Below are 72089 nucleotides of genomic sequence, written 5' to 3' on the forward strand. Positions count from 1 at the left end.
AGAAAGATGTGTTTGGGTGAGTGCTGCGGTGAGTCAGAGTCGCTTACCACCGTAGTTTTCGGTGGTCACCTTATCACCTAAAACTACGCAGCATTATTACCCTATAATACTTTATCTGTCGAGACAGATAAAGAGAGACATGGAGAATTATGAAGTTGAAATAGAGGAATTGGTACAGTGGTGTGTTTAGCTGACGCATCTCTGAGAGGCTCCAGGATGTGGTAATGTCAGTCACAACTATCTTCTCCCAGGAAATGACACGTTTGGCTACGCACATGCACACACACACACGCACGCACGCACGCACACACACACACACACACACACACACACACACACACACACACACACACACACACACACACACACACACACACACACACACACACACACACACACACACACACACACACACACACACACACACACACACACACAGCGTGCACATATTCTCTTAATTAAAGGAAGCTTCTGTACCTCTCTCTCTCTCTCTCTCTCTCTCTTCATAAATTGTACTAAACAATAACACTTAAACACAAAAATAAACTCATAATAATGAGAATTATAATTCTGATCTTGTTGGTTTTTACCATTTCAAACATTACTGTTAAATCATACAGTACCGATGCAACTCAACACTTGACGTGTCACAAAACACAGCTAATTATTAGCCAATAGTGGCAGAGTTTGAATGTCAATGTAAAAAGGCAAATATTCTTGAACTTCTCTTGAAATATATCAGTAGCCTACTTTAGTCATGTAAACAGAGAACAGGTTGATTAAAACAAACCATGTATACTTTAGGGACCAAAGCTGTAAGAATTCAGTCTGTCCACCTGGGAACCTGCCTGGTGCATTCATTATGTGGGGGAGACCATTTTGGTCCTGACATATCTCCAACACGCATGACGAGCCATCGAACCTCAGAATGGTGAAGTATAGCTGTGTGTTCCAATGTTTTATGAAACCAGGGTCTCCAGTCCAAACAGTTATCCAACAAAATGAGATAGCTTTTTATTTTGAGTCTGCTGAAGTACGCTCTCATCCCATAAAAAGAGGCTCTTTCAATTACTTTGTTTTATGGCATTTTAAAAGCACTAGAAGTTTGGGCTGCTACGCGACCCTCACACCTACGCCACACCGCCAATCCGACCAATATGTCTGAGTCATAGTGTCAGAGTATACTCTGACAGACCATACAGTATATGTAGATCTCTGTATCTGTCAGTCCTTGTCCCTTTTATGCCCCCATAATGTCCTCATTTGGCCCATTATATGGAGATCCCTGATGGCATTAGTATTTTATTTGGCATGCCCTTCTATGGTCATATTGGTCAGATCTCTAGACAAACGCATAAGTGACTCGGTGGCAAGCACCCAACTCCCCCAAGTCCTTGCTATCCAAGTGACTCGTGGCAAGCACCCAACTCCCTCAAGTCCTTGCTATCCAAGTGACTCGGTGGCAAGCACCCAACTCCCTCAAGTCCTTGCTATCCAAGTGACTCGGTGGCAAGCACCCAACTCCCTCAAGTCCTTGCTATCCAAGTGACTCGTGGCAAGCACCCAACTCCCTCAAGTCCTTGCTATCCAAGTGACTCGGTGGCAAGCACCCAACTCCCTCAAGTCCTTGCTAATGCACGTGCCAAGTCGCTCAGTCCCATATACGCACATGACCATAAATGGGCATATAGCGGTGGGATCTGTGGCTCTGGACAACTGGATCTATATATGGACATATCAGGTTTGTTTATGGTCATGACAGAGACGTGGCTGTGGTCCGTCCCCCAGCCCGCCCACCTGCCCTCTCCCATTAGCCACTTTTAATAGGATTATGTCCGTCTCTGGTTTTCCTGGTGACTTAGAAAAGTTCAAATAGATATTTTTAAGCGATTTTCAAAACCTGTTTTGAAGTGCTCCTTCTACCCCATCTCTCTCAGCTTTCCTACAGCTCAACAAAAGCAAAGTGACCTGACCAGACTGCAACACAGTATGTGTTCTCCCGTCATCGTGCCTATAGTGTGCCTGAATGTCCAGAAACACCACAATAGACGTGCATAACTCCAACACGAATGACAACGCTGTTCCATCTGAAAGCCATGGAACCTCAGAATGGTGAAGTAGAGCATGGATGCAGTGTGTTCCAATGTTTTATGAAACCAGCGTCTCTAGACATAGTTATCCAACAAAATGAGATAGCTGTTTTTTCTTTTTTTTTAAAGGGGAGTCTGCTGCCTGAAGCATGCTCCCATCACCATAAAAAGTGTTTTCTTTAATTATGGACTGCTTGGTTTTCCATTCCTAACCCTGTTTCATGGTGGGGAACTTTAGTCCTATTGTCTGAGTAAGAGTTTATGGGTGAATGAGAAAGTCAAAATGTCACACCCAGAATAAAGCATGCACACACGCACACACACACGCACACACACACATGCACACACACCCTTAGCGAGAGACAAAGCAGAGATTTACATTATGTTGTCTATTGCATGTCTATTGTGGTCTTGCATAGAACTGTGTTGAGCTCAGAAATCTTCTTGTAGATATCCTACACATCAGATATCTGAAATCTAATAGACAGATTACAATGGACTCATGGCGGATGAACCTACAGTACTGGTGACTCCATGACCTTGGCCTGTACTCTACTGCCATCCTTGAAGTCTGTTTAAGAGACACATACTATTTTGATCCTTCAGTAAATATACATTACAACTCACACCCACCCCCACGCACACGCACGCTCGCATGCTTGCACGCACACATTCTGGCACTAATAACAATTTAAAAGTGTTACTTATGCGGGGTGCGTCATTTGTATTTCAGCAGGCCAGGGACCTGTAATTGTGCCGTGCACTGTCTGTCTGCTTGGGCCAGGTTAACTGACATGGGGAGAGAAAACACACACACACACACACACACACACACACACACACACACACACACACACACACACACACACACACACACACACACACACACACACACACACACACACACACACACACACACACGCAAAATGTAATTCAAGATCGAATTGGGAAGGTTGCTTGTCAAGACACTTCTTTGCAGGTGGGTTTGGAAGATAATCCTCATGCTCGTTGGCACTGAAGTTGTGATCTATGTGAACGCTAGTCACTAGTAGTCAGTAATGTGACTGTGAGTCAGAGTGTATGCTGTCTGTTGGCTAGTAATTACCTAGGTATTCTGTGGGCGTAGGGCTAGGCTATCATTGACAAACATTAGAGAGCTAAATGTAATATTACATCAGACATTACCAGTCAGTGTACTGTAAAACATTATAAATTAGATTGCCTGCAATTTTCTCTTGATTTTTCCCACGTAAATAAAAAACATTATTCAAGTATGCTATTCTGTTATGGTTGCAAGTTGCAACTCATGAAACATGACCTTTTAGTTACCATTACAGTTCAACAGTGTTGACTTGATTTTGACAGCATTTTTTTATTTTAGTCTTTTAAATACATTTCTATTTAGTTTTAGTCACATTTTAGTCATATGAAATAGTGTTAGTCTAGGTTCAGAATTAGTCGACTAGCTTAAATGGTCAAACCTTTTATTTGGCATCTGTAAATAAAACTAATGAAGTGGTGAAGAGGCTCTTTTGCATGGATATTTATACAGGTGTGCCTTGAGGTTTTTAAATGCCCTTTGGTGTGCCTTGGGCACAAACCATTTGAAAACCACCGCTCTAGTTTCTAGAATAGATAATTGTGTTGCAGCTTACAGTAATTGTAGCTGATATTGTGCAACACTCAAAGAGAGTTCACTGATGAGTTCACATGTGAACAACTTCAAAGGAACACCACAGGTGGTAAGTTTTGTCTCTGAGCATAGTTGGGGGATAGGTCATACGTTTCTTCATAATTAAAATAGAATCATTATTCATTAAGCATCTTCGCAATGAAACAAGTATTCTGGGTTGTTGTAACAAGTATCCTTGGCTACTGTTTCCGAGAAAATAAGGCAGTCCCTTCAAAAAGAAGCGACTCTCTCTCTGCTAGAGTACATGGTTGTACTTTGTTACATCTTGTAGATGTACATAAGAGTAAAAGAAATGTGATTGTGTAGAATGCTGTTCCATTACTACATGTATAAATCTGAATGCGGTCTCTATTGTCTGGATTTACATTTGCTTTTGACTGGCCTTATATGAAGCTATTTTTTTTAATTTGTGGCGAAATTGATGCCACTAAAACAGGAATTACAGGTTGGTGGAATGATTAAGCATCTTTATTGCATAAATATCTCCAGAGTAATTAATACACGTTATAAATCTTGAGATATCAATCTTTTGGAGTTTTGACTCAGCCATCATGTAAGTGCATGCACGAGAGAGAGGGGGGGGGGGGGGGATTCAGCAGTGTCTCATGTGAATGTGATATGACGCACATCACACTAAGAACCAAATCATTGTGTATCTGTTGTTCTTGATTGGATATCCGGGCCTGAAAATGTAATTGTCTAAGCAGTATAGAGAATGTGAGACTCATGTTACTGGCACAAACGATCGACTTTTATGTAGGCTGCTTTACGTGTATTTTGATGCAAATACTTTTGTACTTTTACTAAAGTAAAATTTAGTTTTTTAACTCATAATTGAGTATTTCTCCAGTGTACACATAAGTAAACAAATGTGAGTACATCACTTACATCACTGGGTAAGTGCAATGAACATACATTTGCAAAACAACAGGGTAAAGTGATCAAGGAACTAGAGTGCCAGGTCAGTAAGTAAAATAAAATGGGTTGTAAAATGAACTGGAATGCTTCGGTGCCCCACATACCTGCAAAGTAGAATTTGCAGCATCATTTCATCATTCGGGTCTACTCTTTTTGGTTACATTTGTACACTCGTTACAAATGGATACATTTAAATTGAAGATTTTCTCTGTGCATGTAACTGCGAAAGAGATTCGACATCAGTAACAAGAACAAAATAACAATATTCTAAATTGAGTTAATGTTAAGATATCTTTTTATTTTAGACCAGCAAAAAACAAAAAAAGGTTGTTCAGATTAATAATTTAAAGCATGGTTTAACAGACATGGATTAAGAGGTTCATCGTGTCAATCTGAGCTGGGATTCTTTGCCAGTACACATCCCAGATTTAGATTCTCTTGCTGTGTCCAAGGCCTGTTAAAACAGGCCATCACTCTTGTCCTATTGTAGAGACCCAGCAGAGACAGACCCTGGAAAAAGGCTGCCAACACTCCTGGATCATGCAGGAGTCTCCTGTATTGGTCATTATTAAAGATGGTACTAGTACTTACATCTACTCCGTCAAAGTTTCTAGGGGAGGAACCCCGCTTGGGGAGTCCCCCCCACCGCCCCCAAACAGTGGACTGGATTCTCACAGTCCAATGTTGGCAGCTCTGCCCTGGACACTTTTTGGTTCACCAGCCCAGAACAAAAACCTCGTCTCAGGCGAAACTTTGTCATGTCTGTGAAGCCAACTCTTCATAACATACAGTAATCAACAATTTACAGTCAGTATTATTATTTATTACACAATATTAATTTGTTATTATTTATCTATATACACACAATAAAATATGGGTGACTTCTCAACTCCTCAGAAAGCCACTTAAGTTCAAGGCAAGTCATAATGGATGAAGCTGGAATCATGCAGGACGGATATGGATGTCTGAAAAGCTATTGGCGTCTTCGGATGGATGACTGGATGGATCAGGGCTGCGGTCAATTTATACACGTTTGATATTATGATAGTGCCGCACTTAATCAGTTGATCAGACATCCAGTTCCTGTAGCTGTTGGGTAACAGTCATCATGGCTTTAAAGTAACTGGTCGTATATGACAGCATAAAAAAAGAACTATCTACTCCACAAAGTATATTCACTGTACCGACACATCAGCCTAGAAAAAGCCTGTCAGTCAATATTAATAATCCATTCAGTTCCTTTAGCATTGGTAGCAACCATTTCGTTTTTTTTACCAGTTTATTTAGTGGTTCCTTGAGGGGGTTCTAAAGGATAACTCTGAGAGTGCACAAAAAAAAAGATACACTCTACACTCTCAGGCCTCTTTTCCACCAACATAACTTTGGTTAACTGATAGATTCTTGGAACCTTGGTGCCGTCACAGAACCGGTGGCCATTTTCTGGTTCCGGTTCAGAAGCAACTTTTTAGGGTTGTGGTTAATTTTCAGTGGAAACACTCTGAACTGATTCAATATTAGGCAGAGGGAAAAGAATAACTGAACCGGTTCAACCCCGGTGGAAAAGAACTCAACCGGTTCAACCCCCGGTAGAAAAGAACTGAACCGGTTCAACTCTGGCGGAAAAGAACTGAACCGGTGGAAAAGGGGGCCTCAGCGTTATGGGGATCTTTAAAATAAAAAGGTTTGAGAACGACTGATTCAGACTAACTGGCTGACTGGCCGATGACAAATCTGTTAACGAAACGAGGCAGACAGCCAGTAAGCAGTCAAGTCTGTCAACGAACCCATGTTGCCTTTCAGTTATCGTCTGTATTAAAGCTTAGCTTTGAGACAGTTGATCTTGATGTTGTCTTAGTTTCAGTTGTTGTCTGAAACTTGACAGTTGTCGTCTGCGTTCAGCTTGGTTTTGAGACGGTTGATCTTGATGGGCAGCAGGCTGACCATTTCCTGGCTCAGCTCCAGCTCCGTTTCCACGGCAGCGGCGGCCTCTGGGTGGAGCTCACAGTACTGGACCACGTTCCTGCAGACAAAGAGGTCAAAGGAATACAAATGAGGCGACCTGTTTAAAAGTAGTGCAGCTGTACATATACATACAGTAGTTTAAACTTAAAGAACACAAGGGATGACTTATTTTCTTTGAGCTCATATTCTACAGTTCTCAACGTGGGTATATGGATATTTGAAAATAGACAATCTACACTATTTCGTTGGAATATATATGTATACTGTATATATATGGGTGTCCGTGGCTAAATACATATTAATTTGGGGGATCTACAGAACCAGTGAGACCGCTGGGGGATTCCCGTCCCAGGGTTGATGTCGCAGTGAGCGGAATTTGGCAGCTTGCTTTGTCGTCATTTCCTAAACATGGCTATGTAGAGCATTCATTCACAGACTCAGGGGGCCGTAGTGGCTGAATGGGTAGAGAGAGGCCGCCTGGGAATGGGAAGGTCACTGGATTGTTTGCACCCCTGCCTGCCCAGAGTGACAAAGTGTCAAAGTATCTCTGAGAGGGTTAAGACACTTAACCCATTTAGGCCCAACGTCGAAATAAAAAAAAGTCTTCAAAATCCAGACAGTTTTCTGAAAAACCTCATGTTTCTGTATCGGTATCAATATTTCATGTCAAGGACCTCAAAAAATTTGTAATTGGCCTCCGACCCCCATCTGAAAATATGTTGTTCCAGGGACCTCCCCAGAAGCAAAGATTTGAGTTAAAAACGTTCGGTCTGATATTCAAAGATTTGAGCTTGCAGATCTGCTATTTTTCAATAGCTAAAGTATAACGTAACGCTTAAAACATCAAAAGGGGCTCCCGCCCAAAAAGGGTTAAACTCTGTCAGCTGGGTGTCTGGGTGCTGAATTAATGCCGCCCTCTGCTCCTAATAAATTAGGATGGGTAAATTAATTCAGCGGAAAAAGATTTTACAGTGACAAATAACTCTTCATTGACATAATTTAGCTGTAGTCTGCATATTTGTCACTGTACGTCTGCACATATAGGGCTGTATTTTGCGTGTCTTAAGTACCAGGTCTTATTCGGGAATATTATTAGGGAATAAGACCTGGTACTTAAGACACGCAAAATACAGCCCATAGTGTATGCGAGTTTTATCCTATGCACTTAAATGAGTGGTTTTCAGCCCTTTTCATATCAAGGTCCATTATTTATTCAGCATTTGAGCCACGGACCACCATTTGATGAAATTTAGCCTCACAGACTCAAAACTTATAATATTTAATTTGTTGTCCATGATGTACATTGATGTGTGGTGCCATAGGAGAGATAACAGGCAAATGTTGATGACAATTATTTCACTACATTCTCTAATTGTGTGTAGACTTATTGTAAATTAAGTAATGCAGATGTTTAACAATAATTTAACTCTTGGGAGCGTACAATGAAACCAAAGGGGTCCATTTGGATTCATTTTACGCTCTCAAGAGTTAAAAATCTGGGATCAAAGGGTTCCATTTGGTTACCAACTCTCCATCATTTAGCTGGGGACCACCTGGAACTCCCTCGAGGACCACTGGTTGAGAACCACTGACTTAAATTATACATGTTTAATCCAGCATGATATGATATACAGTCATACTTGTAGTTCTCCAGGGACAGATGGAGGTTGTCCAGCTGAGTGGAGAGAACAGGACTGATCAGCCTGCTGTAGAGTCTGGCCACCCTGAACCGAGCCACCAGGGCCGGCCTCAGAACCTCCTCCTCCAGTCGCTCTGGGAACTTCCCATCTGGGGAACGCAGAGAGTCCAGGAACATCTGGAAATACCTGCGTGGAGGGGGAGAGGCATTTAGTCCAGGAACATCTGGAAATACCTGGGTGGAGGGGGAGAGGCATTTAGTCCAGGAACATCTGGAAATACCTGCGTGGAGGGGGAGAGGCATTTAGTCCAGGAACATCTGGAAATACCTGGGTGGAGGGGGAGAGGCATTTAGTCCAGGAACATCTGGAAATACCTGGGTGGAGGGGGAGAGGCATTTAGTCCAGGAACATCTGGAAATACCTGGGTGGAGGGGGAGAGGCATTTAGTCCAGGAACATCTGGAAATACCTGGGTGGAGGGGGAGAGGCATTTAGTCCAGGAACATCTGGAAATACCTGGGTGGAGGGGGAGAGGCATTTAGTCCAGGAACATCTGGAAATACCTGGGTGGAGGGGGAGAGGCATTTAGTCCAGGAACATCTGGAAATACCTGGGTGGAGGGGGAGAGGCATTTAGTCCAGGAACATCTGGAAATACCTGGGTGGAGGGGGAGAGGCATTTAGTCCAGGAACATCTGGAAATACCTGGATGGAGGGGGAGAGGCATTTAGTCCAGGAACATCTGGAAATACCTGGATGGAGGAGGAGAGGCATTTAGTCCAGGAACATCTGGAAATACCTGGATGGAGGGGGAGAGGCATTTAGTCCAGGAACATCTGGAAATACCTGGGTGGAGGGGGAGAGGCATTTAGTCCAGGAACATCTGGAAATACCTGGGTGGAGGGGGAGAGGCATTTAGTCCAGGAACATCTGGAAATACCTGGGTGGAGGGGGAGAGGCATTTAGTCCAGGAACATCTGGAAATACCTGGGTGGAGGGGGAGAGGCATTTAGTCCAGGAACATCTGGAAATACCTGGGTGGAGGGGGAGAGGCATTTAGTCCAGGAACATCTGGAAATACCTGGATGGAGGGGGAGAGGCATTTAGTCCAGGAACATCTGGAAATACCTGGATGGAGGAGGAGAGGCATTTAGTCCAGGAACATCTGGAAATACCTGGATGGAGGGGGAGAGGCATTTGATTAATTTGCCGGTTTCATTCATAGAGCCTTTCGTGGGGATGGTCGTGGGTTAAAACTAGGGATGTCAATTATCGATTCATGAATTAATTGTTAATTGATAACTTTATCGATCGATTAACCGGTTCGTTGATAAGTGGCGTTTTTCTTTCTTTCTTATCTGAGGATATTAATTTCCCTCAATGTCTAACACCAGTGAGACGCCTAAGGGCGAGGTCATATAAGGAGCGTGTCTTGAGTGTACAGGGTTTGATGAGGTCATATCAACATTATGGAATGTCAGAACAGGTCAGCTCCATATATGAGATCTAAGGGTGGTAGCGGGGACATTCTCTTGTGTACACAGGGTTTGATGAGGGCCGGGACTTAATTTTCGGCGGCTGCCGGGCGCAGCTGCACTAATAACTTTGGGGCCGTCTAGAGTTTGACTGGACAGGTATCAGTCAAATGGGAGACATCGAAGAGGAAGGATGGATGGGGAAGGATCAACATATGGAATGTCAGAACAGGTTCCGACATATATCCATAGGGTTTGAGGTCAGATGTAGAGTTGCTGGCCAATATTGATGACATCAGTGATCTCAATATATGGTCGCAATAAAAATCTACATTTTGCTGATATACAGAAAGAATACAAAAGGCATGTAATATTTCTTAATCAAATATTTGACCATTTGAGATACAGGGCCAGGCAATGGCATCTTTATATGAGGAATAAAATTAAATGAAAAGTGCACTGTCTTGTCAGTCACATCACATGCAAAAGCAGAGACGTTTCTGTGGCTACCAAGGTGGTGATAAGACATTTTTTTTAACCGGCCCACATGTGCGTTCCTCTGCCACGCGCACACAGACAGCATTATATTCACAGAAAACCGCCCAATGATAGAACCGCAGATAAACTATTAACATCCCTAGTTAAAACCCCGCCTGGGGTCGACGTCAGCAAGGGCGTGCGCTCGCCAACGGGTTCTTATCGGCACCAAATCAAATGGGTTAAAATCTGAGCCAAACCTCCTGTGAGGAGGCGTATCTGAAGCCTGTTCAGGACCAGTCTCCAGACGTAACGGATGATGATGATAACATTTTTATTAAAATGTATAACAAAATTATTATAATAAATACAGTATATCCACACACAGAGCTTTTAAAGGGTGTGCAATAAAAGTACTGCTTTCCCCACAAAACATTATTGATTCTGTCATGTTGTTGGACTGACATAATTTAGTTTACCTCTATAAGCTGATGGCCTCCATTATCCATGTGTGCTTCAGTAATTTTTGGGTAAGGTGTTGCTTTTTTCCCTAAAGAAATTATTTGCGGCAGCCATTTACCTTAAAATGAAGCACACCACAATTGTGCCTCACATGTGGTGAAATATCAACTCTGGTGCAACAAGGTGTTGGAAAAGAGTGACATCTAGTGGCTGAATGTCGTCAACCCGAGGACTATTCTACAAATGTCTTCTAAATCCTGACAGTTTTCTGAAAAACCTATGTTTCTATGTCAGTGGTTCCACAAATATATGTAATTGGCGGCCGACCTCCAGCTGAAAATATGTTGTTCCAGGGACCCCCCAGAAGCAAAGATTTGAGTTAAAAACGTTCGCTCTGAAAGAATATATATTCAAGATTTGCACCACATTTTCATGATTGAAAAATAGCAGATCTACAAGCTCTTAGCGCGGCACTCGGTGCGCTAGATCTGCTGTTTTTCAATAGCTAAAGTATAGCATAATGCTTAAAACACCAAAGGGGTTCCCGCCCAGAATGGGTTAAGTACTGTGAAAATAATGGTGATTATTTGTAGTGCGATGCGATACAGATATGGCGTTTTTATGCCCGCTTATATATTATATTTTCGCTAGAGATTATATTGTGCATCTTTAGATACAAGTATAACCACACACACACACACACACACACACACACACACACACACACACACAGAGTACTAACTTGGTGGATGAAGAACACAGGTGGTTGAACTTCTTAACGGTGTGGTGTTCCAGGGCCTCCGTGTCATCCTGTCTGTTGGCCAGGGTCAGCTTCAGGTCCATCATCTCGTTGTAAGTCTCAGCCAACTCAAACATCAACTGTCTGCGTATCAACAGATAGTACTGGGAGTTCAGGTCTACAGGTCCATGGATGGGATGGAATGGACAAAAGAGTGACACGTAGTCAAAAAGTAGCATTGCCAATAGGCACAAAAACCATGCTTGATTTGATTATGCTCTTGAATCTTCTTTTTCTATCTATCCTTTTTTGCACTCTCTCCCTTTCTTTAATTAAGTTTTTGAGTGGTGCAACCACTCCTACATCCAGCAACGTCCGTGTACCTGTGTGTGTATCTGTTTGTTTGTTTGTATGTACAGCACGAGTATGTTACATATTTATACCAGTAGGGGGCACCAGAGATAGAGAAGAAATTGGAACGATACAGAGAAGAAATTGGACGATACAAATTGGAATGATACAGAGAACCAATAGACGGGAGTTGCACCACTCGGTTCACACTGGTGTGATTTTTTATTTTTGTATTACTATTCTACAGTTATTGTATTAGCCCCGATACGTTCCCTCAGTCCCCACACTCATTCTGTAGCTCCGAGATGAGGTCACGAATCCAAGCCCACCCATAGCGTTTCAGAAACGCCGTATGGTTTCCACAACTAACTACCGCTGCTTACCCTTTTCTGCAGATTGTATCCAAAATCCAAGTTGCGGCATGAAACGAGCGTTTAAATCGGTTGTTTAGTCAGCCGCTTCCATTTCCATGTTTCTAGGAAGTTGTGCATGTGCATGTCGACTGAACTGAAATCAGTTGGACAATCTAATTCCACATTTGACCAGGGGCGGCACCGGAGAGGCGCTAAAGCTTTTCAACTTCCTTGAAAAACATGGAAGCGGCCGACTATACAACCAATTTAAACGCTCGTTTTAATGCCGCAACTTGGATTTTCTTGGCCGTTCCTAAATTAAATTTAGTTTAGCTCGTTAACAGATCTGCACTTTTTGGATACAATCTGCAGAAAAGGGTAAGCAGCGGTAATTGTGGAACCCATGCGCCGTTTCTGAAACGCAATGGGAGGGCTTGGATTCGTGACCTCATCTCGGAGCTACAGAATGAGCGTGGGGACTGAGGGAACGTTTCGGGGCTATTATTGTATATGCTGCTGCATTGTCTGAAGGAAGCCAAACCAAAATAATGACTCTTACACTCTTATGTACCTGTACACACGATGTAACAATAAAGTACAACCTTGAACGGAAAGGAAAGGAAATTGTGCATACAACCTACGCTAAATAATTGAATTAATACATTATATTTTGTTCTAACATGCTTCTTCTCATCTCTCCTACTTTAATCCAATCTATTCTTCAGTCTCCTCTAGTAGGTAGGTAGGGATAGATAGATAGATATACTTTATTGATCCTCGATGGGATATACTACTCTAGTCTGTTGTATTCAGTTATATATATTTTTTTATCCCACGATTGGGCATTACACACACTGGGCGTTACACTCACTCTGCCAACCTAGGGAGAGCAGCGGACTGACCTCATGTTTTCATCTATGCATGAGGAGTCTTGTCACCTGACAGAGGGGAGTTTCCCCAGTTGGACGTACTGTAGTGGAAGGAACACATTATTCCAACCAGTTCCTTTCCCCAGCATCAGGCAGTATAGAGACCAGGATTACTGCATGTTTTTTGTGAGAGTACCTACCCTAAGGGACACAGGGAGAACATGCAAACTCCACACAGAAAGGCCCTTTTGCCAACCCCACCTGGGGTATGGGCACTGATGACGCGGAGGAGAGAACACTCCCCCAGCGGGAATCGAACCCAGGACCTTCTAGCTGCGAGGCGACAGCGCTACTGACTGCGGCATCGTGCCCCCCCCCCATTCATATTATTAAATATTATGTTAAGATGAATAGAGTCCAGTTCCCTTCGAGTGTAATGGTGGCCCAGTTGAACCCGATGTCCCGTGACGTGTCACGTGTCAGTACCTACCCATGCAGATTGGTTCCATCATGTCGACTCGTCGTTTGTGCATCTTGCAGCGTCGCTCCAGGTCATCCTCGAAGAAAGCCAGGGACCTGAACAGAGCACTGTGGTCCCGTAAGATCTCCACGTGGTCCGTCACATAGCCGTCCATCTCAAAGTACTCCTTAGCCTGGACGGGTCCAAAGACAACCATTACATTTATGCACACATTTTATTCATTTAAAAAGTCTTCTTACAATTTAAGACAGAGGTCAATTCCCTCCTGCATACTGTGGTCCCCGTTATTGCCAACTCCACTCAATGTGTAGACCATAGACATATAATAAAGGCTAGATGGCGCAAGGCAGTCTCTGGCGTCGTTCGCCAGCGTCCATCTTGCTTCAGTGAAGTTCTATGGTAGCTGTTGATCAGCTCAAACAATCGCTGAAAGCTTACAGATTTACAAATGGTTTATATTACAAACGTTATCATGTGGCTATGATTCAGGATGCTTATCCGCTTAACCCATTCAGGAACCCCTTTTGGTGTTTTAAGCATTACCTTAGCTGTTGAAAAATAGCAGATCTACAAGCTCATAGCGCGGTACTCGGTGCCGCGCTACGAGCTTGTAGATCTTCCATTTTTGAAAAATCGTGAAAATGTGGCACAGATCTTTCAATATATTCTGTGTGTGAGTGTTTTTAACTAAAATCTTTGCTTCTGGGGAGGTCCCTGGAAAAACATATTTTGAGATGGGGGTCGGCGGGCCAATTACATATACATTCTGGGGGTCCTTGACGTGAAAAAGGTTGAGCACCACTGACATAGAAACATAGGTTTTCCAAAAAACTATAGGATTTGGAAGAATTTTCTTTGTAGAATCGTCCTGAGGTCTAAATGGATTAAAGTTATTTTTATATGAAGGTCCATTATACATATGCAGTATCATCTGACGTTTATAACAAACCAAACCGCTTGAAAGTCAGTTGAAAACTGAGCAAATTATGGTTATTTTAAAAGCACATGCCCCATAGTTATAGTGGGCAAGCTACCTGTAGCAAGATGGCTGCCATGTGGCGATGTCGCTCTCCATTGGCCAGCAGCGCGGGTGAGCCACATTCGCCTGGCTAATAAGCCAGACTAATATCACACTGTCAATTTTCTTTTTCAACGGCTGATTCACGTCTGGCTTATTACCCGCTCTTATATATATCTACGGTGTAGACAACCTGACAGTGACATGTTTCACTGTGAGAACCACACATGGGTTCAACCAGGTTTTGAGCTAAGATTTGTTAATTTGCCTATTAACAAAAAGGTTGTAAAAAGTGTTTTTACATAATAACAATAACAATAACAATAATAATAATAATAGCTCTTTTCTATGCACTACATGGCCGTGCCTACTGAAAGTGCTACATAATGGTTTCTGGTATTAGTAGAGCCATAGAGTAAAGCTATAACAGTAATGGGACCATAGAACAACGGCACAATAACACTACACAGTATTGTAGCAATTCTACTGTCTTGCATAGCCAGGACAGAGATTGTCTACGGCCTGTTGTGTCTGGCCTGTTCTGTACCATTCTGATCTTATCTTCTGCTAGGCATGTCATATATCCGCTGTTCATACTGTAAATATTTCTCTGTGTCTGTCTAATAAACCAGAATGTACTGTATGTGCGTCGAACAGACTAGAATGTATGTGTCTATGTGCAATACAGCCTGGTGTTGCCGTATGTTCTCCGTGCCTGCGACTCAGCTGATCCTCACCCACCACCTCTTTGGTTTAGATGGAGACTCATGGAGACAAAATCACTTAGTGCATACCACTAGAACTGAGAAACTTAGAAGAGAATGGGCATCCTACTAAACTTCAGTGAATAAATGTGTGTGTGTGTGTGTGTGTGTGTGTGTGTCACTGTGACTGTGTGTGTGTACTGTATACCTGTGTGCAATAGTTTTGTCCTACTAGAAACACAGCTCTGGCCTCAGTGAAGTCCAACGGGAACATATATTGCACCTGGAACATAGAAACTACTTTGAGGGTTATGTAAACCGGAACTGTAATTTGCCCTCTGAAGGCACTCAGAGACAGAAAGGTGACAGAACATATTTTACAATGCTTTTTAAACAAGAAAAATAAAAAATAAAAAAACGCATTTGTTTTGTACATGCAAAACAAAAAAAGCTAAGAACGAATACTGGAATGAAGCAATATTATATAGATTTGAGATTCCAGTCATACGACTTTAAATATTATCAATGCTGAAGATCATATTTTTTTTTTTTTTCATTTATATTTTTTGTCCCACGATTTTGTAACCCATTTTTCACCCCTGTGTCAAAACATCCTGTGATGTGATCCTGGGCTCTACACACCCTCCGCCAACCTAGGGAGAGCAACGGACTAAACTCATGCTTCCTTCATGCTTGAGTGTCCAAGTTGCTCCTTTACACCTGAAGATCATATGAATTGTAGTACTTATTGTAAAAACAGAAATTGCTACTACGTCTACTACTACTGTACTAGGAATAGTGATAATCATGTATAGACCTTCTCCTCTAGGCTGGCGATGGAGTCAAAGGTGTCTTCAGAGCCAAACACTAGAGTGCTCTTCTTCCCTTTCTCCTCCTCCTCCTCCAGTCTCCTCGCTCTCTTCAACTCCTCCTGGCGATCCACATCCAGATCCCCGATGTTGTCCTGACAGTGCATGACAACACACACACACACACACACACACACACACAGACACACACACACACACACACACACACACACACACACACACACACACACACACACACACACACACACACACACACACACACACACACACACACACACACACACACACACACACACACACAACATATTTTAAGCGTATGTTTGTTTTTAGAGTTCTAGTACAAACATGCACTCCCCCTAACCGCTTTTAACCTGGCGATGGTATTCTGGCTATGTCGGACTCGGGACTCATTATATTAAGTATCTAAAATAGTAGTCTCACGTAGCCAGACATTGTGGTTCAATGAAATATAAAGTAAGTAGTTAACCCATTCTGGGCGGGAACCCCTTTTTGGTGTTTCAACTAAGCATTATGTTATACTTTAGCTATTGAAAAATAGCAGATCTACGGTGGCGCGCTACGAGCGGCGCACTACGAACTTGTAGGTCTGCTATTTTTTTAAATCTAATATTTTTTTATTTAAACGTCAGGTCTAAATGGGTGTTATCCAAAAACACTCATGTACAGACCCACACACATGATTCCATTAATTACCTCTAGTAGCTTCTTGGCATCTTGCAACAGATTGAGACAATATTTGATCCAACACCGAGCTATCTCTGCCCTCTTCTGTCTAAGCTGGTCTCTGCGTTCACTCTTTGCCTCACCTGAGAGGGAGAGAGTGTAAAGAAAAGGACAGAGCAGAAAGAGTGACACAGAGGGTGTGAAAACAAAGAGAGAGAGAAGGTACTCAGTGCAGCGCTATGGGCTTGTAGATCTGCTATTTTTCTTTTCAATCATGAAAATGTGGCTCGAACGAGCGAACGTTTTTAACTCAAATATTTGCTTCTGGAGGGGGGGGTTCCCTGGAACAACATATTTTCAGGTGTGGTTTGGCGGCCAATTACATATTCATTCTGGGGGTCCTTGACATGAAAAACATTTAGCACCACTGACATAGGAACATAGGTTTTACAGAATACCGTTTTTCTAGAATCTGTTCTCAGGTCTAGACTACGGTCTAGAGTAGACTACTGGGCTAGACTACGTTCCGTTCAGGTAAAGAACCGACCACTCCGTCTGCCTCTATTTGGCCCCCTTACTACTAGTAACTAGTGTTAGGGGGCCCCGTGGGGCGTTCTCACATTCTAATACAGCTAGAAAACCACATTCTAGTGGCTACCAGCTTAGTAGAATGACTTGCTAGTCATTAGACTCCTAATCCACACCTCCCAGGTTCGAATCCCACTGCCGTCACTATTTTTCACTATTTTTCCAACAACCGCGGACTCGTTTCTTTTGCCGATAACGTAGTTTTAGGCCACGACGGAGGGGCGTAGTCTCTAGCGAACTTGAATCACGAGATCCACCACCACCAAGCACACTAAAGCGTGCAAGTTGCCGCGTCGAACGTTGCGAAGTTCGCTAGAGCCAACTCAGCCCTGTTCGTGTTGCAACTTGTTATGGACAGAATAGTAAATTATTACCCAACCCATGGCAATGCCAACACCGAGCAATATTTATTTCCCACCACGGCACAGAGTAACCTCACGTCAGTGTCACCAGACTACCCACCTCGGAGGAAGGTCTGGTAAGACGGGCAGTGTCGGAAGGACAATCAGAGGCAGGCGGGGGGGCAGGTCTTTACCAGACTGGGCCATGATTTTGAATCACGCCTCTTGGACACCTTTTCTGACATTAAAATTGCTGGAATTGCCGTCAAAGTGGTAATTTTGATCAAAACCTCAAGATCAAAATAGACAAACAGAGCTTCTCTTCCTGATCTTTCCAATACCATTTAAAAACAGCCTGCCCTGGTGAGTCGTGACTTCTGCTTAAAGAACCTGGGATTGGTCCTGGACAGTCAGCTGTCCTTCAATCAAAGCACACATTGCAGAGATTACTCGTTCCTGGAGGTTCTAGCACTAGAAGATCAGACTCTTCACTCACCCAGCTCCCAAACTTCGATCATTCCCAGGCTTGACGACTATTGCAACTTCCCCCTTTCTGTAATTCGTCTCATTACTCACTCAATGTCTTGCACACGGGAGAGCCCCACCCCCCCCCCCCCATGATCTGATCACACACCAAGAAGGGCCTGCAATGAATGTTCTATGAACAAACCTCTACAACTGATTCAGAATGTTCATGTCTCTCCACTTCTGCACTCACTCTACTGGCTGCCAGTTGTCAGTTCTTGTATGCAATTCAGAACACTGGTGATGGCCTACATTCCCTACAATGTTACAAAGGACATGGCAACCCCCAACTTGAATAATTACACGCCGACTTTCGGACACTTCCATCAGCAAACACAGGATGTCTGTGCCTCCCTTCCTTCCAACACCCTGGCCAGTGCTCTCAAGTGACCTAGGCTGCATTCAAATTCATAGGGTTGTTCCCTACTCCCCATACAGGGATCCAGACTCAGTGGACTCGAATAGTGATGATTTGACGTCAATATCAGTAGAGGGCGCTATAGGTCTGCGGGTTCATGTACTTTTTATTTGCATTGTAATCCCCATAGGGCTTTTTCATATCGCCTCATATAAGAACTGTTTGAAAAATAAACAAATCATCCTAGCCGTTTCACTCATTTGGATATGAAGAATCAACTGACTACAAGAAACCAATCAAAACAAATGTTACTGCTGCTCAATTAGTTACAATTTCGCTAGAAACAGACTATCAAATAAGTGACTGCAGGCTGTCGTAAACAATACGACAAGGACGGTTTTTGTTAAATTATTTTTAAATTCATGGATGAAGGAAGAAAGGAATGAATGAATGAAAATGTTTGCAGGCATGTAGGCCTATGTCTATGATAAAAAGATTATTGTCTTAAAATAACATTAAATCCAGCATTATGAATCCATTATCCACCACCTTGACAATATGAAAACATCATCAGCATGATTAACCACATGAAGCCCCGCTAAGCCTGGGGGGGAATACGGCAAAAATAGCCGATTCTATAAGCAAGTCCGTGTTGTGAGCTTGTAGATCGGCTACTTTTGGTAAAGAATTAACCAGAATCTGCTGTTAACAGAAACAGCAGTCCAATAAATTGCCTTCTAGGCCTACATAATGAGGTTCTTAGGCCTACATAATGAGGAATTATTAATAAAACATATGTTCGTGACACAATTAATGTGTCTCACATGCATTATATTTAGCCTATGTTTGTGATAAAATAGGTTATTCTCGCAAATATATTCTACAGCAACTGATTCCTCTCCTAACGTCATGCGCTGGGTGATACAATGAATTAGAATAGTTGCAAATTAATATACCGGTACTTGTTTTATTTATAAATCAAATCAAATCAAAACAATTGCAACAAAACAATTGCAAATAAATGCACTAGATCTGAGATCACGTCTCGAGATCTGTAGCTTCGAGGTCCGCCAGGGAAGAAAAGAGAGGGGGAAACAAATGTTTAAAAAGTACATTTGTACGTGTTGAAACTTGATTTCTTTCGCTGGTTCAAATTCTGCCTCATCTGAGTTGGAGTGCATGCATGCAGAAGCAGCGCACGCGCGCAAACATGTGTATCTGTGCTCAAGGGCGAGCTTGTGCAATGCATTATGGGGTAATTTGCTTCGCTGCGGCAATGTAGTGACCATCGGATGGTCCCTACAATTCCCGGTGCATTGTGGGATACTTCAGTCCACTACATTAGGGTGCAAAAATTCTCACTACACATTCGGACACTAAAACAAAATGGCGGAACCCCAAAGTAGTGCACTATATGGGGCATAGGGAATGAATTTGAACGCAGCCCTAGTCTTTCCCATCCTGGCTACAAAGCTGTGAAATGACCTCCTCCCTACTTCAGTAAGGAAGTGCAGACTCAAGACCCTATCTTGGGCACGCATGAACATTTATCCTTAAAACTTCTTTGCCATATTTTACCATTTTAGGATTGGTTTGGCTCATGTTGTGAGCTTGTAGATTGGCCATTGGAACTATTTTAAAATGTTTTTCAAAATCGTAAAAAATGTGAATAGTTTAGGCATAAGGGGTGGTGCAGCATATAGCACTCAGTCACCATATTCCGCAAGTGTTCTCAAACTAATGCAACTCTGTGAAGCATTGCAAGTTAAAGTTAACATATTAGCAATATACTTACTTTCCTGTGCTGCAGCCTCAGAGGGAAGTTCCCCTTCCAAGCCTGCTATGACAGTGGCTGCGGAGAGGCAATGTCTACCTTCCATGTAGCGGCCCTGAGAAACGCACACAGTACACACAGAAACACAAAGTGAAAACTACACTGCAAAGTAGAATTGCGAGAATTGGTGGAAATTGATGTGTTAAGTTGTAATGTAGACCAAGCAAGAATGGACAAATTGTAGTGAAAAGTCATGGAGATAATCCACTCCAAGGACATCAGTGCATACAGTATAATATACACATTAATTGTGTCAACAAAATTGATACAATGAACAAAATTTAATTAGGCTATTGTAAGCCATGCCATACCTTGGTAATGTAGTACTGTGATAATGTAGCAGCATTGAGAGCCCATTCCATCGGGTTGTACTGGTTTAGTTTTAACTGCCTCTGTAGTGTACTGTGACAGTAAGATGCAGCACGCTCAATCTCACCTGAGAAGCAAAATAAGCAGTATTTCATATATTATCAATTATTATTGAAATTATTAGTGGAAAAATTGCATAATTTTGCAAGCAGCTATTTCAGAGGACTGTTTTTGTGCACAACGGCTTAACTGATGACAAGAATCAAAATATTAGAAGAAAAGAAAAAATGAATTTCTGATCATTTCCATGGAAGCATTTGTTCTTCCAAGCTTGTAGTTGTACTTGGTGTGGAAAGTAGCAATGTGTGGGTCATAAATAATCCCAAGCTTCCCACTGGTAAACCTACACATTTGGGTATGGAACAAGTCTGCTACAAGTACCATACTGTTGGTTAAATGAGCAGCATAGTTCAACAAATATTTTACTCCAGTTGTAAAGGCCAGCTCATGTGAATGATCTATATGACGTGATCATTTTCACCACTTTGGGATGTTCAGGAGTTGACAGTAAAAGGGTTGCCCACCTGCCCCTGGTAGGCAAATCAAACTTTGGAGCAGGTGGAGTTTGCTTTCAGGTTGCTCAACAACTGGGCAAGTGCTCGTTTGAGAGCGGACGCAACCGTTAATAAACACAACACAAGATATCCGTCTAAACACCCGAACGTGGCCAGAGCGCTCCGTCTTCTGGTCTGTGGAATGTAAAATAAGATCCACGTTTCCAACAATGTGCAGTTTTCACTGTTGCTACACTTAAAAATATAAAATATCAAATGTGAACCCAAAGTCCTATTCTTAGCTATGTAGGGATTTGGCATAAACATATACTTTTTGGGTGTGCAACACCTTTGGGCTGGGCAACTCCGAGAGCTTAGTGTGAGACCCTAATGGTCACGGGTGAAGAGAAGATGTTGGCAGCTGCAGGTGCCATCAAGAGCTGAACTGTACATCGCAGCAAAAAGACCCAGAATACATAATTTGCCAACAACAGCAGCTCTACTCACCAAGATTCTTATAAACCTGAGCCACGTAGTAAAGGGTATGGGTGTAAGCCAACTCAAACCTAGAAGGAGACACAGAGAGATGGGGAGGCATGCAGATTAGAGAGAAAGGGGAGAATGGAGTTAACACTTGATTGCTGGAGCAATACTGCAGTGATCGAACCTGACTCCGCCAGATGGGGGCGGCATTGAGTTCACTAGTTCAGTGGTTCTCAACTAGTGGTCCGGCCAACCAGTGGGCCTTGAGGGGGTTCCAGGTGCAGGTGGTCCCCAGCTAAATGATGGAAGAGTTGGTCACCTAATTACCATTATAGATCTTTGAGTGTAAAATTAAACCAAATGATTGTTAAACTTACTTATTACTTAAATCATGACTTAATACTTAAAATGTGTTACTTAACTCATAAGAAGACAAAAATCGTATCCAACGACAACAAAATATTCTCTTGGGTCTGAGAGGCTAAATGTCATCAAATGGTGGTCCGTGGCTCTGGGTGAGACGCCATCGATAAGTGCCTGTTGCAATTGTATTTCCTGATTTCCCTAGCGCTTTAAATTTGGAAATTTGTCTTCTATTCTTGAAAGCAAGCGAAGACATGACCTATATACATCTGAAACGATAGTTAGCGACAGCTACGTCATGTAATAGGATTGACAGGCGGTAAGCTTTTTTTTAATATATATATATTTGTTGTGGCTTTCGCCTTGATTCTTATTTTATAGAGGGATAGGTATACAGTAGGCTGACAGGAAATGGGGAGAGAGATGGGGGGGTGACATGCAGTAAAGGCTCTAGGGATCGGGAGTCGAACCCGCTGCACACTGCCAAACTGGATTACCAGCCAAGGTGCCCAGACGGCTACGCCAGCCGCCCGGGCCGACAGGCGGTAAGCTTCAATCTGGCGGAGTCAGGTTAGCGGTAGCCTGGGGTACACCTATGCTTTCTTTTTTCTTAATATTTGTTTTATTTGGAAAAAGCATTACATTATATATAGCATTTTTACATAGGACACAAATGCAATTCCCAAGATTTCCTTCTCTTTTTTTTTCACCCCTCTTCCCTCCCTCCCCCCTATCCCCCCTCCAAGTGGCTCCATCTCCAATGTCTCTGTATAGTCCTTTTTCTTTAGATGAGCTACATATGACGTCAAGTCCACTCTTAAACAGGGGCAACAGGGCAATATCACATTTCAGAAGGATAAAAAGAAGAAAAGAGTGGGCAGAAAAAGACAGACAAAAAACAACAACCAAATAAACGAAAGGATTTACATTATTGCTGAGGGGGACAAAAACAATACTGCTTTGGTCTTCGACCATGAGAGGAGGAAGGGTGTCTTAAACATTTTCTACAATCATAAAGCAGGCAATGGACCAGTGAGATCACACAAAGTCCGCTCTCAGAGGGGCAATGTGCACTATCCAGTTGTTCCAAATTTGGTAAAAATTGTATAATCTAGTTCTTAACATGTATGTTAATTTTTCCATTTTGAAAATATCTAGGACTATTCCATGCCAATCGTCCATTGTGTGTGATTGGGGTTAGCCATCTTCTTGTTATTGACTTTTTGCTGGCTGCCAAGAGCACCTGCAGTAGCTTTGTGTATCTCAACTGGTTAAGACATTCAAAGTGGCCCAGGTACAAGGTTGTGAAGTTAAAAGGTATTGGAGTATTAAATACTGAGCACAGTGATTTGTGAATATTGTTCCAAAACACCCTCAACTTGGGGCACCCCTAGAAAATGTTTTCTTTGCCCCACACTGCCTCCAGCACGGCCAATCATCACCTTTGTATTTTCCCTGATACGGGGTCTTAATATATCTAATAATATTTTTCCAACAATGCTCTCTCTAGTCCATAGAACAGGTTGAGGTAGACTGGAACTCCCAGATCCCTTCCCACACTTCCTCCGAGAGTTCAATTCCTGCATCCCTCTCCCATCTCTCTTTGATGTACAACATGCTTTCATTTTTAGCATCTCAAATGGCACCATATAACTCAGAGATGGATTTACTTGGCTCCACTGTGAGGGCTGACTTCAATATGAAAAAGAACTCTGATTCAAATGCAGAAAACTCTTTGAATTTACATTCTTGATTGATATAGTGACGCACCTGGTGATATCTGTAAAAGTCAACCTGTTCCAAACCATGTTTGACTTGTATTGATCTGAAACTATCGATTTCACTTCTTTGTATAAATGACATGTAAGTTGTGACACCTTTCTCTATCCATGACTTAAATCTTATGTCGCCTCTATTTGGGGCAAAATCTGTATCGAAGGCACACCATCTGAAAAGTTTAAACTTTTTCTTTTTAAACCACATGATCTCACCACCTATGCTTTCTATGGCATAGGCAGCGAAGGCAGAGAATCTGGACGCAGCTGCGCGACATGAGTGTGTGTGTACGTCAATTTAACAAAGGTGCAGATGATCAGAAATCAGCAAAGAGTGTTCGACGTTCGCGCTACTCTATGCCGAATTGTAGTGGACTCTGCCCCAGACTTTTTTTTCTTCCTGGAAATAAAAACGTCTGGGTTTCCCAGGCTAGGTTAGCAGTGATCTGGATTGTATTTTTTAATGTATTTTTTTGTGGCTTTCACCTTTATTTTTGGTGATCTGGATTGTTGATTTTTTTTCTGGGCATTCACCCTTCTGCTCTGGGTGTAGAGGTCCTGGTGTGCAACTCTGTACTTACGCAGCTTCTGTATTCTGTACCTTTCTCAATATGTAATGGTGTGTGTGTGTGTGTGTGTGTTACCTCTTTCTCCTCTCCTGATGAGTTAGCAGATTCTCTTCTGTTGAGAAGTACTCCGTCATGTCAGTAGGGGGAGTCCCTTCCTGAATAAATAGTAAACACAGGGCTCCTGATGTCTACTTGTTCATCAGCTGCTGCTAGTAAAACTAAAGTAGTTTTTTACTAAAACTAGTAAGTAAATCATTCAGTGAACCAATAGGTGTCCACAGACTCTAGATAGAGTACGAACCAGAAAGCAACCCTGTCAGTAATTAAGTTAGCCATGATCATACCACGGTGTATATTACTGCTGGCATGAGTATAGGCTACAACTCATTCATATTTCATTTCATAATTCATTCATAATTGCGTAGTATGCAACAATTGTGAACCAGTCACATACAATAAGACATCATTAAGAAAGCAGACAGTAAGCCAGCCTCACATCCTTCATGTATCGCAGATAGATGGACTCTGCTGTTTCCAGGAAGCCTTGAGCCGTCTCTGTCTCATCACGCCCAGCCCAGAGGATGCCTAGTTGGTTCTGATGGAGGACACAAGCATTAGAGCAGTGGTTCTCAACCAGTGGTCCTTGAGTGGGTTCCAGGTGGTCCCCTGGAGCTAAATGATGGAGAGTTGGCAACCAAAATGAACCCTTGTAGATCTTTAACTCTTGAGAGTGTAAAATGGACCCCTAAGGAGCATCAGCATTACTACGTCATTTTACAAGAAGTCTGCACAATTAGAGAATATAAATGTATTATTTTGATCATTGTTTGCCTGTTATCTCTCCTGGTACCACATCAACACAGCACAGAATTGTGGACAAAATCTTACGAGAACAAAATATTGTGGTCTGAGGCAAATGCCAAATAATGAATGGGCCTTTATAAGAAAAGGGATGAAAACCACTGCATTAGCGTGGTCTGACTTGAAAAGCTAGATGGCGTCAGTCAACAATAACACTATAGGCCTACACATGATAGTTATGTTTGCAGAATTACCCTGACGTTAATGAACAAGGACACGTTCTCGGGCGACACGGAGCATTTATCCAGCCGTTTCATGCAGTTCATCAGATGCTCCTGGCCCGCAGACAGCTCCTCCGTCTCGACGTGGTTGACACCCAGATAATACTCCACGGCTCCCAGCCTGGCGTCCCCCAGCCCAGCCCCAGAGTCACCACCACTGCCGCCGCCGAAGCCATCCAGCTCCTTCTCCCCGCCGTCCACTGTCTGCGGCCGGGCAACCCCATCTTCACCGCGGCTGTCATTCTCGCCCTCCTCTCCTCCAGCCTGGAAGTCCTTCAGTGAACAGTATATCTCCCTGAGCAGCTCTCTGGCCTTGTACTTGGAGCGGAACGGGTCGTTGGCAGGATCTTTGAGACATTCCACCTCGGACAGGTTTTGGGCGGTGGTGAATTTATCGCAGATAGCTCTCCACTCTGAGCTGTTGATGGAAGCCATGTTTGGCCAGAAGTGTGTGTGGATAGAGCAGGCCACTTAGGGCAGCGTCTAGAGAGCAGATCTAATGAACAGATTTAAGACTTCCGGTGGACGATCTCTTCAAAATAAGAGTACCCTCTAGAGTATTGAAAAAAGTTTCATTTGCATATTAAAACGACAAATTAAGCATTTAAATGATGCTATATGATGCTATAAGACACACATTATGTTTCTGTGTAAAAATAAGTAATTAAATCATTATAATAATAATAATAATAATAAAGTTATCTAAATGGTTAAATGCTATTCACTGGAGTGCATGGACTTTATAAAGTGGACACTGGACAAAAGACGGCTCCGCGAGGCAACTATCTGGACATACCCACACGTTCAGGGAGATGGCCTCTACCACACCCCACTCTCCGCTAAGCGGGAGAGGTGTAAAGTTCACAGCAGCAGACCTTCTACTGGGGTCAACGCTCAACAAAGTACCGTTTCCAGACCCAGAATGGACACTGGACAAAAGACGGCTCCGCGAGGCAACTATCTGGACATACCCACGCGTTCAGGGAGATGGCCTCTACCACACCCCACTCTCCGCTAAGCGGCAGAGGTGTACAATTCACGGCAGCAGACCTTCTACTAGGGTCAACCATAGAGTTATATACTCTAAGGGGTCAACGCTCAAAAAAGTGCCGTTTCACTGGCCTATAACAACAGACATTGTATGTGTGAAGTGGGTAAAGTAATACTATTACAGTTCTAATTACTGGTGTTGGAACACTAATGGCTCTGCATGCAATTGCAGTAAGTTATTACCAAAGTAATACTAATTACTTTGATAATTACTGGTGTTTGAACACTAATGTCTGCATGCATGACAATGGTAATGTCATTCACTATGTAGATCGGCCATTAACAGTAATAGTTAAATATACTACCTTTTTTAAGGTGTGTCTTTGTGATCAAACCAGTTTATTTTTACAGTGCTGTGTTTATACATTCCTGTTGTCCTGTCCTGTACTCCTCCAAACCATCTTTCTGGCTGGGCGGTGCCCAGGTATAGATGAGGTGACAACGATCGATCGTTATATATATAGTGGCCCTCTCCATAGCATTACATTTATAAAAGAATAAAAGAATACAGACAAGGCTTTGAAAGTTAGAAAAAAAATACCTTTTAATTAATCATTCAATCAATCAATTCAATGGAAAGAAAAAGGCATACAGTTTGCTTACGGTGTTTCTCATTCACTGTTACACAGAAGAAGAAAAAATCACTCTGCAAAATAATGATCATCACAATAAATCACAAATAAAACGCTAATTTAAAAGTTTCCAAATCCCTACAATATTTGTTTTTAAACATCACAATTTGTCTTAATGTGGACTGAGAAGCTACTTTAATAGTTTAGTAGTCACAGATTTGATCAATTTACTGCATGTGTGTGCGCATCTGTGTTAATACAGCAAACATTATTCAAACACATGCAAAACATGCAAAAACTACAAAGTCAATCAGTTACTCAAAAGCTTAGGTATACAACATGCAATGTACCTCAATGCAAACGTCACTCAAATGTATAATATGGTACAACATGCAATGTACCTAAGTGCACACATCACTCAAATGTATAAAAAGGTACAACATGCCGTAAGTACCTATAGTGCAAAGCATCACTGCAAACTGCAAACATAAAGTGCAAACATTGTACACACACACACACACACACACACACACACACACACACACACACACACACACACACACACACACACACACACACATAAATTGATCAAAAGTTAGATGTACTTTTAAAGCAAAACCAGCTCAGTCCAAACATTTCAAACGTTTGTTTTTAGATGATCACAGTAAGCACTATTGGATTAAATCACGTGGGGACGTGTCATTTGGCGTCCCTCGCATCCTCCATTGGCGGCGAAGTTCTCCTACATAAAACAGAGCCTTTTAGTGCAGTGCAGTACTTAAACTATGTACTCAGAGCAATACATTTTTTCCTGTCAGCTCATACAATACACAGTCTCGCTTTTCAGTCTCTGTTTGGTAAGTGTTGAGACTCACATCAAACAGAACAGCTTTGGAAAACAAACAAGTGTAGAGACCACAGCTACTGGTATCAGTTTGTGTTATGAAATGAGGGCAACTGTCATAACACTATCTAAATGTGATAGCCATACCTTTACCATGAATTGCATGCAGAGCCATTAGTGTTCCATTAGACTCCATCATGGCAAATAGCACTTACCCCACCCTCTTAGATAGCATTTCTGTAGACCTTTGTATTGCATTGTATGTAGTCATAGCACGTCATAGTACATATGTATAGCATAGTAGTATATAATATGTATAGTTCATATGTATAGTTTCATTATATAGATATTCCACTGTTACTTTCTTAGCTTACGCATGTTTCATGATAAATGTTTTTATGTGATGTATTCCCATGCTTTTTTTGTTCTTGCTTAATGTAAGTCGCTCTGGATTAAGAGCGTCTGCTAAATGCCTAAATTGTAAATTGTAACACCAGTAATTAGCACTGTAATAGTATTATTTTACCCACTTTACACATACAATGTCTGTTGTTATAGGCCAGTGATTTCATGTCAATGCCCTAAGGCACAGCACTTTTTTGAGCGTTGACCCCAGTAGAAGGTCTGCTGCTGTGAATTTTACACCTCTCCCGCTTAGCGGAGAGTAGGGTGTGGTAGAGGACATCTCCCTGAACGCGTGGGTATGTCCAGATAGTTGCCTCGCGGAGGCCTCTTTTGTCCAGTGTCCATTCTGGGTCTGGAAACGGTACTTTTTTGAGCGTTGACCCCAGTAGAAGGTCTGCTGCTGTGAATTTTACACCTCTCCCGCTTAGCGGAGAGTAGGGTGTGGTAGAGGACATCTCCCTGAACGCGACTGGGTATGTCCAGATAGTTGCCTCGCGGAGGCCTCTTTTGTCCAGTGTCCACTTACTGTATAAAGTCCATGCACTCCAGTGAATAGCATTTATCCATTTAGATCACTTTTTTATTTAATTGTTATTTAATTATTTATTTTTACACAGAAACATAATGTGTGTCTTTACAATAACTGTAATGTAATAATAATACTAATAATGTAATGTATTAATTATTTAATTAACGAATTAAATAACCATATTTTATTCTGAAGGCAACCGGATGTCTTAAATCTGCTAGCTCTCAGACAGGAATTTCTAAATTTGCTCATAGACGGAGCCCCCACTTATAGCAAATATAAGACTTCCTGTGGACGATCTCTTCAAAATAAGAGAATGCTCTAGAGCTGAGCCGTCGAAGGAGAGTTACAACGGTTACAACTCCGTTCACTTCAGTTACGACATTGAGGGGGCAGAAAACAGCCTGGTCACGTGGTTCATGATGTACTCGCGCGAGCAGCAGTAAACTTCTGGTTGTCCCTTTTGGGGACAAACCAAGAGCCTGGCCCTGGCCCCATGAAGTGAACGGAGTTTTCGTAACTCTGTCTTACTCTATGGCTCTGATGGGGTCAGTCCGGTGGCTTTAGTGAAAGGATAGTGCGGATAAAAGCGTAATGTTTTGCATGATGGTTCGTTTAATAGTTAGTTATTGTCAAATATCTATTTTAAATATCAAATTGCAAGACTATCATTATCAATTAAATAGGTCTATGTGGAAAATACGCCTAGTATTTTTCTGATTTAGCCTATATACATCATAAAATGATCAGATTATTCCCAAATGTCATAAAGTTTATTTTGACATTATTAAAGTCACAGAACATGAAATATCATCAATAACACCTTTATTGCAATGAAGAATACAAATTAACTAGAACTCGACCGGCCTTCAGAGGGTCTCGACTCTCGCGCCACGCCATCCAGGTGGCCAGTTGTCCGGGGGTCCACTCATCCAGGGGCCCACTCATCCAGGTGGCCAGTTGGTGGCCAGTTGTCCAGGTTGCCACTTAATTGTGTAGGGTTCCCACTTGCTCAGTCAGACTATTTGGGTGCGGTACTGTTCGGTTCTAAATTTGAACTTGTCCAAAACTCTCTCAACCTCAGATCAAATGCTTGGTTACGCTACGTTGTGCCCCCAACAAAATCTGAGGCTGGGAAAAAAAGCATTGCTTATTTCGGACCCTGGTCTTGGAATGACCTAGCCTGGCTAATAAGCCAGACCGAATCAGCCATTGGCAAAAAAGAATTGACTGCCGGCGGATTACGACAGTTTGATTTGAGTCTGGGTTATTAGCCAGGCTAGGAACAAGGTTATAATAGTTTTGTTTTTTTCATTATAGTTTAGTTTTAGTTAGTTTTGACTTGTTTTTTTCTAATTCAGTTAGTTTTAGTTAGTTTTTAGAGCGGGTTTGCTAGTTTTTATTTTGTTTTTATTTTGTTGAAATGCTTAGTTTTAGTTTAGTTATAGTTTAGTTTTAGTTTTTTTTCGTACTTTGGTTTATTTGTCAGGTATAGGATTAAAAATCACACACGTGTGAACTGAGTGGTGCAATTCCCCCCCCCCCCCCCTCTCTCTCTCTCTCTCTCTCTCTCTCACTCTCTCTCATTAGTCACTACCCCTCTCACTGTTTCTGGCGCCCCCTACTGCTATTATTAAGTCACATACTCGTGCTAGCACGAGTATGTGACTTACCAAGTTCGGGTTCTTCATTTGAGAACAAATGTAGTACACCCTATCACTCCGTGTGTGGGGTTTCCCAAAAAAGCCAGTTCTACCCGTTTTTCACAGACATGCTAATAATTAATCAAGTAATTAATTTGAACATCTTTCTACATACTGAGAGTAATAGATTTGTACTGATGACTCTTAAGTGTACCGGTAGTATATACTGCCGCCCCCCCCAAAGTGGATTTAGTACAGATAAACGCTCAAAAGGTTTGCGTCGGGCAAATTGTTTGAATATCTATCTGAGAAGATTCAGAAAAGGTCAGCTGATCTGGAGATGGAGTCAGGTGAAGGGCTTTCAAAGAAAAAGGTATTATTTGTGTTGGAAAGCCTTGTACACTACTATAAGTTCAACATGATGTTATATTTATTTAACTGCACCAAGTAAGGGTATAGATTTTAGATTACAAATGAAACAATTTAAATCAACCCAGGTATTACTTGCCATGTTATTGCCTCATGAATGTAATTTAAAAAAATGTAATACTCCCAAAGGCACTTGAACAAAGAAAAGAGGCTGATGTGCATATGTGGCAGAATAGGAAGCTTGCCCAGTTTCAGACGACCATCCAGGAACTGAGGGATGAGAACGCTAAACTGAATGCTGAAGTTTCTCGCCTCGCTTCTCGATTACAAATGAAACAATTTAAATCAACCCAGGTATCAAATCTGATTTGATAAAAGAGTCATTAGTTCAGAATCAAGCTACAAAATGCACATCACAATTTGAGTCAGTCATGTCATCATGACGTACAATACACTATGATGTATCATTCTCCATTCATTGTCAATCTGAATTTAATGTTTGTGTAGTGGACAGACATTAAAGCTGGATATAGGAGGGGCTGTATCCACAGCTTTATTTCATTTTAATAATATCATTACTTGTTTGACTACTTGTGGGACCGCCTCAGCTCCGTCAGCGTCCCATTCAAATTTCTTTAATGTTGCTTCTACATAGAATCAAGGAAAAGGCGTTAATGAGAAGACAGTGGACCCGATTTATAATTTAGGCATTTAGCAATGTAAATCGCTTTTAATCCAGAGCGTTTTACATTTAACGTTTCACATGACGCTCATATTTCACGCCAACGCTTGGTAAAGTAAAGGCACAAACGTTAACATGCTATGCCTGCTGACTGTTTGACCCTGGCTTATGAATACTAATATCTAGCTGAAGGAGAGCTGGCCGCGTCAGTCACAACACAAGTAAAGAAAACTTACTAGAAGAGAAGGTCGAGCGGGCAACCAAAAAAAGTCTCGCGTTACCATTAGCTGTTCTCCTGTTTCTCCAATCTCCAGACCACGCGATACTTTGTGGGCGCCGGCGCTCGAGCTACTGACAGGAGAGAGAGAGAAAATCCGAGTCAGTCACATAAAGAGAACTTACTAGAATAGAAGGTAAAAGAAACTAAACAAAATGTTTGCGTTGCTGGTATTCCTAGAGGGCATGGACAAGGGAAGGAGAAGCATTGTTCCATTTCAATGGATAAAAAATGGCCAAGAATATGAAGACGAATATATAGCTGAAGGTGAGCTATCTGAACCCGTTTTAGTGGAGTGGAGAGGTTTCATCCCTGGACGCAAGAAGAATACAGGAAAGCCATGGCCTGTCTACCAAGCAACCGTGCCTTTACTTTACCAAGCATTGGCGTGAAATATGAGCGTCATGTGAACCATGGCATAATGACAGCATGAATGACATGTCATGGTTTAACTTAATTTACAGCTACATTTGCAAAGCCTAAGCATGCATAAACGTTCAGAGCGTCGTGTGAACCAGTCATTAAATTACAGGAAATAATATAGTTCACTCCAGTTGACTGCAGTCAACTAACTGTCTAGCTTATTTCCTTTAATTCATTGTTGTGCAATATCATGTACACAACTATATGTCATGTTGTATGTTCGTGATTTTATAGTGCACTATAGTTTAATTCGGGATGTTAACAACACTCAGTCTGACTGACATCCTCCCCCCCTAAAAATAAAAACATTTAAATAAATATTGATTATGAACTTGGTGATTGGCGTGATTAAAAATCACAATATATCCCTGAATCAATTTTTGTTTCTGACCCCTAAATCGGAGGGCTAACTTAACAAAGATCAGAACAAATTTATAGTTTCATAACACTTATTCATGTTCCAGCTAATAAGAAGTCTCTTCAGAAGACTATGAACGAGATGGAGAGCCGAGAGCAACAGGGCATTGGACAGTATATACTACACTTAAGAGTCATCAGTACAAATCTATTACTGAGCCAGTGTTTGAATGGCGCGAGGCCGCGAGCACATACCAAGACGCAAAAAGAATAAAGAAATGTTTGCCACGTAGATGTACTGGGGGTTCATTTATGGTACACAGAATTGGCCACAAACCAAGTTCGTACTTGATTTGTGGACTGGCACTCCTATCACAGCTGAAAGCCAGTGATGGGTTGTGAAGCGAGGGGTGATAGTTTTTGATAGATGCGTCCATCATAAACATCTGTTTCCCCAGATCTGTGTTTCTTATACCTGCCACTAGAAAGTCAAATTAAAACATTGCTGCAAGACTATGTAAAGTGTCCAGAGTTGAAATTTCAACTCTGGACACTTTCAACTCTGTGCACTTTTACATGTGCCCAATGTATATGGTCTTTCTGTGCGTTGACCTGGTCACAAACATGGCACTTCAGTTGTGAGGAAGTTCCTACAGGTTGACATTGCACATTTTGCACACAACCTTTCCGGAAGGTATATTTTCCTAGGGTTTTTTATATTCACATGCATATCTACAGGTACCAGAATCACTTGAGAAATCATTTGTATAATTATCTTTCTTTTGAGATATACTGTATAGCCATTTTAAGCTTGGCCGGCTGCCATTTTAAATGCCATCTTGGAAATTACGCCTTTCCGGCAGGTGTATCTTGTAGTAGGCCTATGTTAGGTTCTAAGCTCCCCACAGCCATCTGGGACGCCATCTTGAAAATGGCACTTTTTGGCGGATTATATTTTGGATGCCCAATACCATCAAAATCCATGGAAAAACCTTTTGTATCAATCTTTTGGGGGTTAAGTGATAGTTTTTCATATATTTATTAATAGTTTCATATATATATTCACCTAATATTTCCAATCAAAAAGACAAACATTTCCTCTGCAGTGGCGAACAAATGGTAAAGAGTATGGAGTTACATTTGTCTTTATTAACCAAACAAAAGAAAAACATTTGAGAGAGAAAAAAGATGTGTTGTCTTTGATTTCGATTTTTTTTCTCTCTTTCGGATTATTTGTGTGAGGGGTGAAAGTTCAGAAGGCGGGTCCTACGCTGAAAAGATGTAAGACACCTCTCCATTGGCCACTGTCTTAAACCCTCCCCATTCGCCACCTTCTTATGGAGGAGAGTAGGCGGGGGGGGGGGGGGGTCAGGCAGGAGGAGAGTAGGCGAGGGGGGGTCAGGCGGGAGGAGAGTAGGTGAGGGGGGGTCAGGCAGGAGGAGAGTAGGTGAGGGGAGGTCAGGCAGGAGGAGAGTAGGCGAGGGGGGGGTCAGGCAGGAGGAGAGTAGGCGAGGGGGGGGGTCAGGCAGGAGGAGAGTAGGCGAGGGGGTGGGGTAAGGCAGGAGGAGTAGGCGAGGGGGGGGTCAGGCAGGAGGAGAGTAGGCGAGGGGGGGGTCAGGCAGGAGGAGAGGCGAGGGGGGGTCAGGCAGGAGAGTAGGCGAGGGGGGGGGGGGTCAGGCAGGAGGAGAGTAGGCGAGGGGGGGTCAGGCAGGAGGAGTAGGCGAGGGGGGGGTCAGGCAGGAGGAGAGTAGGCGAGGGGGGGGTCAGGCAGGAGGAGAGGCGAGGGGGGGTCAGGCAGGAGAGTAGGCGAGGGGGGGGGGGTCAGGCAGGAGGAGAGTAGGCGAGGGGGGGTCAGGCAGGAGGAGTAGGCGAGGGGGGGGGTAAGGCAGGAGGAGAGTAGGCGAGGGGGTCAGGCAGGAGGAGAGTAGGTGAGGGGGGGGTCAGGCAGGAGGAGAGTAGGCGAGGGGGGGTCAGGCAGGAGGAGAGTAGGTGAGGGGGGGGGTCAGGCAGGAGGAGAGTAGGCGAGGGGGGGTCAGGCAGGAGGAGAGTAGGCGAGGGGGGGTCAGGCAGGAGGAGAGTAGGTGAGGGGGGGGTCAGGCAGGAGGAGAGTAGGCGAGGGGGGGGGTCAGGCAGGAGGAGAGTAGGTGAGGGAGGGGTCAGGCAGGAGGAGAGTAGGCGAGGGGGGGGGTCAGGCAGGAGGAGAGTAGGCGAGGGGGTCAGGCAGGAGGAGAGTAGGTGAGGGGGGGGTCAGGCAGGAGGAGAGTAGGCGAGGGGGGGTCAGGCAGGAGGAGAGTAGGTGAGGGGGGGGTCAGGCAGGAGGAGAGTAGGCGAGGGGGGGTCAGGCAGGAGGAGAGTAGGCGAGGGGGGGTCAGGCAGGAGGAGAGTAGGTGAGGGGGGGGTCAGGCAGGAGGAGAGTAGGCGAGGGGGGGGTCAGGCAGGAGGAGAGTAGGTGAGGGAGGGGTCAGGCAGGAGGAGAGTAGGCGAGGGGGGGGGTCAGGCAGGAGGAGAGTAGGTGAGGGGGGGGTCAGGCAGGAGGAGAGTAGGCGAGGGGGGGTCAGGCAGGAGGAGAGTAGGTGAGGGGGGGGTCAGGCAGGAGGAGAGTAGGCGAGGGGGGGGTCAGGCAGGAGGAGAGTAGGTGAGGGAGGGGTCAGGCAGGAGGAGAGTAGGCGAGGGGGGGGGTCAGGCAGGAGGAGAGTAGGTGAGGGGGGGGTCAGGCAGGAGGAGAGTAGGCGAGGGGGGGTCAGGCAGGAGGAGAGTAGGTGAGGGGGGGGTCAGGCAGGAGGAGAGTAGGCGTGGGGGGGTCAGGCAGGAGGAGAGTAGGCGGGGGGGGGGTACTCTCGCCTACTCTCCTCCATAAGAAGGTGGTTATGGGGAGGGTTTAAGACAGTGGCCAATGGAGAGGTGTCTTACATCTTTTCAGCGTAGGACCCGCCTTCTGAACTTTCACCCCTCACAAATGATCCGAAAGAGAGAAAAAAAATCGAGACCAAAGACAACACATATTATTATTACCCAAACATTTTACTAAGTATTTTGTTGTTTGGTTAATAAAGACACAAATGTAACTCCATAAAAGAGCACAGTGCTGAGTACTCCCATACAGTGGTTGAGCTCGGGAAATGAGGCATAAAGCAGACTGTCCTGCCCCGGATGTCGCACCATCCAGGGAGGAAGTCTCACTGTCTGGTGGGAGGGGGTTCTGACGAGTGACGACACAATTCTCTGCACCCTTCTCCTTACTTGGGTCCATGACTGCTGCGGGAGGTTGATGTGTCTGCTACACCTTTTCAAAGCTGGCCCGACGCCAGTAAAATTTCAGTGCTCCGTTCCATGCTCTTGTATAGCTGGCTTTGATGCCAGTGAGACAAAACACTGCACCTGTGCAGGGGTGACCATGCCCACCCTGTGCAGACTTCCTGCCAGCAGCAATTGCAGGACAAAAGCCGCCACAACCTCAGATTTTCTGGCTGGATATAGTGTACTGGAATCTCCTGTGACAGAAAATAAATTTGTATGCTTTAGACTGGGGGGGGGGGGATTTTCCAACTAACATTTATTTTCCTCCCATACTGTTTCTTTTGGGGGTTTTTTTTCCTCCATGTTGTTTTCAGAATGTGTTCCGACAAGGGAAAGAAGTTTTTTGGCTCATGACTGTGCGGCAAAATACGATGAGATAAATGTCTTCTTTTTATCCTTTCATTTTTCCCCCTTTCATAATGTAATGCTTTTAGATTATACATATAGATACCGGTAGATAGATATGCCTTCCAAACAGATTAATGTCATGCAACAGCTCATTTATGGTACACATAATTGGCCACAAGGAGTTGATGGGGTTCCAGGTTGTCCTCAACCATGTGGTAATATTAAAAAAAAAAAAAAAATGATGCGAGTTTGACCTGGCTATATCCACGCTTGTCATCGCAGCTTCTTTCTTTTTTTTCTGCCTTTAAGTTGAAACTATATCAGACAAGGTGTACATGTGGTTCCTCATGTGGAGTGCATAGTGCTTGGTCCATCTGAATTGCAAACAGGCATGTAGGCTACATAATGCCCTGCAGTATTGCCCTGATGAAGACTGCTTAGTACAGTCAAAATTATATGTTTACACAGCTTAAAAAAAGAAAAGGAAAGTTTGTCCCAAGATTGTCATATGTATTATACACGCGCCTGCATGTGTGAGTGAATTAACTTGCAAATAAATGTTTTAAACACAATATATTCATGTTGTCATTTTTACATAATGTATGCATTATTAACCCGTTTGTGACATGTCTATGAGCTTTACATGGTGTATTTTGGCTATGCAATATTATGAACCTGAATTTCAATAGAGCTATATATTATGCATAATTATGTTATTTATTTACATTTATGGACCTGAATGTGGCATGTATGCACTATATAAGTGCCATATTTGTTGCATATATGTACCTGAATATGACGTATATGTTGCATATATGTCCTACTTATAGACATATATGCACATATATGGACCTGAATGTGGCATATATGCACTATATAAGTGCCATATATGTTGCATATATGTCATGCTTATATACATATATGCACATATATGTACCTGAATATGACATATATGTTGCATATATGCACATATATGAACATATAAGTTTCATATAAGTCCTTTCCGTATGGGCTTACACAGACACACACACACACAAACAGGTACGAGGACATTGCAAGCTGGTTGTAGGAGTGGTTGCACCACTCAAAAAAGATCAATAAGTATTGTGTAATAAAACCTAAAAGATATAGCCTACCATTTAAAAATATAAACTCTAAAAGTTCAGAAACGTAACTTTGGTCCTTTATTTCTCCACTTTGATGATACCATTTGGTATTGTGTTTTATATCATTTTAATCGTTGATCGTTGTCACCTGTACAACGAGGTATAGTCTGTATAGATTGTAAGAATCGGGCATTCGTGGAATGAGCAACACAGCTAAACGTGTGGGTAGCGCCCCCACTAAATGTGCCAAAATTGCAAATGGTTGGTATACCAACCCTTGCTTTGAGTTGCTTAGTGGATTGGATGATTGCACTCTCCCACAGTAATAAGGAAAAAACAACACTTAGTTCTGTTGGTTGCATGTACAGCACATGCACTCGTACAGCACGCCCAAGCTGATCCCACAAGTGTTCAATTGGGTTGAGGTCTAGACTGACTCACAGCATTTCCACTCCTACATTTTGGAGGTACTCTGTGATCCTGGCTCTACGGGGCGAGAGTTGGCATCCTGGAGGATGGCGTTAGGTCCAAGATTCTGAAGATATGGGATTGCCACTGGCTTCAGAATCTCACTGCATTGAGATTGCCTTTAAAGGTATATTCAGTGATTTCACTTAATTCAAATATCACTTTGTTTTTGTTTTGTTGTGATAATCCTCTCTACTATAGAGTGTGCTGACCATATAAGGAGGTCCTCCCTGTCCCCAGTTAACCCCTGGGGGTCAAAAAACCTTAGGTTTCGTTTTTGACTCTCTATCCTGATTGGACGAAAGGCTTGGGTCCCAGCCAAAAACGAAACCTGAGATACTGTTCCATACCAAACCAAGCTGTTGTGGCAAGGGTGAATAAATACCAACCACTTGCCATTTTGGCAAATGTGTGCTACCCACACATTTAGCTGTGTTGCTCATTCCACAAATGCCTGATCCTTATATAATAGGCCTATACCCTTCCGAAGTGCTCCGCATATTTTACTATCATCCTTTTCCACAAGGCACTTCCTTGCGTCTCTCTCCCATATTGGACTGTCTCTTTCTTCCAACTTTTCCTGGCAGTGTCTGAGCACGAAAATAGCGTTTGTTCACCACCAACTCACCAAGTGTCACTGTTGTCCTTATTGGTCGCGTTCCTGTTCTCCCTTTGAGCTTCGGTAGTGGGTACTGTATTTATGAGCATTGTATGTCTGTCCTGTTTTTTGTTGTGTATTTGTTGTTACTGGCAGAGCTGTGTCACTTATTTTGCCTCGTCTTGGCCAGTTCACACTTGTAAAAGAGACTTCAGTCTCAATGTGGTTTTTACTGGTTAAAAAGGAAAAGAAAACTGTACTATACCGTACCATACTGTACTGTACCAGACTGAACTGTACCATTTTAGGATGTTGATATTAATTTTGTATTCATCCTTAGGGCCCCAAATCACCACTTAGAAAGAACGAGTGTCTATTTCAAACACAAAGTGTTTTTTAACTGGGGGGCTCTTCATCCCCTCCCTATCAAAGTATTGGACAGTATTAGGAATCTGTTGATATTCATTTTGTATTCATCCTTAGGGCCCCAAATCACACCTTAGAAAGAACGAGTGTATTTCAAACACAAAGTGTTTTTTGACTGGGGGGGGGGGGGGGGGGGGGTCATATTTTGACAGCAGCAACAGCCCGTCATAATTTCACCACCCCTCCTTATCTAAGTATTGGACAGTATTAGGATGTTGATATTCATACTGTACTGTACCATACTGTACTGCAATGTACTGTACCATAGGCCTACTGTATGTTACTGAAAACTGAACTGAACTGTACCAGACCTTATGTTACTGTACCGTACCTCCGTTTCCAGACTATTAGTTGGGTCATTTACGGCAGTTCCGTGACCGCGGAGAGCAAAAATACGTTTCTCAATGGATTAGTCATCTAGGAGGGTTATTTAACAAATTGAGCCCCCACTTAAATCGCAAAAATGCGGGGAAAATTCACGAGAGCCCCCAATCCATATGGCCACCATAAAAACCCTTAAGACACAATAAGGCTAAATTACCTATAATTCTGCTTTCAGTAGCATGTGACGTGTCAAACTAGGGGGTTTTCATGATTCTGAATCCATTCCAAGCATTAGTTTTGCACAAAAAACACTCCTTGGGCTAAATACAGCCGTTTTTAGCCCAAGGAGTGTATTTTGTGCAAAACTAATGCTTGGATTTGTTGAATCTAGTCTCACACCTTCCTCTTGACAATAAAACAGATTATGTGTGGGGTTCAGGTCAGGACAGTTGGCTGGTCAGTTAAACACATATACCATGATGCTCAGTACACCAATTACTAGTAGTTTTGGCACTGTGGGCAGGTGCCAAATGCTGCTGGAAAACGAAATCAGTATAATATAACCATAAAGCTTGTCAACATACAGAGCATAGTGCTGCAAAATATGTCTGTGTTGAGAAGCACCTGTAGACCCATTTGAAGCACTACACATAAACAAGCTCTGAGTTAAACCCAAACCACATCAATGATTCACCATGAAACTCCTTGCAAGCAACCGGCAACCATGCATTGGTGTCCTTTAAACAGTTTTGCTGCAATACAAGAAGGGCCATGTTATATTCAGTTCCTCAAGCTATATTGTTTTTACCAGATTACTGACCAGATTGAAGATCTTAATCTGTGATTTGCAATTGTAAAAAAAAAAATACACACATGCGAAATGCCTAAATTGAAATTTGTAATGTGTGTGATACGTGACTTTGATACGTATCATTCAATAGATGGAGGTTTCATGTGAAAATATAAATCAATGTACAAACAGTTACACACCAACTGACATTATAGTCCTTTAATACCAGTTTAGGACACTAAGACTAAAGCATGAGAGGACATAGAATCAATCAATAAATCAGGGAATAAATTAATGAGTATGACACCTTAATAAAGTGACAGTATATTAATGACAATCTAAAACAAACCACAGTTCATGTTTTACCAGCAGCAGCCTGCTTAGCCCAGGTTACAGTAGCCCAGTTTGTTTCAAAGACCCAACTAAAAATAGAACAGAAAGCCTAGCCATAACTAGCTGTTATGGCTAACAGTCCTGTATACATTTTGAATTAATTGTTTTGTTTCTTTCAAGTCAAGGTATTTGATGAATTATCTAGCTTGCTATTCTAAATGTGTTTTTTTCATTTGTAAAATCCAAGTAACAAAATGTAATTATGATACATATTGATATTGGGTTAAAAACGATCCTAAGTGCTACTGATGATCACTTATATGTTACTGAAGGTGCACTTTGTTGATGTCCAGGTTGAGGTGGATGTTGCAGCCACAGGACCGCAACATGGCGTTGGTTCCCACAACAGTCAGCTTTGCTGTGATACTAAGATTTCAGCTTCTTCTCCATGCTGAAACAATATAACAGATAACATTTTACACACCATTCAATTCTCTCATTTTGTGAGGGATGTGACCACAGCCTCACACTGAGATTAAGACTCCTCAAACTCACACTTGCATTCACACCTTCTAGTATTACTAGTATTGGCCTTTTTGGGACTTTTATTGATACAGTAGTTACAGTGAAGACAGACAGGAACAAGGGAGAGAGAGAAGGGGAGAGACATGCAGCAAAGGTTGTCAGGCCAGAGACTATATGTGGCATGCACCTGGACCACTAGGCCAACAGGCGCCCCAAGTTTAGTATTGTTTATTGAGAATATGCACTGTGACTAATGCTAATCTTTGTTCCTGGAAGGGAAAAAGAGGGGGCTGAGGGTGGAGTCAGCTTTATGCAGAGGACCATACCAAGAGGAGAGTATGGAATCCCCTCCTCGTTTCCTACTAGTAGTAGGGGGATAACAGTTTTAGACCGCGACGGAGGGGCCCGGGCGCCATCTCGCGAACTTGAGCCACGAGAGACACCACCGAGCACGCTAACAAACTAACTCCGGCGAGGGACCTGGAATGAGTGCAGGACTGAACATATCAAAACTTCCTTTAGGTAGCACAAATGTATGGGGCACACAAAATAGGTGATGTGATCAATTACCCCACACCAATCACAACACACCTGTCAATTGTGTGCCCCATACATTTGTGCTTGACTTGATTAACTGTTCCTCTAAAGGAAGTTTTCATATTTTCAGTCCAGCTTTTCCTCGTGGAAAAGTGACGATATTTTACTTAACACGTTTTCTGCCAGAACCTTCAAATCGATATGAAACTGTATATACAGTACTGTATAATATCTGACTCGAAGTCTTGAAGAATTAATTACTGGGTGAGCAACAAATTTAAATACTGACATGGTCAGTCTGCTAACCATGCACGGATAGGACCAATGGGATAGGATAGGATACCGGCTGTGTACTTGGAATACATATGTATGTAAGATTACAGACATTCTGGGGCTATTAAGAAAATTGGAAAGGTGATTATTAGCAAAGCCAGACAATAATGCCAGACAATATTGCCGGCTGCTGGAGCGCCACAAAACAAGTGAAACCAAGAGTCACTCATGCGTCATTATTTCAGGTCGGTTAGTTGAGTTCACTTCCCGTTTTGTCACATGTTATTTTAGTTATTTTCTGTTGACCGCTTAAGGGCCGTTTGGTTGAATCTTTTGTTAATAATTTGTTTATTTTTATTTTTATTTTTATTCAACAAACCTTGAGTTTGAAAACCTGGGTGGGCTTATGCTTTGACTGCTTGGTCTCTCACACATTTGTATGGCTTTTCTGCGAACTGCATTTCACAGTATAAATAAATACATAGATGGAAAGATGAGAATGCAGTGGCTGAGAGAAAAAGGGTGCGAAAAACACCCCCCACACACACAGGATAGGATAGGATAGCTGATGGTTACAATAACATATTCTTTGAAATTGTGATACATGGCCCCATGCTCCTTTTTAGGAATGTAGTTGAGCAAATTTGCTTATAGTAATACAAACACCTGCTGCGATTAGGACTTACTTGTATTTGATGAGCCGACTTCCCTGGACGAGCTGTGCTCCCTCATTGGTGAAATGGCAAGCAAATAGCAGCCAGTTGCGGGGCTGCACCTTGTAGGCGAACCGCATGAAGAGCAGCGAATAGCAGGTCAGAGCTGTGATGTAGAAGAATACAATCATGAGTAACTGTCCCTTGGTTATTAAAGCGACATTGTCATCCAATCGCCCCTCAATGCGGGCATCACAGATAAGCTGCTATGATGACTGAATTTCCCTCGGGACAATATATCCTGTCCTAGTTATGGAAGAAATAGTTAAATTCACAGTACACAGTGTGGAGTTTCATGTTGTCATGTGAATGTCAGTATCCGTCTATTTCTTCTGTGTATTTGTTTTCAATGTGATGTGTGTTCATATTAGGGATGTCCCGATACACTTTTTTTCCCCCGATCCCGATACCACAATTTCTGTTAGCCGATACCGATACCAGTGTTGTGATCTCCTGTTGTGTTTTTAGCTACAGTATATACTATATATATATATATATATATATATATATATATCGTATTGTGTTTATAGCAGACTCCTCACTCATACAGTATGTGCACTTGCAGTTTGGGCAACTCGAAAGCAAACTCCACATGTCCCAACCTTATATTTACCTGCCATAGTATCAACCCCTTACCCCTGTGTCGGATCGGTGGTTAGACTGGCATATTCGCAGATACCGATATGAACTGATATGACAAATAAGGGCTAATACAGATACTTTTCCGATACCGATACAGTATCGGGAGATCTCTAGTTCATATTATGTGGCTCACCAAAGGTCATCCTGCCGCTGATAATTTCAGGGCTCTTCTTCATATCTGAGATGGCTGCTATTGGAAGACCCCAGTTCGCTACAGGACCCCAGAAATGCTGTATGCATGCACAAACAAACAATTTATTATTTATCATTTTATATTGCCACAATTTCCCGGCATGCAGTACAAGACAAGTAACATGGAAATTAATTTGTGAAGTAAATGGGTTCAAAGTGCAAAAGCGCACCAACTAAGAAATAATCTGCAGCACAGACAGAACAGCAGGCAGAGCAAAAAAAGAAAAGAAAAACTGATTGAAAGGCTGAGCACTTACCGTGCTGTGATAGAGGTGTATTTCCAGGCCATATGAGAGAAAGTGAGAGATATAGAGAGAAATTAGATCAATTATACAATTTGAATGTTATGAGACAAGATTGGCTAAAATATTCCACGAACAGTTTCTGAAAAAGCTAATATATCCATCCCCAGGTGAGAAACTGAAGTCTGTTCAGATGTGGTTCTGCACGATCAAAGCAAGGCACAAAAACAAATCGATTCACTTATTTCACTAAATTAAAGATCATGTGAAATGTGTAAAATATCCTGCCATGGATAAGCACACAAGTTACTAATTATGTTAATTATGAAATTATTAATTATGAAAGTGTCCAAGTGGGAGAGGTGGGGCTTTGCTAAAGGTGAATTGTATTATGAACGGCTCGCTCAACAGTATGGGACATTTTTACATTAAAGTTTTTTATTCACCTGGGCATTTCCCAGAGTATCATTCGTCAGGATTCCTTGTACATTGTTGTCTCATTCTGAAGGGGTCAAAGAAAGGCTATTTAATTTATCTATTTATTTTTTATTTTGCACGTCTGATTATATTTGGTAATGTAAATTATGTAATTGGCCCTTGGGTGTTTTAATATTTGCTAATATAGCCCCCTTTGAAAAAGGTTTGGAGTGGAGTCAGTGGACCCCCCCTGTGTTAAGTCGTTAAATTGTAACTTTTGAAATGTGCACAAACCATGTATACACTACTTTTACTGTAGTGAGAAAACAATGTTGCACATTAAGATAATAATCTGGGGTCCGACCCCAAAACAAATAATGTGGGGACCGGGACCCCACATGTGTCGGTACCCACAGTTTGGGAACGCCTGACCTAAAGCTTTATAGGTTTGAAAACATGAACAAAAGTAGTGTCCCTCAGAATGAATAGTGTCCATAAATAAATAATATTAAATAACTTTTTTCCTGTATTTTATGCTTTTAAACGCCTTGCCTATATAGTTTGCCTTCACAAATCAATAATGATCAATATCGACTGAATGGATGATGGATTTTAACGACGCTTCAATTTTAATGATTAACTTATTTCTAGGTGAGATAATTACTAGTACATCATGAGCTGAGCTCATGGTAGTACTTTCTGTACTTAAAGTACAGAAACAGTCCTCCCTCATATCAAACAGCCGTATGACAGTATTAGACTGCAATGATAGTTATATCATACCGCATGTAACTAACACGTATATTACTATATTTAGAACTTTAACTAAAACAGAGGGCTGATAAACAAACAAACGTCCTTCAAAACAAGCAAAAGTGCTTCATCAATGTCATTATGCTAGCCTCTATCTGCATTTGGATTAAGTCTCCATAGATGATAGATGCATGCATTTTATCGAGTCTTATTTTTACTTTCGTACTGTATGCAAAATTGCAAATGTCAGAATCGATGATAGTAAAGACCCAAGGCTATTAATTATGATGCATTACGTTATAATTTTAACAAAAACGTCACTTTAGGAATGAAAAAAGTCATTTGAAAAGGCCGTTTGAAAAAGCCCTTCAAACGCTATTCAAACAATTGCGCGAGAAACAATGCATATTAAAGAGAAAAAAACACACAAAACAGACCAATCGTGTAGTAAAAGCATAGATTATAATTACATTTATTTATAGACCGTTATTAGACGTTAAGTTAATGCAGTGGAATCTTAAACCAACCGCCACTGTTAGATGTCGGATAAAGCCGTTAGCCATGTTAGCATGAAGAACTGTGTTAACGCTGGACTATAGTATCGTATAACTAGTTTTTACCTCGTCAAATAATCCCTGAAGTCCTTGCTCTTCAGGTGATCGATAGCTTTCCTTGCAATAGTCCCGGCCATGTTTTAGCAGGTTGGTGTCTTTTATTTGTTGAGAAGAATTGTGTCTGACAGTTTGAGGATTGTCTCTTCACAGAGGACACACACACCTCCTATGGGACACCTGACCTCAACCACTGGTTAAATCATAACATTGGACTTCACGACACTGTCGTAATATTGTTTTCTTCTTTTGGTTAACCATTATACCGTGGATACCGCCACCGCCACCTACTGTACCCAAGAAAGCTGAACAAGGATGTTGCTGTCTATCTTGACCAATCAGCTGGCTCTTCACTTCGGCTAGAAGAGCTTCTAAGAACTTGATTGATTGATTGAAATATTTATTAACAGTTTGTAGAAATTACAGTACATTTTAAGCACAAACTCAATACAAAGACTGTCAACTGTGAGTGGACGACCCAATTAAGCATTACACTTGTTTACAACAGGGTCCACATTGTTCAATTCATCAAAACATTTAAAGACATACAAACATTTAGAGACATACAAATAGACATTTCTATGTAGCTAAATTCATCATAAAACTGCAGGAACGTAATCTACAAGGAATAGACAAGAAGATACAGGTAAAATATTAATGAGCAGGAGAGGGAGATTGGCTGGATAGATGTGTATGCCTTCTATGCACTACTACTGTATGTAAGTAGGCCTACATCAATAATTGTATCTATTCTGAAAAATATTACTTTGATTTTGTTGTGTCCTACTGTTATCCAGTATTTAATACATGTAGTTACTCCTTTACACCACTTGGTGTCACTGTAGGTAGCCTGGCTACAGAGGTCATATGAAGAAGTGTGGACAGGAAGTGAGATGTACATTGTATGCCATGTTGTGAAGCTATGCTGAGCACTAACAAAGAATAGTCAATGTGAAATGAATCCAAGCTCTCCAGTGTCTTATTACTTGCCATCCACCTCAGCCATGCCAGTCCAATGACAAGACTGCAATGCCACGTCCTGCCCCTCTACAACCAGTTACATTCCCAGACAGGCCCTGGCAAAAGCTTGCCATGGACATTGTCGGTCCTTTTGAAACAGCTACATGGGACTGTCGATATGCCATCACTCTGATCGACTATTACAGCAAGTGGCCAGAGGTCGCTTTCACTGCTAATATCACTACAAAGGATGTTACATCCTTCCTCTCCTCCGTCTTCAGCAGAAAAGGCAACGCTGAATCCATTGTGACAGATAATGGCAAACAGTTTACTTCAGCTGACTTTGCTACTTTCCTAGCTGAACGGGACATTGTACACCACAGAGTCTCCGTGTACTACCCTGCTGCAAATGGCGCCATAGAGCGTTTCAATCGTGTCCTGAAACAGAGTGTGCAGATGGCTATCACACAGTCTGTACCATGGAAACCTGCCATTACTGCTTTCCTGATGGCTTACCGTGCCACACCGCATGCAGCTACTGGTGTGTCTCCCTTTCAACTACTGCATGGCCGGAGGATGCGCACAAAGTTGACTGTCCTGCCGCCCTCTCATGCTGACCCTGTCTCAGATGGACAGGTACGAGAGAAAGTCACACGCCATCAACTCAAGATGAAGTCCTACACTGATGGAAAACGAGGCGCATGCACTCCGTCTTTTCAAAAAGGGGATAGTGTGCGAGTGAAAACACCTCTCCATGTGCCCAAAGGTCACCCAAAGTTTGGAGCTCCACTGAGAGTCACAAAGAAGGTAGCCCAAAGCACATACTTGCTGGAGGATGGGCGAAGATGGAACGCCTCTCACCTAGCTCCTGATCGCTGTGCAGCTGCAAAGCTACATAACATTCCTGCTTCACCTGCCTCTCCATCCTCTCCAAAGCAGTCACGAGTTAGAAAGAAGCCTAACTGGATGCAAGAATATGTGACTAGTGATTAGCTATTTGTCCTCCTATAGTAGCTTGTCAACAGATCTTTTATTTTGTTATTTAGTGATGCAATATATGTGTAGAGTCTTTGGAAAAAAAATCCTACAGTTGTATCTTATTCAGATCTGTGAAACACTTGAGTATTTTGCGTTCATGTCTCATGTTCACCATGTTTACATTTTGTGGTTTAATAACCTTATTTAAAGTACTGAGTAGAGACAGAGAAAATGTTTATGTTTATGTCTGAGTGCAGGTTCTGATATTCTCTAATTTAGTCTCAGAGGAAATATTCTTTTACAAAGAAGGGAAATGTTGTGTCCTACTGTTATCCAGTATTTAATACATGTAGTTACTCCTTTACACCACTTGGTGTCACTGTAGGTAGCCTGGCTACAGAGGTCATATGAAGAAGTGTGGACAGGAAGTGAGATGTACATTGTATGCCATGTTGTGAAGCTATGCTGAGCACTAACAAAGAATAGTCAATGTGAAATGAATCCAAGCTCTCCAGTGTCTTATTACTTGCCATCCACCTCTACAGATTTATTTTGTATTTGTTGTCAAAACATGAAACTTTTAATTTATGTTTTCTCATTAGGAACAAATAGATATAGAGCACAAGAGCTCACCTCTAGATCCAGGTTGTAATAAAACCACTCTCCGGTGTCAATGTTCTCAGCTATCATGATCTTCAAAAAAATTCCTGTGGTCAGCTTGACATCAAACAGACCAAGATCCTGGTTTCGGTGAGAAACATTGACTATAAAAACGGACTTAAACATTCTGGTTTATGAACCAATTAATAAATGACCTTCTTGAGCTCATCCTCTGCACTCTGGTTCTCTCCAGGACTAATCTTGGCCCGTCTGCTTTTACCAATTCAGAATCATCTCCAGGTTCTGAAATGTTCTCATCAGATGGGACCACCTGACATTGTTCAGATTCAGACCTCGTTTCCACAGGTTTGTGGGAATCTAGAGAAAGAAACAAAAAGTGATATCTCTAGAGTACCATTTGTATTAGTGCATTCACCAGTCCCCAACAGTAATCATAACGGAAATGAAATTCAATATTATTGTCTCCACCAGGCCGAAGGCATGGGGGGAGAGTATGTTTTGCACTCCGTCCGTCCGTGTGTCCGTGTGTGTGTCCGTGAGCAGCTAATCTCGGCCACCGTTAACCCGGTCGATGCCAAATTTTGCACACACACTCCCTGGATGCCAACAATGAACCTCTGCCCCAAACTTTCCAGAACGGCCTGTTATAGCGCCACCAGGAGGCCGCTTTGTGCAAAACAAGTTTTTGCACAGTACACCTACAGATTTTGTCCAAACATCGCGCAAATTGGTACACAGTCTCTCTAGAGCCATTCAACGAAACCGGTCTTTCAGATTTCTCAGACTCCATCCTGATTGGTTAAGATTGGCTTCCAAAGTTCACAGGAGAGCTCAGTTTCAAACAAAATGCTGCAAATCATGAACACATCGCGTGATTTCCGTGAAATTGTGCACCCACATTCCCACTAGGCCGAGGACGAAATGCCACATGAACAATTTCAACTCAGCCTCAAGGTGGCGCTATAACTGGCCGAAAAGTGTTTTTACCTCTAACTGCACGGATCTGTGGATAACTTTGTATACCAACTCCCTAGAGGCCAAGGAAAAACCTTTGCCTGGAATTTTTCACATCTGCTCATCCTGGTGGAGACCTGTACCCAGAAGGGCACTTTTTCTAGTTACTATTTATATCCATTAATTAATAATAAGCTTTAACATTTGTTCTTACTGGTCCTGAGGATATAGTATTGAGGTTGATCTTATTGACTCCATTCTCATACATGGCGATGAGAGAGGTCTTCAGAGTGGCCAGCAGGAGTTTCTCCTCCTGGAGAAAGATCTGACACTTGTCTGGAGTGACGTTCACATCGACACAATCTGGAGGAGCACCACCATAGAACTCATTAAATAAAAATAAAATACAAGAATCTTAGAATGATGTTTTCTGAGTTTATTATCATTGTGTAAATATTTTGTGAAAGCACCAATAGTTAAACCCCACAATATCATGATTGTTTTATTCTCTACACATACCGACCAGCCCTACTGTAACCTGGTCTAACAAAACTACCGGTACACATTGTAATTTAGATATTTATAAAGTTGCCAATTTCACCATTCAAAATGAGGAGATTATATCAAACAACCAAAGTGAATGAATAAAATTACCGTATAGGCGTATTTATGAAAAGGTTGCTCCAAAACTATGATAATGAATGTTTCTTGCCTTTATTGATAGATTAACAGTAGTTTGACAGGAAACGGTGAGAGAGATGGGGGGAAGACACACAGAAAAGGTCGTCTGGATCGGGACTTGAACCCGCAACACGCTGTCAGGCCTAGTTGCCTGGACCACTCGGCCGGCCCAGGCCATGAACCTCTTTTTTGCTATGGTCTAACCTGAGGCAACTGCTATGTTCAAGGCAACAAACGGATACTGATGTCTGTTACACATTTACAGAGCGTTAGGGATTATCAATAATCAACTACACTGAGAAATCACATGTTGATATATTCCTTTTCCTATTATAGGTCAAATGTAAATTATAATGGACACTGTACCACACGGTGCGAATGATTTATTTTATTACAAGTTAATATATAGTATATACTATATATTCGTTCGATATCCTTTCATGTACATGTTCATATTGTCAGATGGTGCCTCTACGTGTGTGTGTTGAATCATGGCGGCCGACAGTATGTCTACCGTTTCATTGTCTCCACCAGGCCGAAGGCATGTTTTGCACTCTGACTCCGTCCGTGTGTGTGTGTGTGTCCGTCTCTGCCCCAAATTTTCCAGAATGGGCTTTTGCAGCATCATGTTGATTGATTATTGTCTTAATACAAAGACTGTTAACTGTGAGTGGATGACCAAATTAAGCATTACACTTGTTTACAAGAGGGTCCACCATGTTCAAAACTCTGCTGGCATTCAAAGCAACCAAAGGTATGGCTCCCCCATATCTTGCAAGTATGATCGAACCCTACAAACCCTCCCGCGCACTCAGATCAGCCAACGCAGGGAAGCTGGAAGTACCCTCACTAAAAACGCCGGGACAACGCTCCACACGTCCCAAACTCTTCTCCCTTCTGGCTCCAAAACTGTGGAATGCACTTCCCATTGCAGTCAGAACTGCAGCATCACTCCCAATCTTCCGCCGTAGTCTGAAAACCCACCTTTTCAGACTCCATCATGGCCCATAGAACTTACCCCACCCCCTTAGATAGCATTTCTGTAGACTTAGATAGCATTTGATACAGACTTATAGCATGTAGACAGCACTATAATTGCATTGTATGTAGTCATAGCACGTCATAGTACATATGTATAGCATAGTAGTATAGATGTATAGTTTATATGTATAGCTTCATTATATAGATATTCCACTGTTACTTTCTTAGCTTACACATGATAAATGTTTTTATGTGATGTATTCCCATGCTTTTTTGTTCTTGCTTAATGTACTGTAAATCGCTCTGGATTAAGAGCGTCTGCTAAATGCCTAAATTGTAAATTGTAAATTGTTCAATTCATCAAAACATTTAGAGACGTACAAATAGACACTTCTATATAGTGGGGGGGGATTCAGATTTTACGGGGGCCAGTTTCGAATTGCAGCCGTCCGTAGGTGCCCTTTGAGGGCGGTTTTGAAGGAGTCAAGGGATTCACATGTCTTAATGACTGTTGGTAGGGCGTTCCACATTTTGGTGGCATAGGAGCAGGAGAATTTAGTCCCTTGTTTGTGCCGAATCTGGGTTGTACATGGTTTGTTGCACTCCCTCTGGTGTGTACACACGTGCGCACGCACACACACACACTGCTCCTTACACCGTGACAGGCAGCCGAGAGAGAGAGAGAGACTCGCACACAGCAGTGTTGTGTAGTGTCTCCATCTATGATTTCTCTCTGGAAGAAGCTGAATATGAACTGTGCGACCGCACTGAGCGTCCCAACATAAACACTCGACAAACATCACCCCTCGTGTGTTTCTCCAAAACACACAAGTCCTGCACAGCGGCAGCTTTACAAGAAACATTTCTCTAACACACACCTGTTATACTATATTAGTAAGTATAACAGGTCTGTCAATTCTAAATAGGTGGTACACATGTACTGTTGAGTGATAGTCAACGAGCACTTCCAAACTCCAGCACTGGGAGCACAGGGAGTCACTCATAACATGTCTACAGTGGATTTTTATTAAAAAAATAATTGCAGATAGAAAGAGGATAATTCAAGCTTTCCGTGCAGCTTATTATTAAATACAATTAGATAGGACTGTTCTGTTTGGATGAATGGGCTCTCTATGGGAAATTGCACCTAGGTAGCACCTTAAGGTGTAGCTGCCATCTTTCCTGGAAATTGCTGGAAAGATGGCAGCTGTGTGCATATCATCAATGGCTTCCACAAGTCAATTAAGGAACACAGATGAACGATGAACACAACACATCCAAACCCACTAGAGCGAGCCTTCTAAGTAGTGTTTTTGGTATGTGGTATTTGGTATGTGTGTTTTGTGAATTTTGCATGCTTCATGGTGTCTTAATGTTTTATTTTAATGTATGACTTGTATTATTGTGGTATGTGGTGGTGTGCTTTGTGAATTTTGCACGGTTCAGGTTGTCTTAAGGTTATGTTTTAGTGTATGACATGGATTATTTTTGGTATGTGTTGTGATGTTGTGTCAGATTGACAGTTGCAATTACTACCCATGGTACTTCCTCTTTCGAGTTAGTTTCACTTCCCCATTTTGATGGAGACATCTGTAATCACAAACATATGGTCATACAGATGGTCAAACTGATAGAACACAACACAGCACACAAAATAATACAAGTCATACATTAAAATAAAACATTAAGACACCATGAAGCACGCAAAATTAATGTATGACTTGTATTATTTTGGTATGTGGCGGTGTGTTTTGTGAATTTTGCATGGTTCAGGTTGTCTTAATGTTCCCATACCACTACTCTTCTAGCCAATGTTATAGGCGTTGTGAGCTTGTAGATCTGCTAATTTCTACAATATTTGTGGAGTCAAACTAAGGGCGCTTTCACACCCAAAGTTTGTTTAGAAGGTCCGGATCAGATACCAAATGTTACTTTAAATTGTTGCATTTTGATTTTGGTCCGTTTAGTGTTCACACAGGACTTTGTAAAGAAAACCAAATATGTAAAGTAAACAAATGACACGTGGACATGTGTGGACACCACAAGAAAAGAGGTCATTTTACGAGGGAAAAAGAACATGAGGGAAAATCACTGTCTACAATTTTTGGGCACAACCTTCAGTCACAGAGAGAGAAGAGAACAGCAACATGGAACGACAGCAACAACTTGCTATTGCATTAATTCTTAATTATTTTATAAGCCAAATAAGAGCAACAGATGAACAGAGGAGCAGGTGTTTGAACAATAATGTGCTTAAGTTATTGCTGCATTCAATTCACCGGAGACGTAGCCGGGGTCATCCCTATTTTCCCTCAATCCCTAAAATGTGGTTTTACCCAAATTAGGCCCTGTGTTCCCTCAGCCTAGCTAGAATAATTCTTTCACTGCCTTCAGTGGACACCACCCACAATCCTAAGCAGAAAAACTACACCTTAATTTTCATGACTTGGAAATCATTTTTATTTATTTTATTTATCATTTAAAATTTTATACTCCATACATGTCGCCAACCAAAAGTGTTAGGATATGTATCAGTTATCATCAATGTAAAGTAAAATCTTGCCTTTATACCATTGTTTTGACTTTTTTGTTGTATCAAAGTATCGTTTCAGGCACCGTTTAGTCAAGTCTGGCTCCATATTTATGACCTCTCTTCGTTCAATTATCCTTGGAGGAAGATGAAAGTGATTATGGGTCAATCAGAAGGTTAAAATGTAGCCTCACTGTCAGTTGACTCTTGAACTGTTTAATAAATAGCTCAGACTGCACTGGACTATGTGGCCGCTTGTCTCTGTGAAGAAGTCTCTCAGACGTGCTTCTGTCAAGTTTTTTTGAGGTATAGACGTTGTAATTAGCTGCATTAGGCTAGTTAGTGCATCACAATGTTAGAAACATTCATTTACACAAATAGAACTAGAGGATGTTGTGTCAATATATTGTGCAGACTGGGGTTTCAAAATTTTTACTTTTTAGCTGGAGGCAACATGTGGTCCATTATGTGTTTTGGCGTAATCCCCAGTCCATATGCTGCAAAGCCATATAAGCTATTTAAGCTACACAGATGTCTGGAGAAAAAAGCACATTAAAATCCCTTCACAAAACAAACAAGTATCCAAGTAAACATATGATTAGTACATAGTGTCATGGTTTACATTTTACCATGTAGTACACACAAAAAAAAGTGTGCGCTGCAGCAAAAATACAAAATGGTAGAATTCCCATATCTTTAGGTTGACATAATACAATAAAAAAAAAAACATATCCTTCAGTTCAGTAAATCACCCAAGCTAGCCTGTTTTAATCTGTTTCTTGTTTCAAGATAATAGATAATCAAATACAGAAGCTTGAAATGGAAATCTTAAATCTCTCCCAAGATTATTTCAGGTAATTTATGTTATAGTTGACAGCATGTCAACTAACCCCTGGGCCCTTCCTTGGTTTGCTATTTTCAAAATATCCTACAATACACTCTTTAGTAAAGTGTAGTATAGATATCTGTTGTTGCATGGAAAATTGTCTACAGCCAGCTTTTTATGCCAAATAGGAAGTTTTTCAATTGTTGTTTCAATGCAAATTGAAAACAACCAGAGGAATATTGCGTACATTCTTTGTAGGTTAGATACAGTAGCTAGATAGCTGACAAACTTTCTACAATAGTCTGTTGTGTCGAAAGACAAGGGCTACAAACTCAACTTTCTTTCTGAAATGTTCACAACCTGACATTATAACTTATTAAAAAAGACAAAAAAACATGGAAGACATTCAAAGGTTGGTATCCTGCTGGAAAGAGTTGTCCTTGACCAATTGGGCCACAGTCATGGCTAACATCATGGCCCGGTTTCCCAAAGGACACCTCTTACACCATGGTGTAAGTCACAGGAGTGCCCACACATTTGACGTGAGAGCTACTTTCAAAAGGACCAGCTCAACAAGATCTACCCACCGAAAAAAATTATATACCATTGCTGAAAATAGTTTAAATATGTAATGTACCTGAGGGGGCTTTGGAATATAGCAGAGCTGTTGTTACATATAAGACAAATGCACTTGGAATGGGAAATAGAGGGGGAAGAAATGGAATAAGTAGGTTTTCTTTTTTTTAATTTGTACGTTTTTGTGCACAGCAACACTCTTTAATACTGTCCAATACACTTAGATGGGGAATTATGACAGGCAGTTGCTGTCAAAATATGACTCCCCAGTCATAAAACGCTTTGCGTTTGAAATGGACACTCATGCTTTCTATTCTAAGGTGTGATTTGGGGCCCTAAAGATGAATACAAAATGAATATCAACATCCTAATACTGTCCAATCTTTAGATAGGGAGGGGGGTGAAATTATGACAGGCAGTTTCTGCCCCCCCCCCCCTCCAGTGTGATCTGGGGCCCTAAAGATGAATACAACATCTTAAAACTAAAATGTATGCCAAAAATATATATATATATTTATTCTTTTTTAATTAAATATTCTTTAAGGGCATGTCATGTGATCTACCTGCACAGCCTTTGTGATCTACTGGTAGATCACGATCCTTGTGCAGAAACAGGAAACAGACTCCTTTCGTTGCCATGGTTACCATCATGCAATTGTGTTACCTGTTATTTTGTTTGTACAGTTATATTGCATTGCATCGTGTATGTTTGTGTGACATGTGGATTTCATTAATATGGAAAAAGGAAATACAGCGTGGCGTGTCATATACATCCATGGTGTTTATAAATCATTGTGTTAAAAGTTGTTTTGTTTGTGTGGTTTCATTTATAGTTTTTTCACGGTGGGGTAAATAAAGAGCCCTTGTGAACATCAGTTGGAGTGTTGTCTATTCTGCATCAGATGAAGATTGTTTAGGAGGAGTTTATTTATCTTTCATTTGTGGTGGTACTTACATTTGTAGGTCGCGGTTTCCATGTGGACAGAGAGCAGGGCTGCACAAGGCAATCGAGTCTAGATCGGCACAGACTCGCTCTTGAGGGCTTTATAAGCCACTTCCACTCAAGGCTGCTTGGTTTCGGACGACACTTAATATGGCGCAGCCTCGCGTGAACGAGCATACCGAGTGCAAGTGTGTAGGGCGAGTGGCGAGGAGCTGGTTTCAGAAAGGGGGTTAGTGTAAGAGGTATGGTGTTGCACATGCTCAGTTGCCCTCTAGGCCACATGAAGCCTGTGTGCGGCCTAATTGGCTGAATGGCAGCCAATCAAACACTATGTCCTTTTTTGGGAAACACTGTCAAACATAGAAATACACAACCTAGACTAGAGCACAGCCATACCCGTCCTCATTGCGCATGTAAGGCCTCCTGCATGAATACACAAACCTGTTTCCCTAGGCTAAAGCCTCTTTAGCCTACACACACCTGTCGACATGTGGCAGTATTAAAACCATTCGCAGAGAAATGTGTGGTGCGAGTGGTGACTTTCTTCATCTCATTTAAATATAAAAACTTTGAAATTAAGGCCTACTTCAGCACCAAAGAAATTAAATTGAATTACATTTTTTTAAGAGTGAAGAGAGCCTACTGTCAGCTGTCTAAATATTAAATTAAATTTCAGAATGGTAGACCTGAGGCCTACCATACCAGGCATCAGGCCTGAGGCCTACCACCACCTCTTACACCATGGTGTAAGAGGTGTCCTTTGGGAAACCGGGCCATGTCATTTGATTTCAATCATGTCCACCATTTGGTCGGACCTCTGCATAGTTCTTCAACACCTGAGAGATCCTGATGACTCTGATGTCGTCTGGTTTCTGGTCATAGTCTGACCACAGATACTCCGGAGATAGTACTTTGGTCGGCTTATTGTACAGTAGGTACCTGCCAACAGAGATGGATGGAGGGATGGATGAACGGACAGAAAGATAGAGGGACAAACACAGAGATAACGAACAAGCCAATGATCATATAAAAAGCCACTCAAAAATAACAAGGATAATATAATTAGAAATTATGCTGTGAACAATGTTACTTATATTCCTTTCATTTCCAAATAAATCTAACCAAATTATCCTGTAAAGGGGAGCCAGCAGATTAGTCATGAATCATGATTTATTTAACCTAGCATCCCAATTCTAGGGGAGGAATGTGTATCATAAATGGGTTCATTTACAGTCCGACAGGCATATTAGTCCGACACCCTATATCCCAAACCCTAACCTAACGCATAACGTCACCTAATGCCCTCTTCAAAATGTAGACAGACAACAAAGCAAAACACATTAATTAAGGACTTGAGAAATGAGAAAATGCATAGTTATCCTGTACTTGTTGAGATGACTCTCCTCTTGCCAGGCGGCCTCGATATTATTCTTGGCATCTATCTCTGATTGTTCATAGCAGTACCTGAGAGTAGAACGACAAGAAGTATGATTGTTCATAGCAGTACCTGAGAATAGAAAGACAATCTGATTGTTCATAAGAGTACCTGAGAGTATTACGACAAGAATGCTGAAAAACATTATCAGGTGAAAGCATTACTGCCACTTTAGCTTACAATATAAAACTATAGTGACTCATAGGAATAGACTGACAACCGGGAATAGTCTGGTGACCACCTGGGTGAGCAGTTTGGGTTAGCGCCCCAGCCTGTGTCCGCCGTGAGGAGGAAGCCCAAAAAACCCATGTGAGGCCATTAGAAGCAAGTGGAGGTTTCACTTCTGCAGGCTTCACCGTTTCCCTACCAGTGGAGCTTGCAGAATCCACCATTCACGAATGAAGTGTCTGGTGCTGGGAATCTGGTGCAACGCACAGGTCCTGGCTACACCTAGTGAGAGCAGGAGTGGACCTGGTGAGGCGTAGGAGGTGCCCGGGCCAGCCCGGCCAGGAGTCAACCCACAGTGCCTAGTCCCTCCATGCACCAGATGGCCCGCCCGGTACCCACCCAGTACCGGATGGCCCGCCCAGTACTGGCAGAGTAGTTCTGGAGCAGCGAATTATGTGTCCCCGGTTTTTCCCTAATGGGACTGATAGAGGGTAGCTAATGGGACGTAAATCGGGACTTGATCACCCCGGCTGGGTCACCCGAGTGAGGGGTATGATGTTGAGAAACCCGAAACCCAGAGGACCTTGGGATACATCACTGAGGATACGTCCTGTGCATCCATGCGATATCTTTTAGTTCTTAAATATAATCTCTATGACTCATGTTATGATTGTATGCATGCGATGCAAAAACAGATATGATATAGTACTTTATTGTCAGTTCACACTGAAATTTGTCTTGCGACCAAGCAGCCATGTATGCAGAACACATACTGTACACATTTGACATAGCACAAAGAACAAAAAATAAAACAAGATTATTATATAAAGCCATGAAGACAAGAGCAATGTCCACACCCACAACACCAGAGGGAGTGCAACAAACCATGTACAACCCAGATTCGGCACAAACAAGGGACTAAATTCTTTTCGCTCCTATGCCACCAAAATGTGGAACGCCCTACCAACAGTCATTAAGACATGTGAATCCCTTGACTCCTTCAAAACCGCTCTCAAAGGGCACCTACGGATGGCTGCAATTCGAAACTGGCCTCTGTAAAATCTGAATCCCCCACCCCCCCCCCCACCCACATTTCCCCTCACTGTATAATGTATCTTTTCCCTTTTTTGCTTCCTATATGATGAATTCCTGTTCTGTTCTTTAGCTACATAGAAATGTCTATTTGTATGTCTCTAAATGTTTGTATGTCTCTAAATGTTTTGATGAATTGAACAATGTGGACCCTGTTGTAAACAAGTGTAATGCTTAATTGGGTCGTCCACTCACAGTTAACAGTCTTTGTATTGAGTTTGTGCTTAAAATGTACTGTAATTCTACAAACTGTTAATAAATATTTCAATCAATCAATCAATCACTGCTTACTGTAGCTTACCCCTGGTCAAACTCCTGATTAAGCCTCAAAGTCAATTGTGGACAAAGGACCTCTTTAGTCTGACCTTATTGTATGCTGGGACACCATATCTCCTTCCTGAAGGTAGCAACCTATTCTTCGTACAACACAAGTTGTACAGTATGTATGTTCAGTTGTTTCAGCGGGAGGCGGCCTTTTTTTCCGACACCCAAATAGCAGACAGGGCAAAATATTGTTCTATAACTCTTCTATGGTAGTACTCATCAATCAGCAGCTTATTCTCAATGTCATCTTGAGCATTGTATGGGGAACTGACTGACTGGGGCCAAATTGGTTTCCATAAACTGCTGATTGATGATTAATTTGATTATTCATTTTCAAATAATTGTAGTGGAGTACAAATGTTGGCTCTGAGATGTAGTGGAGTAGATGTAAATGTATTGGAAATTGGAATACAGTCAAGTAGAGTACAAATACCTCAAAATTGTACTTAAGTACAGTATTTGAGTAAATTTACTTAGTTACTTTCCACCACTGGGTTAACAGCAGGAGGATGAGTTAAAAAACGTCAACAAAGAGAGAAGTATATGACCAAGCTGTCCGGCTGATGACAAAAAAGATTACGAAAGAAAGGAGAGAGATGACTAAGACACAGAAGTGGTAAATGTTATCCTCAACTTCATATTGACATCTGTTGTCCAGATCATATCTCACACCAGGGCTGCAGGGCTGAATCATTCAGGCCGCGGTAGTCAAGTCATACACCCAGCCAGGCCACCCTATCCATATACCTACACATACGATACATATTACCGTTAAAATGTCATATTCTACATTTTAAGTGTTGCAACACTTATACATACACACGCATGCACATGTGTGGCGATTGAAAAACCATAAAACCTGGGTGATCTACTGTATGCTATCAAATTGTATGTTTATTCACGCAGCATATACTGTACAGTATATGAATGATACATTATCTGGGTGATTTTAGTTTCTACCCTTCTAAGGACCAGCTGAGACCCCAACTTTGAGAACCAATGGTGTAGTGACGGGCGGGAACCCCTTTTGGTGTTTTAAGAATTATGTTATACTTTAGCTATTGAAAAATAGCAGATTTACAAGCTCATAGCGCGGCACCGAGTGCCACGCTACGAGCTTGTAGGTCTGCTATTTTTGAAAAATCGTGAAAATGTGGTGCAAATCTTTGAATATATATATTCTGTCAGAGCGATCGTTTTTAACTCAATCTTTGCTTCATGGGGGGTCCCTGGAACAACATATTTTCAGATGGTGGTCGGCGGCCAATTACATATATTTTTGGGGTCCTTGACATGAAAAACTTTAAGAATGACTGACATAGAAACAGGCTTTTCAGAAAACTGTCAGGATTTAGAAGACATTTGCAGAAATGTCTTCAGGTCTAAATGGGTTAAGAGCGGTTAAGAGCGGTTAACCGCATCTCCATGATATGATCTACTGCACCACGGATATGTCAACATGAAGTCGAAATGAGTCATAGTTCTCTCTTTTTGTATCTTTTTGTCATCAGTTTCCTCCTTTAAGTGAAAGAAAAGTAGTGTCAAAATATCTTTTGTATATTCGGTTTCAAAACAGGCCGCATGCGGGTACACTATAGTAGCTTTTCGTGCTTCGATCATATGATAGACTGACTGATCAGCTGGTTATGTTCTTTCAGCACTTTATTATTTATTATTAATATGTAACACTGCATAAAGTTATATGAATGCCTCTGACTTAATTGGCCTAATTCTCTACAGTGCCACCCTGCTCTTTGGACCCTGCAGGGCTTGTGCCCAGAATTTGCAATGTCTGTGACTGTGACACAGACGCGGTCAATAATATATAGCATAAATAATAGGCAAAATATAACACTTTCCCGCTATCTGTGACTGTGATCAGCTCCTCACACACATAACTCCATTCTCGTGCATGCACGCCTGCTCAATCTCAGTTTGCGTAAATGGGGGGGGGGGGGGGGGGGGGGGGTGCTGCAGGGAGTCAGGTTCGGCGAGGCCCGGTCGTGCTGTCTCCCCCCCGGCCCGGCCCAATGTAGTTCCGCCAGTGTGTACGGACACACACACACACACACACACACACACACACACACACACACACACACACACACACACACGTGCGCCTCTCCCTCTCTCTCTCCCCCCTCTCTCGCACGCACACACGCACGCACACTCACTTGCGTTGCCGTTGCGCGTCTCCCGTGTCGGACTATTGCCTCGTCTAAACTACGGTTTTCTGACTATTGCAGGAACTTCTGTCTGTCTAATATCATGCACAGACTGTTGGAGTAAAAAGACGGTATTTCGGACAATGGGTCTGTCTGTCTGTCAGATTTCCCACAAGGATGCCGATAGTAAATGTAACTATGGTTTGTGGTCAACAGGCCCCCTCTGTGCAGTGTGCAGTTGTGCACCAGCTGCAGTCGGTAAAGAAAAAGAAAGGTGTGCCAGGTAACAGATGTCATGCGATGACGTGACGTTACAAGACACCCATCCCGTTGTCCCAACCTGTTTAACAGGGCTTCTTAAATTACACATTTGCTAAAACATAAAAACATAGTACAGCACATTTTGGATAGAAGTTCCTCTGCCTTCTCTACTCTCCTCCTTTTGTCTCACCTCCTCTCCTCCTGTCTGTGTGTGCATTGGGTGGGTGGGTAGGAGGGGGGTATATTCTACTATAAGGAGTAGCAAATTAGAAACCCGTGAAGCAAAAAACTCTAGACCCAGTCAGGCAAAGTGAAAAATAAGGATTATAATAATTAATAGATAAGCCATATAAGTTAAAAAGGCCTAATGGAATATAGCAAATCCACACTTTTGTGCATGTACCTGACAGACCCACATGTCTCAGAATGTTACCTAAAACTAGACACACCCACATGTCTCAGAAATGTTGAGAATGGTTTGAACCGTTTCCTTTTAGCCTGAAACTTAGTGGCTACTGATTCAGGGGCCAGGTTAGTTTCCTTTTGCTTTTTGCGAGTGCTGATGATTGATGACTTCAATCAAAACAAAGATGACCTAGAGTCTAGGTCATCTTTGTTAGTCTAGGTCCTAGACTAACCTTTGTATTGAATGACTGCAGGTTGCATGGAGAGCAACTGTGGTTCTTGTTCTCAACTTGCATCATTCCCAAGTAGGCCGATGGCCGACGGGCACAAGTCTAGACTCTACTCTTACAATAAATGCACCACATCTCTGTAAGTCTGTACGTGTGTGTGTGTGTGTGTGTGTGTGTGTGTGTGTGTGTGTGTGTGTGTGTGTGTGTGCGCCTGTAATCCACGTAACTCAAGAACCCTTTGCCACACCGACTTCACGTTCCACACCACCACAGGGTGCGGAAAACCTTGATACACGGTTGTAGTCCAGGCAAAATAGCGTTTCAATCAAAAGTAATTGTAACAAAAGATTTTTCTTCACAGACCATTCCTATGAGGTCTCCAGAACAACATACTAAAAGTCCCAAGAAATCCCAGTTGGGGAAATATGTTTAATTGCATTAATCCAAAATGGCCGCCAATTGGGCTTATTTGGCCAATCTTGGAATACATTTTTGACCATCAGGTAATTTTAACAGATTTTTTTCTGCACAGACCATTTCTATGAAGTCTCCAGAACACCATACTAAAAGTCCTAAGTAATCCTAGTTGCAGACATATGTTTAATTGGCATCAATCCATGATGTCTGCCAATTGACACCATTATCAGAAATATTGCCATTCTTAGAATAAATTCCTGGCCAAGAGGTAATTGTAACAGGATTCTTTTCACCACACATCATTTCTTAGAGGTGTCTAGAACAACATACTAAAAGTCCCAATAAATTCCGGTTGCGGAAATATGTTTAATTGCATTAATCCAAGATGTCCACCAATTGAGACTATTATAAGAAAAATTGCCAATATTAGAATAAATTCCTGGCCAAATGCTAATTGTAACAGGATTTCTTTCACCACACATCATTTACTCGGCATCAATCCAAAATAGCCACCACATTATTATAAAATGGCATACATTTGAATGATTTTAAGTGATTTATTTTGGGACAGAGTGGTTAATACAAAATGGGTTGCAGTTTAATTGGATACAGCTCATAGGAATTTGTGCAATGTTTTTCACCATACCAATTGTTGGTTGACGAACTATATTACAAATGTATTAGTCAGAGTCCTACAAGAATTCAAGCTGCCGAGAGTAAATCCTCTGTATAAAATTGGAAACAAATTAGAGACTAGACTAACGGGGGAACCGGGGAACATCTCCTCAGACTCCATTGTCCCGGTGTTGGTACTTTGCGCTCCTGAGTAGTTATTTTGTACATCCACATATGTTAGTGTTGGACGTCCTTGTGATCAATGCCTGTGTATTGGTTCCCACAGCACCAATTTGCTGGCTGGCAGTTCTTGATGCCAATGTCCTGCTACAGGTATAGTCTCATTCTCCTGGCTGACATTGTCTGGCTCAGGGTGGTATCCCCTCATACTGAATTGTAGGCTATACAGTGCTGTGTTACTATTCGCCCATTGGGCCATGGCTCATTCGTCCATGACTGGTAACGTATGTGCCTGTGGAATGGGGAACCCGGGTTCATCTCCCGCCCCGGCCGTGGCTACATTGGTGGCAGCGGTGTGTATGGTTAACCTCTACAAGTATGTTCCCGCAGGCGACACAGACCTTTATAGTAGTCGGCAGCTCTGTCAGTCTCCCTGGGGTGGAGGTCCCCCAGTCAGTCGAGCCTAGCTCCTGGCTGGCACGCGTGGACGCGCTTCCAGGTGGGGCGGGCAACTGTAGGCTATACAGTGCTGCGTTACTACTCGCCCATTGGGCCATGGCTCTTTAGTCGACTGGCTACAGAATCTTGTTGGTAACATGTTGAGACTTCTGCAGGGTTGACTTCAGGGTCCATTCTGGTGTAGCACCCGTCTAGAACCTTCTGGAGGGTTGGCTTCAGGGTCCATTCTGGTGTAGCACCCGTCTAGAACCTTCTGGAGGGTTGGCTTCAGGGTCCATTCTGGTGTAGCACCCGTCTAAAACCTTCAACAGGGTTGGCTTCAGGGTCCATTCTGGTGTAGCACCCGTCTAGAACCTTCTGCAGGGTTGGCTTCAGGGTCCATTATGGTGTAGCACCCGTCTAAAACCTTCTGCAGGGTTGGCTTCAGGGTCCATTCTGGTGTAGCACCCGTCTAAAACCTTCTGCAGGGTTGGCTTCAGGGTCCATTCTGGTGTAGCACCCGTCTAAAACCTTCTGCAGGGTTGGCTTCAGGGTCCATTCTGGTGTAGCACCCGTCTAAAACCTTCTGCAGGGTTGGCTTCAGGGTCCATTCTGGTGTAGCACCCGTCTAGAACCTTCTGCAGGGTTGGCTTCAGGGTCCATTCTGGTGTAGCACCCGTCTAAAACCTTCTGGAGGGTTGGCTTCAGGGTCCATTCTGGTGTAGCACCCGTCTAAAACCTTCTGCAGGGTTGGCTTCAGGGTCCATTCTGGTGTAGCACCCGTCTAAAACCTTCTGCAGGGTTGGCTTCAGGGTCCATTCTGGTGTAGCACCCGTCTAAAACCTTCTGCAGGGTTGGCTTCAGGGTCCATTCTGGTGTAGCACCCGTCTAAAACCTTCTGCAGGGTTGGCTTCAGGGTCCATTCTGGTGTAGCACCCGTCTAGAACCTTCTGCAGGGTTGGCTTCAGGGTCCAGCATTCACTGCCATAGAGGAACAGACTCCACCGTTGCATAGAAGAAGCTGAGTTTGATCTCACAGGGGAGGTTGGAGGGAGATCCATACACTGACCATGCCGTTCAGGGACCTCCATGCAAGTGCCTTCCTCACTTTCAGATCTTGCTCCGTTCAGTTGACCCATGAGCCCAGTTACTTGAAGTCCTTGACTTCCTTCAGCACAGTGCCTCCTGTTGTTGTCAGAGGTGGATGTTCCGGTGAGATATAGGTGATAACCTCCTATAGCAGCGTGATCTTGTAGATCGGCTGTTTTTGGTGCACACAGTTTTGCAGCATGACCTCGTAGATCGGCTGTTTTTGATGTCATTTGCATGTTTTTTGGACAACATCTGTAGGAGTACTGTTGGAAAAAAGGTGTGCTTGTTCCACGTTGTCGGAGAGCAGGCTGATGTTGTCCGCATAGTCTAGTCTAGTCTGTGCGGACAACAGTCTGTCAGGACTACTTTGGTATGTCGTCTCGAGTCAAATGCCTTTGAAGTCAATAGAACTGAGTATTATTATTATTATTATTACTATTATTACTATTATTATTATCATTATATTTGTAACTATTCTTATTTAGTTTCAGTTTTGGAAAGTAATTAATAGGTGAGTGGCAACTAAATTGTTTGTGTTTCTGGAAAAATGATAACGATTATTAATCTAACATTATTAATCTAACATTAAAGGTATATTCAGTGATTTCACTTAATTCAAATATCACTTATTTCTTTGTTTTGTTGTGATAATCCTCTCTACTATAGAGTGTGTTGACCATATAAGGAGTTCCTTCCTGTCCCCAGTTAACCCCTGGGGGTCAAAAAACCTTAGGTTTCGTTTTTGACTCTCTATCCTGATTGGACGAAAGGCTGGGTCCCACAGCCAAAAACGAAACCTAAGGTTTTTTGAGTGAAATCACTGAATATACCTTTAATCTAACATTAATGTTAGTTATAAATGTAATGCCCATTTGGCTTGTTAGCTTATAACGAACAAAGTGCTAAACAAAATGATGACCGTGTATAGGCCTACTGATGGCAGCGTGTTCTATAGTCTAGATAGAACATGATAATAACAGCCTTCAGTTATATTGGTTCAAAATGGCTAAAATACACAGTATTGTATCTGAATATCCTCAGCTCAAAATATATTTGGAAGTCAATTGAAATCTCAGACGAATGAAAATTGTGCCCGTCATAATTTGGGTAAATATTAGCGCGTTTTACATAGGCGTTTTACATAGATTGTGCATTACATTCACCAATTCACACACAGATGGTGGAGGGAACCATGCAAGGCACCAACCTGCAGATGCAATCAGGGGTTCAGCGTCTTGCTCAAGGACACTTTGTCACTAACTCTGGGGGAGCCCAGGTTCGAACTGGGAAACTTGTGGTTCCCATTCGGCCACACTACCTCTGAGCCTCTGCTGCTGAGCCACTAATTGGCAGACATCCTGCATGGATTGACGCCAATTAAACATATTTCCACAGCTAGGATTTCCTAGGACTTTTAGTATGGTGTTCTGATGACTTCATAGAAATGGTCTGTGAAGAAGGAAATGATGACCTCTTGGTATATGGCATTTTTTCCTGATAATAGTCCCAGTTAGTGGCCATTTTGGATTGATGCCAATTTAACATATTTCTACAACTACGACTTCTTGGGACTTTTAATATGTTGTTCTGGAGACTTCATAGAAATGGTCTGTGAAAAAAAACAGTTTCAATTACTTATTGGTAAGGAATTTATTCCAATATTGGTAATTGGCCATGCATTCTTTTGAGAATATCTTATTGGTGGACATCTTGTATTGATGCCAATGAAACATATTTCCGCAACTAGTATTTCTTGGGACTTTTAGTATGTTGTCCAGGAGACTTCATAGAAATGGTCTGTGAAGAAAAAAAATCTGTTACAATTAACTCTTGGTCCGAAATTTATTCCAAGATTGGCCATTTTTCTCATAATAGTCCCAGTTGGTGGCTATTTTGGATTGATGTCAATTTAACCTATTTCTGCAACTACGATTTCTTGGGACTTTTGATATGTTGTTCTGGAGACTTCATAGAAATGGTCTGTGAAAAAAAAATCTGTTTCAATTACTTATTGGTAAGGAATTTATTCCAAGATTGGTAATTGTCTATGCAGTTTCTGAGAATAGTCTTATCGGCGGACATCTTGGATTGATGCCAATTAAACATATTTCCCCAACTGGGATTTCTTGGGACTTTTAGTATGTTGTTCTGGAGACCTCATAGAAATGGTCTGTGAAAAAAAATCTTTTGTTACAATTACTTTTGATTTTAGGTCCAAAATGAGCTAGAATGCCTGGACTATTGTGAACTTGTGACAAAAAACACAGAAATTGCCATGAATTAAATTAAAAGATTTTGGGGGGTGAAGGTGAACTACTCCTTTAAAGCAGAAATACCTCCTAACAGCTTTGCTCTGCTTACCTGACCAGTCTGTACATGTCTTCCAGGTAGCCTCCCCACACAGCTGCAGTGTAGTAGTAATCTCCCTGACCAGCTTGGATGCAGGCCTGAGACTGTGGGTGCCGCTCATACGGAAACTTGTCCCTGTGTGTGTTCTAATATAGAGGAGAGCATTGAAACAGGGGAGGAACAGTTAATCGAACTAATCAATTTCAATTGATTATAACAATGTATCAATCATAACATAAAATAATCGATTAATAACCAATCCATTATAGGCATAAAGCTTACATGTTGTGAGCATTTAGATCGTTTTGCATGATGTGCAACGTGATGAAGTATAAATATAACGCTCAATATAATAAATATTATAAAAATGGTGTGTCTCGAAAAAGTAATCGATAGTTAAGAAGATAATTGATAATTGCAGCCGTAGACATTGAAACACCAATCACACAATAGAGAAAGTAAATGAACGAATAAGCAAAGTCTATTTTGCACGGTGTCCTGTAAAATAATATACCACATAAGCATTAGCAACAATAAACCGTGCATTCAAGTTATTAATTTTCAGGACAGTCAAAACAGAGTAGGGTCATATTGTCTTCATATAAAATATGTATTTATGTATTTCTATGTGGAAAGTATATACTACTAGTCTACTACTAATAACAACAGTAAAACCTTGTAGTAGCCACGGTGAAGCACTGCAGACAGCCGACTCAGGGACTCTGCTCCGAAACGGCCGTGGAAGACACTGTCAATATCCATCATGAACAGGTAGTCTGCCTCTCCACGGATCTGCATGGGAACAGAACAGATGATTTAGAAGAAACGGAAGGTGTGTGATGGCCGCCTCAGCAGCCACACATTGAGACAGCCTTCTTATAGGCTACTGTATGGTGACTTTTCTTTTTGGTTTTGTTGTTGTCAACATAACCCATATTTCAAGGACAGCCTAATTATGCAGCTGCTCAACAAACTGGCCATGCTCAAACAACCCCCAACTGACCAAGCCCACTCCTTGAGATGAGAGATCAAATAAGATGATATACAATGAGATTAAAATCTGGTGTGTTCATTAATTTATCTCAGTGTACAAATGTAATCATGGGTCCATATTTGGTTTCAGAATTACAAATTAAAATGTTAACATTGATGATTTCACTGTTTACAGACAGAGAAGTTTGCTTAATGTAAGTCGCTCTGGATTAAGAGCGTCTGCTAAATGCCTAAATTGTAAATTGTAAATTGAAAGGCTCAAAAAGAGCCTCTCTCTCTCTCTCTCTCTGATTGTATAAATATATATAAATATAAGAAAAAGAAAATAGCAACAGTAAATGTATATAAATAATATCTCTGAAGCCAGTCCTGACAAATAAACTATAAGTATTAGTAGGTGAATAAATACATAAATAAACAAAAACAATGAATACGTTTCATTAACAATTAAGAGGTGTCGTGAATTTCAGGTTTATCCAACTAAAAATGTTCTGGTGTAACTAACTACAGTAAGTTCAGTGGACACACTATTCAGCTGATGAATACATTCGATGATGATGATGTCGCTGTTGGGTAGATAAACCTTGTATACAACAAAAGCATTACTTTTCAGGAAATGGAAAAAACAACCAGCTTTACACTGGATCAATTGTAGTTGGAATTATTAAGTCACAATCTTCTCTTGTTAATATTTTTCATTGGTTCAATATGACAATATTTATAAAACACACTTTCAAAATAGCTCACACAAAGCTTGTGCCAATGTGTAGATGGGCTATTTTTGTGACAATCCTGTATGACAAAGTAGTTAATTAATTTATGAGAAAATATAAAACGTTAAAATATGGAGATACAAAGTTTCTGCCTGACAGCGACAAAGTGATATTATTTGACTTCCTACCCGTTGGTCAATGGTGGCAGTGGCCCATTTCATTCTGCCCAGAACCACGTCCTGCCAGCGCTTGGCACTGGGTATTGTAATGACTGAAATCGTCCTTCCTTTGCCCAGGGCGATCTGCATATTTGGTACCAGAAAAGAACCAGAAAACAAACTATATTATATTTATAATAAAGCACAATAAAGAAACATCCAAGACTTTAGCCTTTATTTCAAACATTCCGTTTAACCACTTAACTTAAGTCCTATATACTTCACCATACGACAAACAGTGAAAATAGCCGATCTACAAGCTCACAATGTGTTGCAGCGGGGCGTGTTGTGAGCTTGTACATCTGCTGTATTCAGATTATTTTTATTTTTATATATTGTTTTTAATCGTCTATAATGACATGGGTGAAAGTGGTTTAAACAAAGGCCAGAACTATAATACTTGAAATAAAGGCAGTCTTACAACTTTTATGTTTTAAAAGTTATAACACTGTAGTGCTTCTCCATTAATCGATTTCAATATCATGTCCGTGCTAAGAATATAATAGAAATAAAACCAAATAACATTGTAGTAATACTCATTATGGTAAAGCACCACTGACTGACCTCAGGAACTTCATCCTCGTGGTCCGTGAAGACGAAATAAGTAACTCGGAAGTCAACAAGGAAGTACTTTTCTCCAGATTCCAGGAAACCCTTCAGGAAGCGTGTGTACCTGATAGCACATTATTAGGGATGTTAAATACTTTTGCATGTGATGTCGACAAGACAAGACACAACTTTTCATATATAATATAATATATTATACCTTTTCTATTCTTTCTGTATTCTTTCTGGATATTAGCAAAATGTAGATTTTTATGTTAGACATTGAGGGAAATTAAGATTCTCAGATGGAAAATATTTAACGCTGCTTAACAACTGCAGGTTAATCGATCGAAGATTATCAATTGTCTATATTGAAAGAATCGATAATTGATTTCAAACGGGAAGCAAGGAACGCACACGTTGTTGCCTGGATCAACGAGAGGTCTGCTACAGGTCTGCTCAAGAGGGGGGCGACAACGTAAAAATAAACTAAACAGAGTCCAGGTCTGGTGAGTCGCAGGCGTGTGCACGAAACAAGCACGCGCGCAACAAATTCACAGGACCACGCTCACGTAAATACGCTTGCGTTGTCGCACCGCGACTGCTCCGCACAAAAAAGCAGGTCTCATTGAATATCGTCACCTTATTAAACTAATTGCCTAAGTCATTTTATCCTTACATGTTACATGATTGACATACACCTTTATTTGTATGTCAATAGTCATATTTTTTCATATTTTTTGGAATTGAAATAATTAAGAAATATAATATATTCTACATTTGGCACAGTTTTTTGTGTTTCCTGAAAACCTTGAAAAAATGACTTAGGCAATTAGTTTAATAAGGTGACGATATGAACTATAGGCGCGTTATATCGCTTCACGTTTGAAAGGCCCTTTATGCATATAGTGAGAAAGAAATGTTAGATGGATAAATAGATATATATCGTGGCTGTTATCTTGCTAGATCAATCAAGATTCGCTCCACATCAGTTCGTTGGTGCAGGGGCGCCCCTCGAAGCACAGGTCAGCGCAGTTGTCTGTCCTGGAGAATTCTGACCCGTTTCTACTTTTCTACAGACTATATAGCATGCTGTGCCTGCTTGTGACCTTGCTACGCACAGCTATTGTGCACACTCTTTTAAGTAATGGTTGATGCTCTAAATGTCTATGTTTTACCATCAGGTGAAAACCTTTTCTGTTCCCTTTATAGTGAAAATAGCAACGCGGCGTACACGTGGTGAGTTTGTAAACATGCTATTTTCACTACTTTTGTGTAACACTCTTGTATGACAAACTAGGGCATTAATTAAAAAAAAGTAAAACATAAAAGTAAAAATATGGAGAACCAAGGTTTCTGCCCGACAACAACGATTACACACACACACACACACACACACACACACACATACAGTTTATTGATAAACATGTGTGAGGTGAGGTGAGACACCTACTTTCCAACAGCAAACACTACTACAGCAATTCTGGGGTCCATCGGCTTGTAGATGGAATCTATAACCACAGGGTCAAAGGTACCCTCCCAAACCAGAGGAGCATTCCAGTTGGTCACAGAGTTAATGTCAGTCCGTCTGGGGAAGAAGAGAGATCTGCGTTAAACCTCCCAAAGACAAAGTTTACAACAGGGACATGCATGCTGCACTGTCTCAAATAAATGACACAAGGCTGCTGCCAGTCTTGTGTAATCGGTCACAAAGATGAAACAGAGGCCAGGTCAGAGCTTATAGCTTCTTTATATTGTTTGCACATTGACAAATGGCCATATATAATTTGCATTCCCTCCCAAACACACCCATGCCACAAGATTTCATAGCAAAAATGGCTGATCTACAAGCTCACAACGCGATGTAACACAATGTGAGCTTGTAGATCTTCTATTTTATTTATCGATTTATTTATTGTGGGGAAAAAAGAGACATCTAATGACATGTTAAATTTGACCACATCTATGTCAGGTTGAAAGTGCAAAAACATTCAACAGTCAATTTTTAGAGGATATAGAGTTTGCACACAAAATACTGATACATTTGAAAACATTTTTTTATATATTGCAATAATAGTGTGTGGTTTTCACAAAATCCCAAGGCACACCTGGACTTGTCTGTGTGGCCGTGGTGTAGGGGAAAGCTTGAAATGAAATATTGAGGGCGATTAAATCAAGCTCTAACAGTCATTATTAAACTGAGATATGCTAGTGGTCCAGTGGTCCAGTGGCACGCACGACAGGCTGCAGCCTTGTAACTAACTTGGCAAACTAATATTCAGGGCGAAGCGTGCGTGCGTGCGGGGGCGCACTCTACAGATCTCGCTTGTAGCGCCACCCAACCGGCCTGCGTGGCCATTTCTCTGGCCTTTTCTCTGGAAGTTCTTGACATTAGACTACCTAGTAAATTACAACATTGTATATTTGCCAACTGCTTGACATATCCTGCTCTTCTTTGTTGAATTTAAACAAATGAGTCAGCTGCACCAGTAAAGGAGCAATCCAGAAGGGATCCACTTCTAACCGCATCCCAAAAGGCAAACATTGTGTGTAAACATTCAGCGCTGCGGGTTTAAGTGATTACGGGGGAATTCTTTTATAGAATCCAGTTAGCAAGTCTATTTCTTTGGCCACAGTACAATGCATGGAGGGTAGCACAGTATATTGTTGCTACCCTTAGCTGTAACTTCTTTTTGAGTTGTGCAACCACTCCAAGGAACAGCAATGTCCGTGTTAACCTATGTGACTATGAGTACCAGTAGGGGCAAAAGTGGCGCTGTTGTGCCAGAAACAGAGAGAGAGATAGCTGCACTGTTGCCTGCTAATGAATGAGAGAGAGAGAGAGAGAGAGGATGGGGAGTTGCACCACTCAGCTCACAAGGGTGTGATTTTTCTTATGTATCTGCCCTGGGTGTCTAACTGTTGTACTGCCTTTGGCAATTGAATTTCCCTCACAGAATCAATTACTATCGATTATTGTCGAGGCTTTCAAAAATAGAACATTTTCAAGAAGTCACAATTTCTGGACTGGTAAGTATAATGAGGTTTTCCACTGTTGCCTTAACATTTTACTTTCATGTGAATGACACATGACACATATTGTTACAAAATTATTAATTATTTAAGA

The 72089-nt window shown here is 41.9% G+C and overlaps 3 protein-coding genes across 4 annotated transcripts in view; all 3 read right to left on the reverse strand.

Annotated features, from left to right (window-relative positions):
* Window positions 1–5018: 5018 nt before the first annotated feature.
* kifbp (kinesin family binding protein) lies at window positions 5019–25960 on the reverse strand (the record flags this gene model as incomplete). Its single annotated transcript, XM_083760125.1, has 13 exons — window positions 5019–6721; window positions 8304–8489; window positions 11458–11632; window positions 13518–13680; window positions 15439–15513; window positions 16048–16194; window positions 16775–16887; window positions 20352–20445; window positions 20702–20826; window positions 21761–21819; window positions 24519–24598; window positions 24940–25038; window positions 25499–25960. The coding sequence occupies 13 exons, from the start codon at window positions 25958–25960 to the stop codon at window positions 6559–6561; spliced, it is 1941 nt and encodes a 646-aa protein (XP_083616251.1). The 3' UTR covers window positions 5019–6558.
* Window positions 25961–42383: 16423 nt separating this feature from the next.
* mpc1 (mitochondrial pyruvate carrier 1) lies at window positions 42384–45467 on the reverse strand (the record flags this gene model as incomplete). The annotated part of the gene is made up of 4 exons (XM_083759452.1): window positions 45281–45467; window positions 43506–43509; window positions 43190–43286; window positions 42384–42520 (listed from the first exon to the last, which is right to left on the reverse strand). Exons 1-4 carry the CDS (start codon window positions 45349–45351, stop codon window positions 42384–42386), a joined length of 309 nt encoding a protein of 102 aa, XP_083615578.1. The 5' UTR covers window positions 45352–45467.
* A 10442-nt stretch (window positions 45468–55909) lies between these two features.
* Window positions 55910–72089, reverse strand: part of LOC310878103 (globoside alpha-1,3-N-acetylgalactosaminyltransferase 1-like) — a 16612-nt gene continuing 432 nt past the window's right edge. Inside the window, exons 3-9 of one of the 2 annotated variants that reach the window (XM_083792219.1) lie at window positions 70416–70550; window positions 68981–69089; window positions 68387–68500; window positions 67168–67284; window positions 66505–66638; window positions 56708–56785; window positions 55910–56260 (exon numbers count right to left, since the gene is read on the reverse strand). In XM_083792219.1, the coding sequence (XP_083648345.1) occupies window positions 56110–56260; window positions 56708–56785; window positions 66505–66638; window positions 67168–67284; window positions 68387–68500; window positions 68981–69089; window positions 70416–70550 (838 nt within the window). In that variant the 3' untranslated portion in view covers window positions 55910–56109. Of the gene's footprint in view, window positions 56261–56707; window positions 56829–66504; window positions 66639–67167; window positions 67285–68386; window positions 68501–68980; window positions 69090–70415; window positions 70551–72089 lie in introns of both variants that reach the window. The other variant, XR_014570855.1, reaches the window with a different exon arrangement.

The sequence above is a fragment of the Protomyctophum parallelum genome (genome assembly GCF_964188405.1).
Source record: "Protomyctophum parallelum genome assembly, chromosome: 2".
In the NCBI taxonomy this organism is placed as follows: Eukaryota; Metazoa; Chordata; class Actinopteri; order Myctophiformes; family Myctophidae; genus Protomyctophum; species Protomyctophum parallelum.